The sequence below is a fragment of the Aotus nancymaae genome, unplaced genomic scaffold, assembly GCF_030222135.1.
Source record: "Aotus nancymaae isolate 86718 unplaced genomic scaffold, 86718_ANA_hifiasm-v0.15.2.pri h1tg000015l_0, whole genome shotgun sequence".
Lineage (NCBI taxonomy): Eukaryota > Metazoa > Chordata > Mammalia > Primates > Aotidae > Aotus > Aotus nancymaae.
In genome coordinates, this window is record NW_026988426.1 from 270,923 (window position 1) to 340,092 (window position 69,170).

General features: G+C 51.2%; 3 protein-coding genes across 7 annotated transcripts; 2 read left to right on the plus strand and 1 right to left on the minus strand.

The window, feature by feature from the left end:
• Positions 1–571: 571 nt before the first annotated feature.
• Positions 572–12,247, plus strand: LRCH4 (leucine rich repeats and calponin homology domain containing 4). 5 transcript variants are annotated; one of them, XM_064376380.1, is made up of 18 exons: positions 572–820; positions 4,268–4,412; positions 4,560–4,686; positions 4,844–4,949; positions 7,514–7,650; positions 7,772–7,884; positions 8,024–8,123; positions 8,374–8,464; positions 8,546–8,622; positions 8,728–8,789; positions 8,895–9,023; positions 9,142–9,210; positions 9,287–9,390; positions 9,516–9,599; positions 9,961–10,046; positions 10,273–10,410; positions 10,499–10,576; positions 11,927–12,247. In XM_064376380.1, the coding sequence occupies exons 1-18, from the start codon at positions 601–603 to the stop codon at positions 12,029–12,031; spliced, it is 1,971 nt and encodes a 656-aa protein (XP_064232450.1). In that variant the 5' UTR covers positions 572–600; the 3' UTR covers positions 12,032–12,247. The 5 variants fall into 5 exon arrangements, with proteins under 5 accessions (XP_064232450.1, XP_012330192.2, XP_012330189.2 ...); XM_012474769.2 differs by lacking the exon at positions 11,927–12,247 and adding an exon at positions 10,935–11,894 and having other exon boundaries at positions 601–820; XM_012474766.2 differs by lacking the exon at positions 11,927–12,247 and having other exon boundaries at positions 601–820; positions 10,499–11,015.
• Positions 12,248–12,484: 237 nt separating this feature from the next.
• Positions 12,485–13,999, plus strand: SAP25 (Sin3A associated protein 25). The gene is made up of 6 exons (XM_021671587.2): positions 12,485–12,630; positions 12,825–12,928; positions 13,013–13,119; positions 13,210–13,363; positions 13,472–13,569; positions 13,652–13,999. The coding sequence occupies exons 1-6, from the start codon at positions 12,485–12,487 to the stop codon at positions 13,949–13,951; spliced, it is 909 nt and encodes a 302-aa protein (XP_021527262.2). The 3' UTR covers positions 13,952–13,999.
• A 6,289-nt stretch (positions 14,000–20,288) lies between these two features.
• AGFG2 (ArfGAP with FG repeats 2) lies at positions 20,289–47,751 on the minus strand. The gene is made up of 12 exons (XM_064376381.1): positions 47,531–47,751; positions 37,539–37,632; positions 35,732–35,847; positions 33,129–33,282; positions 32,035–32,200; positions 30,578–30,703; positions 24,557–24,677; positions 24,258–24,340; positions 23,991–24,074; positions 22,970–23,098; positions 22,624–22,709; positions 20,289–21,679 (listed from the first exon to the last, which is right to left on the minus strand). The coding sequence occupies exons 1-12, from the start codon at positions 47,749–47,751 to the stop codon at positions 21,620–21,622; spliced, it is 1,440 nt and encodes a 479-aa protein (XP_064232451.1). The 3' UTR covers positions 20,289–21,619.
• Between the last annotated feature and the right edge of the window lie 21,419 nt (positions 47,752–69,170).

Here is a 69,170-nt window from a genome sequence, read left to right on the forward strand (position 1 = left end):
CGCATTCTTAACCACAGACAAAAGTTCTAGCTCACCCGCCTCCTCCTTAGCAAAGGGACCGCCTTCTCGCCCATGCTATTGGCAGGTAGAGCCGTCCCTCAGAGAAGAGGCAGGTCCAGATTCCCTAAGGAGGATCTAATTGGCCTTCTTGACAGTCACTCGCTTGTATCTGGCTTACGATTGGCCCTTGTGAGAAGAGGACTAGGCGCCCCCTGCTTGCGGTCTCTCGGCCCGTTTCACTACTAGTTGAGCGCCGGTGTCCCCTCCTCTTGGTTGAACCTGATTGGCCCCACCTCCAGATCTGAGCATTGTGATTGGGTGCGGCTGCGCTGGGCGGGACGGCTTGGAGCGTCGGCCGTCGGCGGGCGCTCTCCGCTCTTTCCCCTCCCTTCTCTCGTCAGACTCCAGCGCCGCAGGCTCCACCCCACTGACGGGCTCTGATTGGCCGCTCCTGACGTGTCTCGGGATCACGATTGGTCCGTCGGGTCCCGGACACCACTCCCTCCCGCTTGAGGTAACTACGGCGGCTCCAAGGAGCGGGGTGGGAGAAGGAGGGACGGACAGTCCCGTCAGTCAGGCAGCGGGAGCCGCCGGGAGCGGATGGCGGCGGCCGTAGTGGGTCCACTCGCCGCTGGGGGTGAGGAGGCGGCGGCCACGACCTCCGTACCCGGGTCTCCGGGTCTGCCCGGGAGCCGCACTGCAGAGCGGGCCCTAGAGGAGGCCGTGGCCACCGGGACCCTGAACCTATCTAACCGGCGCTTGAAGCACTTCCCCCGGGGTGCGGCCCGCAGCTACGACCTGTCAGACATCACCCAGGCTGGTGAGTGCAGCCGGGCCCCGGGCCCCAGGCCCGACCGGGGCCCTCATTTGCGTGGCCCCGCCCCGAACCCCGCCTAGCCTGGGAGTCGGGCCCGCCCCTTCACCTGGCGGCCAGAGTTGCTGCCCCTCCTGATTGCCGTAAACCTGCAGCCACCCCCTCCCATCTTTGAGAATTCCTAGACAATGCTTCTGGTTTGCACTGAACGCCCGGCGCCTCCGAGCGTTCGGAGTGATTCCTGCTTTCTCTTTATTTGCATAGCTGCGCACCTGTAGGATGGTGCCGTCCCTTACCTGGTTGGATCATTTACTTGACCTCTTAACCTCAGCTTCGATCAGTCCATGATGCAGTCCCCACGAGCTCCTCTAATCACTACTTTCTCTCTCTCCTCTTCATCTACACCTTTTAACCCCCGTCCCGCCAAGATCCGAGGAGTCCCAGGCACCCCCTTCCCAGGGACTGGCCCCTACTCCCAAGGTTTCTGCTTTCTGTGCTGCAACCCCGACCCCTAAGGTCCTGGCCCTCTCCACTGTCCACGCAGCCCTCCAGCCTATGGGAAAGAAGTAAATCTCTACCTCCCTCACTCTTTTCTCCCTGAGCGCTTCCGCCTATTATCCCCAACCTCCTTATCTGAGACTCCTCCTCCTTCTTAAGCCTGTGAGGTCACTGTGGAGCCTGTGACCTCATAGGGACCCTATAATTCCCATTTCAGTTTCTGCTTTCCCCCAGGGGAGGGACTTGAGGTCATTGCTGGAGGGAAGGAAATCTTATCTCTTAGCTGGGAGTGCTGGCCAGCTAGAGACTATCCTTCCACGCCTCCACCGGCAGGATCCGTCCAACCATGCACCCTCCACCCTGGTGTCTGTGGACGGTAGGGGGTGGGGACTTAGCTGTGACAGGTGAGTCAGGCCTCAGCTGCTCAGGAGTCAGCCTGTGACCTTGGGCCGGCAGTTGGGGGTGGAGATCAGGAGCCGGGAGGAGGAGGACTGCATTCCCAAAGCCTCACCCCAGCCCAGGCCTCCTCCTCCTCTCATCTGCAGGGTGGGGTACAGAGCTGGAGGAAAGTGCGTATTTCTCCCTAAGCAGGTGCCTGCTCGCCTTGGAACACTCAGGCTGGCACTGGTACTTGCTCTCTCTCCTCTCCTTGGGAGAACCAGTGGTTATCCACACTGATCTCGCCTGCTCTGCCATGGGTGAGATAGGGAATGAGTGAGCCCCAGGAGCCATTCCCGCCCCTTACAGCCCGATTCCCTCCCACCCCCACCTAACCCCACGCTCCAGATTGACCTCAGCAGCTGTGTGACACTCGCAGTCTGTTCCCTTCCCCTCCCCCTTGCTTGTTTTTTGACAAAGACCAAATGTTATTCTTTACTTCCTTAGGCTGTCTCTCCCTGCGTGGACTCTTGGGGAAAACTACCCAGAGCTCCCAGGCCCCTCCCAGCTCCCGCCCCCGTCCCCTCCTCCCCCAGCATTCCCACTCAGGGTGCAGCCAAGCTCCTGTGAGCTTTCGGGGAAAATCCAGCCTTCCGGAGAACCCCCCTCTGCCCCACTTTCCATGCAGGAATCCTCAGTCCTTCCAGGGTCCAGGTTCTAGGCCAAGTGGGGTCCCTCTTTTCCAGAACTCTGTCCTCTGTCCCCTCTCCCCAAGCAGGGTGCTAGGGAGGCTAGGGCAGAAAGAGGAAGTGACAAAAGCATAGAGTTGCCTGCACCCTGCCCTCCATCTCTCCTCACCCTCCAAGCAGACAAAAAGCATCAACGCTCTGCTGCCTGGACTAGCTTTAGCCTTCCCCTCCCGTTTCCCATCTCTTTTTGAGTGTCTTCCCTGCATCTTTCCTATGGCCTGGGACCTTGATCTCCCTTGGACTAGGCTCCCTGGGGTGATAGTAGGAAGAATCCTGAGGTGGCGGGAGGGGCCATCTTGCAAAGGAGAAGTGCAGCTCATTCTCTCCCAGACCACATCCTGTGCCCCCTGTGCCCTGCCTCCCGCCTGAGCTCCCTTCCGCTCCTAGCTCTTGTCCCCTCCACTGCTTACCCCATCAGATCTCTGAGAACTCGGTCTCTACCCGCTTCATCCACATACACACACACAAACACACTTGCAGATGCAGAGAAAGTGGGCAGGTGGAGGTGTGGCTGGAAGGGGCAGATGCCGTCCCACTCACCCTCTCCAGAACAGTTATCTCCCAGGCCAGGGCCTCTGTGCACCAGGGCTGGGCAAAGAGGAAGACAGAGGTGTCCCAAGGCATCAGGCTGTCATCCACCCTGGTAAACATGGGGCCTACCATAGACAGAACCTGACGGATTGTTTCTGCTTCATTTCCTGTCACAAGACTCATTTCCTTGGGGGATATACCCAGCTTCTCCTCCCCTAAGCTCGCTTTTGCTGGTCTGCCCCTGCCTGAAAAGGGCCCTTGAAGAAGCTCACCAGGTCTGTGGCCTGGGACTTCCCCTCACAGGCCCTGGGCCCCTCCCAGGACCGGCTGGCTGAGGAAACAGAAAGGCAGGCTTCTCCAGGTGTAAGTGGTTAGTGGCTCCGTGCTAAAGGAATCCGAGGCTGCCGGCCTCTGGATAGCAAGGTAGTGCTCCAGAGAAGATGGTGATAGTAGACCCCAGCCCTTCCCACACTCTCCACCCTTGCCATGCCCAAGATGCTCACACAGTTGCTGATCTCTTGAAGTCTGTGTCAGTAAGAGAGGAAGCAGAGCGGGGCTCCTGGGGCTGGCAGAGGGTGGGAAGGTGGCCTGCCCTGGGCCAGGAGAGCCCAGATGGGAGGGACCTGGGAACTCCAGCTCCTGTCTCCAACCAGGTCTTCTTGCCCTTCCCTCCTAACCCTTGGGAACTGGTAACTTTAGAGTCCTTTGGACCTGTCTTGCTGGTCGTTGGGGCTGGTGGAAAACTCGTCCAGTGTCAGGGACTTAATCTCTAGAGCTGAGAGAGTAGCCTGTGGTTTCTCCCCCGTTGAAAACACTGGAGTAGGGAGGAAGGGTCCCGAGGAGTTATGGGCTCTCTCTGCAGTTTTCCCCAGGGGCTTCCCATATTCCCTTTGGAGTCCCCCCAGCCCCTCGCCTCACTGTTTTCCCTTGAACACTGACCCCTCCTCTGCCCTTCTGTCCTCCACCTCACCTGACCACAGGAACCACAGGAGTTAGAGACTCCAGCTGCTCTCCAGGATAGCTTGCCATTGACATCGCAGCATTCCCCAACTCCCTCAGTCTGGGCTTCTCCAGCCCAGTGACACTAAGGCCTTTGCCTTCCCTATGCCACTCTGTTCACGCCTGGAATGTGCTCCCATTGGCAGAGGGCTTTGTTATCTCTCCTGCGAGGCCACATTTATGGCCTTGAATCTTTAGGTCTGGAGTTAGGGAGCGGGCAGTTGGCTCTGGGGAGACTCAAGGTCTTGTCCGGGGCTGGGCCTTTCTGAAACTCTCCCCTGACACCTGCTTTCCCTAGACCTGTCCCGGAACCGGTTTCCCGAGGTGCCCGAAGCGGCATGCCAGCTGGTGTCCCTGGAGGGCCTGAGCCTCTACCACAATTGCCTGAGATGCCTGAACCCAGCCTTGGGGAATCTCACAGCCCTCACCTACCTCAACCTCAGGTAGGGAGCCTGAGCCAGGAGCACATGGGAATGTGTCCTTCTCAGCCTCAAGTACTACTGAGTGACCCTCCCGGTGACCCTGAGAGGATGGCACTGCTGGGATGCCATGCCTGGGGAGCCAGCCTGCTGCCTTTCTCCCTTCTACAGCCGAAACCAGCTGTCAACGCTGCCACCCTACATCTGCCAGCTGCCCCTGAGGGTCCTCATTGTCAGCAACAACAAGCTGGGAGCCCTGCCCCCTGATATCGGTGCCCTGGGAAGCCTGCGACAGCTTGTGAGGATGGGGACAGAGCCAGAAGAGGGACCCCTGAGCCAGGCAACAGGGACCTTCTGCGGGGAGGTTGGGGAAGGCCTGGACCAAAAACAGTCAGGAGGGCGGGTTGTGCTCAGCCTGGCCTCATGGCCCCTTCCCACTGCCTTCCTAATACCAGGATGTGAGCAGCAATGAGCTACAGTCCCTGCCTGCAGAGCTGTGTGGCCTCTCTTCCCTGCGGGACCTCAATGTCCGGAGGAACCAGCTCAGTACGCTGCCCGAAGGTGAGAGGAATGAAGAACCAGGGAGGAGGTAATGGTGTGTGCGTCCCAGTCAGCTCAGGCTGCAGTAACGGAAACACTGAAGGCCGGGTAGCTTATACATGGCAGCCATTCATTTCTCACAGTTCTGGAAGCTGAAGTTCAAGATCTGGGTGCTTCCACAGTCAGCTTCTGGCGGGGCGCTCTTCCAGGTTACACACTGCTGGCTCCTCGTAGTACTCTCCGATGGTGGAGAGCAGAGACAGCCCTCTGGGGCCTCTTTGATAAAGGGGCACAAATTTCACGAGGGCTCCATCCTCATGACCTAAATTCCTTCCCTAAGGCTTTATCTCCTAATCCCATCACTTTTGGGGTTAGGATTTCAGCATAGTACTTTTGAGGGAGACACATTCAGTCTTGAGGAAGACACATACACAGAACAGTGTATGTGCTTTAGAGAAGTTACAGGCCAGGAAGCTTCAGAGGAGAATTACGCCTTCATTGCCCAGGCTTTTGCAGTATATAAAACAAACTGTAAATGATCTGATTTGATCTTAACCTAGCAACCCTCTGAGGCTGGCAGGGCGCGGATGAGCAGCTCTGTTAGAAATGTGGGCACAGGCACAGAATGGGAGCTGGTGAGTGCATCAGCTCCAGGTAGACTGGCAAGGTTGGAAGGGGCCTTCAAGGTCACCGAGCATCCCTGCTCACCCCAGCAGGGGCTTTCAAACACCTGAGTCGTGATGCTCTGCCACTCCTCCCAGAGATTCCCGGGCCAGTGCCGGGGCCCATGCGGCCCTTTACTGAGGTCATTGTGATGTACTCGTTGCCTCCGCTTCAAAGCAGGCGTGCCTTTGATTCAGCAGGCAGCAGCGTGTTTTCGTGTCTGTGTGTGTTGTGTGTGTTGTTTGTATGTGTGTGTGTTGTTTGCGTGTGGATTTGTGTCTGTGTGTATATGTCTGTGTTTTGTGTGTGTGGTGTGTTTGTGTTGTGTTTGTGTTTTGTGTGTGTGTTGTTTGTGTCTCTGTGTGTGTGTTGTTTGTGTCTGTGTGTGTGTGTTATGACTCTGTATGTGTGTGTGCTTCCTGTGTTTTAGGTTGGGACCAGGTAGATGGAGGTGATGTGTCTAAGATCTAGGGCCATCTTTTAGGGATTTAATGGCTTCGTGAGGAGAGACAGATAGTCATAGGGAAGTCCCCCAGGCAGGATGCCTGGACGGGGGCTGGAGGGGAGACGGCACTGGACTCTGCTTGTGGGGCCTGGGGAATACTTCAGTGGAGGGCAGGAGCAGCGGGAGCTGGCCATTGAAGGAGAATTCCCCAGCCTTCTGCATCCAGGCAGAGGACCCAGCATGTGCAAAGCATGGGGCTAGGAAGGCAAGCCTGGCTTGGCAGGAAGGGCCTGTGCTATGCTTGAGGGTGAACTTGGTTTTGAAGAACAAGAAGGGAGTGAGGTGGTCATCCATTTTCACCGTCTCCACTGCCTGATTCTTTCTGCACCTGCCCTCTTCCTTCCCAGTCAGAAGGAGTAGGAAGGGCTCTTTCTGGGCCATAAAAAGAAATCCAAGTAAGATACCCCGGGGACACAGAGGCAGAAGCAGTGAATTCCATGAATCTGGGATGTCTGGAAAGATACACTGAGGCGGTGACACTTGAACTGAACCTCAAAAGATGCGTGGACAGGAAATTGGACAGGTGCAGACAGCACCTGGGAAGGCTCAGAAGCTGAGGGCCTAGAGGGGTGGGCAGTGAGGTGGGAAATGTGTGTGGAGCCAGGTCATGGAAGCCTTGCTCATGCTGGGTTTAGGGAGTTGTGGTTTTTATTCTATGCCTAGGGCAACCATCAATCCAGAATGTGCCTTTTTAAGAATGAGCAAGGCCAGGCGCGGTAGCTCATGCCTGTAATCCCAGCACTTTGGGAGGCCGAGGTGGGTGGATCACCTGAGGTCAGGAGTTCGAAAGCAGCCTGGCCAACATGGCAAAACCCTGTCTCTACTAAAAATACAAAAATTAGTTGGGCATGGTGGCAGGCGCCTGTAATCTCAGCTATTTGGGAGGCTGTGGCAGAGAATTGCTTGAACCTGGGAGGCGGATGTTGCAGTGAGCCGAGATTGTAGCACTGCAGTCCAGCCTGGTGAAGGCTGGGCCCATGCTGGCGAGAGGGGACTCTCGGGTGGGTACAACCCACTCTACCCTGGCAGCCCTGGCTGCACGTCACAGGAGGTGTTTGAGCAGGGTTTGTGTCTTGTGCTGATCATTTGAGAATGAAAGGTGGGTTCAAGTGCGGGGTGGGCAGGCAAGGAGACGAGGAGGGACAGACAGGGCTGAGTGGGAGCCGACGTCTGGCTGGGCCTTCCTGGGGAGGCTGAGCTGACTGATGTCCGGATGGGCCCTCTCAGGGAGGCTTGCTTAGACCATGGACCAGACTCATGGGGAGAGGGGCAGGGAGGTTGTTTCTGGGGAATGACTTGAGCCACCCAGAGGAGAGGCTGTGCTGGGCCCAGGATGACTGGCCAGCCAGAGCCAGGGGCAAGGGAATGAGCGTGAGGCCCCAGCCCTAAGCACGCTCTTGACTTTTTCCTTGCCCAGAGCTGGGGGACCTCCCTCTGGTCCGCCTGGATTTCTCCTGTAACCGCATCTCCCGAATCCCGGTCTCCTTCTGCCGCCTCAGGCACCTGCAGGTCATTCTGCTGGACAGCAACCCCCTGCAGAGCCCACCTGCCCAGGTAACGCAGGGGCTATGGGGACAGGGGTACAGCTGGACAGGAGTGGTCCCCTTGGGTAGCTGAGCAGGATCCGAGAGCCACCCTCTCTCCCAACTCCCCAACATGTGCTGCCCACACACAGGTCTGCCTGAAGGGGAAACTTCACATCTTCAAGTACTTGTCCACAGAGGCCGGGCAACGCGGGTCGGCCCTGGGGGACCTGGCCCCTTCCCGGCCCCCAAGTTTCAGTCCCTGGTAAGTCCTAGGTAGGAAGGAAGGAAGCCCTGGGATACTTCATCCCCTTCCCAGCCCCAGGCATCACCTGCTTTCTGGTGGGAGGATGGGGGGCTGCTGTCCAGCATCAGACTGACCAGATCTCCCTGGCTGGCCCCAGCCCTGCAGAGGATCTATTTCCGGGACGTCGATATGATAGCGGGCTGGACTCAGGCTTCCACAGCGTTGATAGTGGCAGCAAGAGGTGGTCTGGAAATGAGGTAATGGCGTCTTCTCCATGGGAGATTTGGGGTGTCAGCCCTGGGAGAACTTACCTTTGAACTGGGGACCTCCAAATTGCAGGGTGCCAGACAGAGGCTGGAGCTGTCCTCTTCCTTCCCTCTCCCCAGCATCCCGGGGAAGGGCTGGCTTAGCAGAGACCCTGGGCTCAGTCCCACCCAGGCCCCCCCAGAGGCCCCAAGCCCCCATGTGTAGAGAGGCCGTCTCCCATCTCTGCCTCTGCCTTTACAGTCAACAGATGAATTTTCAGAGCTGTCATTCCGGATCTCAGAGCTGGCCCGGGAGCCCCGGGGGCCTAGAGAACGCAGGGAGGATGGCTCAGGTGAGTAGCAGGGCTGGCAGGGAGCTGGGCTGGACCAGGGCCTGGGTCCTCACCTGCTTGCTGACGTGCTGGCCTCCCCAGCGGACGGAGACCCTGAGCAGATTGACTTCATCGACAGCCATGTCCCTGGGGAGGATGAAGAGCAAGGCGCTGCAGAGGTGAGGGCCCAGCCGTGCCTCTCCCGAAGGAGGGGAGCTGGAGGAGGGGACAGGGCAGGCGTGGGCACAGGCCCACCCTCAGCCGCTCTGCTGTTCTCTCCTCAGGAGCAGCAACCACCTGAATTAAGCTCCGGGGCAGGGGACAGGGAGAGGGCACCAAGCAGCAGGTACCCTGAACCCCTAAGCTGACACCTCTGCCTGCTCCTCCCATCTCCCAGCCCCTCCTCCCCTTACCCTGGGTTGGCCCCTCTCACCCTGTCTTGGCCCCTCAGGCGGGAGGAGCCGGCAGGGGAGGAGCGGCGGCGTCCAGACACCTTGCAGCTGTGGCAGGAGCGGGAGCGGCGGCAGCAGCAGCAGCAGCAGCAGCAGAGCAGGGCATGGGGGGCCCCCAGGAAGGATAGGTGGGACCCAGGGCCACTCCGGGCTGTTGCTGGACACTGAACCCTAGAAATGGGGCCGCCAAGCTCCCCCGAGTGGTTCAGCCTTGGGGCTGGCTGACTCCACCTCTCCTTGTTCCAGCGTCTTGAAGCCGGGACTCAAGGCTGCTGCAGGAGGGGTCACCGCTGCATCCACTCAAGCCACGCACAAGTAGGTTTTCTGCCAGCGTCCCTCCCCACTCCTCTTCCCATGACCACCCCTCTAACTCCCTTCTGTCTCTTCTCAGCGGCCCGCCTAAGTCCAGTGCCTCCCAACCGGGGCCTGCAGCAGGGCAGGGAGCCCCCAGCCCTGTCCCTGCCTCCCAAGAGCCCCTTCCCATAGCTGGACCAGGTGGGACAGGGACTTTGGGGGGAGGATGGGGGCCTGTGTCGGTGAGGGCTGGTTGGGAGGGTGTGACACAGAGGGGATGGCTATCTCACCTGCTCCTGTCGCTGTGCCCCTGGTTCTGGCCCCAGTGACAGCACCTGTTCCTCGGCCGCTCGGCTCCATTCAGAGACCAAACAGCTTCCTCTTCCGTTCCTCCTCTCAGAGTGGCTCAGGTGCGTCTCCACCCTCCGCAGTGCTGACCCAGTGCTCACCAGCACCAGCCACTACCTCACCCTCTGCCCTGGGAGCCTCTGGGTCTGTTGTCCCTTTGTGTTGAAAATGCCAAAAGCAGGCCGGGCGCAGTGGCTCACAACTGTAATCGCAGCACTTTAGGAGGCCAAGATGGGAGGATTGCTTGAGCCCAGGAGTTCAAGACCAGCCTGGGCAACATAGTGAGACACCATCTCCATGAAAAAGAAAAAGAAAATCCCACAAGCAGAGAGGTGGGAGGTGTGGGTGCCAGGCCACCAGGACCCAGCTACAGAGTCAGTGGTGAGCAGTGGAGGCGGCCCCATGCCCCCCTTTTTCTCCTAGGCCCTTCCTCACCAGACTCTGTCCTGAGACCTCGGCGGACCCCCCAGGTTCCAGACGAGAAGGACTTCATGACTCAGCTGCGCCAGGTGAGCAGAGGCGGGAGCTGTGTGGGCAGGGGCCTAGGCCTGGCACCTCCTTGTGTTGCTGTCCTTGGGACCCAGCTTCCCTCCATACTCTCTGTACCCACTCTGGTACCTCCTCTGAGGACAGAAAGGGGCAGGCACAAGTTCCCTCCTGGCTCGGAGCTCCCTGCTCTGCCTGCCTCCCAGACACCTCCTTCCCTCACTCCTGCTCTGTCATCTACACTCCCAGGTCCTTGAGTCCCGGCTGCAGCGGCCCCTGCCCGAGGACCTGGCCGAAGCTCTGGCCAGCGGGGTCATCCTGTGCCAGCTGGCCAACCAGTTACGGCCTCGCTCCGTGCCCTTCATCCATGTGCCCTCCCCTGCTGTGGTCAGTTGGGGCTGGGGAGGGGGCAGGGGATGGGCCGGGGCACCTGTGGACTTTCCCTTACCACATTTTCTTCTTTTACCCACCCCAGCCAAAACTCAGTGCCCTCAAGGCTCGGAAGAACGTGGAGAGTTTCCTAGAAGCCTGTCGAAAAATGGGGGTGCCTGAGGTATGGGGGCTGCTTTCTAAAGAGTGGTGGCATCCCCAGCTCAGCCAAGCATGTGTCATGGATGGCGGGCATCCATTTGAAGCTGGTGTCTGCTCTCAGACGGAGGCCCCTGCCCTGCCCGGCATGCCCCCTGCCGTGCATGTCACCTGTCCTGTATGTCCCCTGCCCTGCATGCCCCATCTTGTCCTGCATGTCACCTGCCCAGCACGACCCCTGCCCTGTACTCCATGTCCTGCACGTCAGCATGTGGGCGTGGCTCTGGCCCCAGCACGTGAGGGCAGGGGTGGGAGGGACTATCCTGCTGCTGCTGCTGATGTCTGTCCCTTGTCCTTGTCCACTTGCTCTCCTCTTCCCCCAGGCTGACCTGTGCTCGCCCTCAGATCTCCTCCAGGGCACCACCCGGGGGCTGCGGACTGTGTTGGAGGCCGTGAAGCGGGTGGGGGGCAAGGCCCTGCCGCCCCTCTGGCCCCCCTCTGGTCTGGGCGGCTTCATAGTCTTCTACGTGGTCCTCATGCTGCTGCTCTATGTCGCCTACACTCGGCTCCTGGGTTCCTAGGACCCAAAATCAGCCCTCCTTCACCCCTTTCCCTCCCCCCTCTATTTATAAGGCCCCTGCTCCCCCTGACCCCACCTTCAGTGCCTTCAGCCCCAACCAAAGACACTAGTGCACCCTTTCATAGACACTGATCTCAGAGGCCCCACTCTGGTGCCCCCAGACCCTGGGCCCCCAGCCTCTGGCCTCCCTCCAGTAGCCCCATGAGTTCCCACCTCTCAGTGTTGATGGTGCCTTCATGCCCCCGATGGCCCTGCCCCTGCCCTCTGTGCCCCCTGAGGGGCGGCAGGAGCTGGAGTCCCCCCCTTCCTTTTATGCCCTTCCCCCCGCCAGCTGCTATGGGGGGCTAAATTATCTCTTATTTTGTAGAAAGGATCTATATTTGTAGGAGTGTGGGGCCCAGTCCAGGTTCCTATCTCTGTGTATAAACTGTACAGACCTTGGTCGCCTTGCCTGTGTATGTGTGTGTGTGTTCGTGAGCATGTCTGGTCTGCATGTGTGCGTGTGCGCGAACGCGTCTGCTCTCCGTGGTGGTGGCAGTGGCCATGGCCATGGCTCTGTGCCTCCTAGCATCTCCCTCTGGAGATGCCGGCCTCTCATGCTCCCGGAGCCTCAGCCCCTGTGTCGTTCTCCCTTCTGTTACCGCTGACAGCTTTCTTGGGTCTCATTTGTCATTTGTCACCGAGCCCCGAGTGCACAGTGTCTCCCAGAATGCCCGGGCCTGCCCCCGACCCCCTGCCATGGGTGGGAAGTCGTCGGGGGCACCGTGGGGAAGCTAACCCGGCCCCTTCCCCCAGGAGTCCCTGTGCCAGCCCCACCACATCCTGGAGGAGGAGGGGGCCTCGGGAAGGGGCCTCCCCTACATCGCTGCAGTCGTCCACGCCCTGCTGGACCGGCCTTAGGGGTGAAGGTGGGGGCACAGGGGCCACCCCGCCTAGGACCCGGGAAGTAGAAGACGCGCCTGGGCTCCATGCTCTGAGACAAGGACTCGTTGAGGGCGGCCTGGGGCCCCTCGGCCTTCAGACTTGGCCGTCTCCGGGGGTGGAAGGCCCACGGGTGTCGCAGGTGTCGTGTCAACTGCAATAAACAGAAGCCAGAAGTCCTCTGGGTGGCCCTCAGGTGTGACTGTGTCTGAGCACGCGCGTCTCGGGGGCGGGGTAGCTTCTGTGTCGGGGATTCTCCTCCCCGTCGCCAGGGGGCGCCTGCGGTAGCCCAACGGGGGCACGCGCCACGTGGTCGGGAGACGCATAGGGCGCCGGCGTCGCCACGAGGCCTCAGGCGTGAGCTCGCCACGCGGGCCAGTTCGCGCCACGCCGCGGAGGGAGGCTGAGCGGGCCGGGCGGCGGGGACACGGCATGTTGCCCTGGTCGCCACGGCGGTGGGGCACAGGCCCAGAAGAGACGCCCGAGGGACCAGGCCCCACCGCAGGCAGGGACCAGGGTGAGGCCTGGAGCTCAGGAGCGGACGCCCCCAGGGAGCTGGGGACACCCCCACGGGACAGGTGAGGGGCTTGGTCGGAGCCACGGGGGGACAGCGGCTGGGGCGTCCATGCCTTCGCCTGCGCTCTACGGAGGCGTCTCCATTGTTCCTGCGGGAGATTGGGTCTGTCGGCCTCCCTTGCACCAGGCACCCTTGGGCTACAGGGAAATGTGCGTGGGGGCAGGGGGGCTGCAGCTTCAGTCCCTGCCCCTCCAGCCCACAGCCCCCATCCCGCAGACATTCCTGGACCCAGAGAGAGCAGCTGCTGCTGCCCCGCCATCCGCCAGGTCCGGCCACTGAGCAGCCCCTCGGAACCCCAGGTAGGACTGGCCCTGCTGCCTCTACTTCTCCCAAGAGCCTCTCTCACTGACTCAGCCTGTTGTAATCCCCAAGTGTCCCCCCAGTTCCCCTCCCCCACCAGATGGCCTGGGAGGAGGCCCCCTTGAGGATGACCCCGCTAGCACCCTGGGACCCCAAGTATGAAGCCAAAGCAGGACCTCGGCTGGTGTGGGTGAGTTGGGGGAAAACCTGTGGGGCTGGCTGGGGCACACAGGGACACCTTGCGGTGGCCTGAGGCTCTAGTGTTCTGTTCTCCCACCAGGGGGCCAACTGTAGCTCAGGAGCCTCCTTCTCAGGCCGGACGCTATGTCACCCTTCGTTCTGGCCGCTGTATGAGGCAGCCTCGGGCAGGGGTACCCGGCCCGTGGCCCCTGCCACAGGGCATCAGAATGGACAGCAGGCACACCCAGATGCAGGTACCTCCCTCAGTCCGCCTGGGTGCAAGGCTGCCCCAACTCCTCCGGGAAGCAGTGTCCAGGGGTGGGAGCCCCCAGCCCACCACCCTAGTGGTGTCTCCTCCCCAGGGTTCCCAGTGATGTGCCATGAAGACATCTTCTTCTCAGACCCTCTGCTGCCCCAGGGACAGCGCATCCCCCTGTACCTTTCCGAGGCCCCCCAGCAGGTGAGAGCCCTTTCCCCTCCCTGGCCTCACCCCAGCCTCCAGGCGGGCCTGGCAAGAAACACATCCAATTCTCTCTCCTCAGGTGATGGGCTCCCTGAAGCTGCTGCCGCCACCCCCCATAATGTCCCCCTGGGTCTTCCCCAGCCTGTCACCCTCCCCAGGCCACTCCACCGCCAGGCTCAGTGGGCCAGAGCTGATAGCTCTCACTGGCCTGCTGCAGATGAGCCAGGGGGAGCCCAGGCCCAGCTCCTCCGAGGCTGCCACGCCCCCTGCTGGCCCCCCAGACCCTGCCTCTGACCCAGCCAGCCCCTGTGGTGGCCCCAGCAGTTCTCACGGTGCTGACCCCTCTCTCCCACAGACCCCAGACACCCATTGTTCATAGCCTTCTTGGAGCAGGGTGGGCTGGTTGTGCTGACAATAAAAATGTTGGTTTGCAAAACAGGCTCCGTGTGGCCAGGAGCAGAGGAGGGCATAGAAGTAGGAATGGGATCTCTTTGTGTCCCACTGCAGGCCACCCCCTGCTGTGTTAGGTGGAGGGCAGGGGTATCCATGACCTAAGTTGTTTCTGGGCTGACCAGGCAGAGCCCCTTTAATGAGTGGGTGGGTGGTCCGCATGGCAGTGCAGGGCTGATTGTATAGGAAGCAAGGAGTCATAAACTGCCAGGTGGGGAAGTAGGGGCAACTCACTTTTAGGGGGCACTAGCAGTAAGAGCTCTGGCACTCCCACACCTCTTGTGCTGGGGCCCTGGGAGTTCAGTTCTTGGCTGGGTGGGGTGGTAGTTTGGCTCAGAGGAGACCAAAGAACGCACTGCAGGTGTGTGGGGGAGGGTGATGGTACACGTGAATGTCATCATTGGTGGAAAGCAGCCCTGCCACAGCCGACCTGAGACTCGAGATTCTTGCACCAACTCTGCAGGGAAACAGAGAGGACCAGGGCTTCAGCTGAGAAAGCCCAGAAGTGTGTCGTTTCAGTGGTTTGGGCAGGGATGGGTTCTAGAATTTTCTCCCATAAAATAATCCAACTTCTTGGAGAACCTCCTACTCAAGACTTAGGAGCCACAGCCAGAGGGGGCAGAGGCCCCAGCTTGTTGCCCTGCCGGTCACATGTCCTAGGTGGCATCTGGGCCTTAGAGCCCCTCCCATGATGGGGGGTTGGGGGGTACATTACAATGCCCTTCCCTCCCGTCTTTCCATCAACCCTCGCCATCAGTCAGCGGGAGAGAGATACCCAGGTCTCAGGTCTCCTCACTGGTGCCTCCCGGGAGCTCTAGAATTCAATGTCTGTGTAGCTGTGCAGTCAGAGTGTTCGGGGCCCGGGGACTTCGCAGAGTGCCCCGAGAGAAGGGACCAGGTCCAGGTCCACGTAGCTGAGGCAGCTGTCAGGGGCTCCAGCCTGGTGGTGCATGTTCCCAGGCTCTCTGGGGCTGCGAACTTGATGCACACTTAACTCCCCAGCCAGCTCCAAGGGGGTCAGGAGCAGTGCTGAGCCCCCGCCCATCCCCAGCCACCCCCCACACCACAATGGGTGCCCCTGGGCCTGGGTCCAAACTCCTCCCCAACTCGGACTTGTAGGGATAGTTCCTATGGGCTTGTAGTCATTACCCACTCCCTTGGTTATGTAGCCCCCACCCCGCCCCTTGGGGTACAAGGTTGCCCCTCCCAGCTTTGCCAGGATTTTCAGGACTGCTTGCTTGGTTCCCTCTCCCAGATACCCCCAATGGCTCAGGCCACTTGACTAGGCCGCAAAAGCTGAGGTCCCAGGGATGGGGAACAGGGAGTCTGAAGGCGCTCATTGCATGGTCTCTGGGCAGTGACTCAGCTCTGCCAGCGACTCCACCGCCCCAGAGTCACTTCATAGCCACCAGGACGGTCTCGTGGATGCTTTGGGCCATCGCCGCGTCCTGCAGCCACAGCTCCCCGGGAGTGGCCAAGCAGCCGAGCTCCAGGAAGAAGACAGTCCCTGTGGCCGCAGCAGCACTCACTGAGCAGGGACAGGTGCGGGGCATCCAGGGAACCTCTGCCCCGGAGCCCAAGCACAGGCGGTAGCCGCTGCCCAGGCCCCGGGTTTCCCCCAGCAACTTGGGCCGCAGCGTCAGGAGCCAGACCACCTGGAACGGAGCGGGGATCCAGCTGTTAGCCAGAAGTCCAGTGGCGCGATCTTGGCTCACTGCAACCTCCGCTTGCCCTTTTCAAACGAATCTCCTGCCTCAGCCTCCCGAGTAGCTGGGATTACAGGCGCCCGCCACCACGCCCGGTTAATTTTTGTATTTTTAGTAGAGACTGGGTTTCGCCATGTTGGCCAGGCTGGTCTTCAACTCTTGAGCTCAGGCGATACGCCCGCCTCGGCCTCCCAAATTGCTGAGATTACAGACGTGAGCCGGCGCCTGGCCTATGCCGGGAGAACTCTAAACCTGCAAATCCTTTAATGTTCGAACTTTCGGTGACCTGGGGGAGGGGCTAGCCACGAAGAAACCACAGCCACAAGCCCCCGGGGGCCCCCGGCAGCCCGGGGCTCGGGTCTTACTGGCGGCGCCTAGTGCCTCGAACAGGGCGTTGTACCACGCCTACTCCTCCGCCTCGCTGGCTGCCGCTATGCACAGGCTGCTATTGCGGGTGTAGAGGATGATCAGGCGGCGCTGGCATGCATCTGCGCACTTGCTGGTAGTGCACGCGCCCGCCTGCCTCAGGCTGCGCTGAGGCCGCGCTCGGAACACGCTAAGCTTCTTCTGCTCGCTCTCGGAATACTCGGGACGCGTCCGGTATGTGCGCAAGTGGCCGTAGAACCGGACGTCGGCCAGGCAGGCCCAGGGCAGCAGCGGGCTGAGGGCCACGGCGGCCTATTGGGACTCCGGACTCGCCCCGGGGCCACCGCCTGCGGGCTTCATCCAGGCTCGAAGGCAATAAAGTAGCCACAGGAGGGGTAGAGATAGCTGGGTCTCCCGTCCTGAGCGCGGGTAGAGGCCAGTAGGAGTGGGGGTGAAGTGGCGAACCCGGTGGACTGGGAGCAGCGGCTAGGCAGGCTGCCACCCGTCTTGATGCCCAGGGTCTCTCCCGAGCTCCCAACTGGAAGTTTGGGGCAAGGGCTCTGCACACAGCTGGTGTCCCGGTAGTTGCTGCCCGTGGCCTGGGCCCACAACTCCGGAACCCCCACCCCACGAGGCTAACCCTCAGGTGCCCTGGCGCTGGAATTTGAGTAGGGAAGTCCAGGAGAGGCGGCTTCAACCCCGAGACTGAGCCTTTATAGGGGTAGGGAGCGTGGGGGCATCTCTACCAATTAGCCGACTGCAGCGAGGACGTCAGGGCAACCGAGAAAGTCTCGCTGTGAGGCCAGTGTGATTGGATTTGTGGCAGCAGTGGTGGCGTGGGCAATTAGAGGGCGGCGTAGCAGGGCCTCCATGCAGCAGGGGCCTCCGTGCACCCTGCTGGCTCTTGCTGCACCCTCCTTGGTCTATAGGTGTCCTTCCCTCATATACCTCCTTCCCATCCAGGAGTGGTCTTGTGCCCTTCCAAGTAAGGAGCCGCGGTGGCTGAGCACTGCATGGGATTATCTCTGAGCTGGAGATTCCGTTTCTTGATGGTTTGGGGTGATAGGTGTCTTGGAATAAGTAAGCTTAAGGGGTAAGCCCTGTGCTTACCCTGTGCTTAAGCCCTTAAGGGGTAAGCCCTGTGCTTAAGGGTTAAGCCGCTGGAACCCAGTCAAATGGCCACTGAAGGAGACCTCAGAGGAAGAGGCCATCTCTCAGACCCCCTCAGACTACCCCATTTCTCTGGGCCCCTCCTCACCACCAAATGCTCTGCCCAAAAATGCCACCCTGGGACCACCTGAAGGCTCTGACCGTGGACTTCCTGGTGGAGGTACCCTTTCCTTCTTGGAAAAATTGCGATCGGGCTGGGGATTGGACATTGTTGCACTCAGTTCTGATCCAAAGACCACTGACCCCCAGTGGGATGGGGGTGAAGGTGCACAAGACAAACCAGCAGGTGACCTGGTAGGATCTTAGAGGACCCTGGGATATCACCCAAGGTGAGTAAGGTGCCTAAAGGAGGAAGCTGAGAGTCAGGGAGCAAAGACCGACGTGCAGCCCCAGTAAAGATGGCATTCAGGGAGGAGCTCCCCCAGGGAAGGGGCAAGATATGACAAAGACATAACAAGAGAACAAAAGCAAGGAGCCACACCTAGTCCAAGGCCAGGGCAGCCTGAGCAGGGTGGGCAGGGCTTCCCACCACACTTCTTGCCTCCTGGGGAAGGGACCCTGTGTGAGTGGGAATACAGGAGCCAAGTGCCTTGTGCATGGAGCTGGGATCCTGGCACACCTTTTCCAAGGTCACATTGAGAGGGAGATGCAGGGAACCAATCAGCACCCAGTCAGCAGGTAGGTGGGACCCAGGGCCTGCTCCAGGTGGACCCTGGTCAGCCAAAGCCCCACCGGTGTGCATAAGAGGCTCGAAGTTCAGGTGGTGCGGGGTGGTGGGGGGCATGGGATGGGGCTTGGCTACTGCCCAGTGGTGGGTGTTGGCCACAGAGAGGCAATGGCTCTGTAAGTGGCCACCAAAACCGGGCTGTGTTCAAGGCCATAGCCCCACGTGGCCAAGGGCCTTGATACAGGCACCATGTATGTACAAAGGGGCAGGGACACAAATGACATCATGTCACACCCCTCCCCCTCCCAGTTTTGCTGCTGCCTCAAGGAGCAGGCCACCAAAGGGCCCCTGTCCCTGCTGCACTCCCAGCCCAGGAGCCTTTTTTACTCCCCAAGGCTTGAAGATACCCGAGGAAGATCTCTTTAGAGCTTCCCCTTCCCAGTCCCCATCAACCAAGTCCACCTGCAGTACCCTTCCTTGTAAAATCACAGCTGCTCTGACAGCAACCAGCTCCAAACCACTGTCACTGAACCTTGGGTGCTGGGTGTGCACAGGCAGGAAAGGCAGGGATCTGAGGGCCTGGGTAAGCCTCAGGGATGGCTGCTGATCAATGCCAGGTGACTGGGCCCTCTGAGTACCAGGACAAGCCTGGACTCACACAACTGGCCTACATCAGTTGCCCCGGCAACATGCTGCCCTCTGCAGCCCTACCCTGACAAGATTTATTTCAGCCGGTAGCCCTGGTAACTTGAGTGACTCCCCAGGGACAGGAAGTGGCAGAACCTCAGCTCTGCCTCTCCCAACCTGAGGGGTCCACCTTTCATCCGTTAGGGGCAGGTCACTGTGTTCTCTGCCTCTATGGAGGAATGTCATGGGGTTGTGGGGATTCACAGGGGAAACTAGACTGTTCCAGCATGCCCCTCCCTCCCCAGTCGGAGCCCTTGCCCTTCTGTGGAAGGTGATGCAGGGACAGAGTCACATATTCAGCCCCTACCCTCAGCCCTGCTCCCATCCCCTGGCCTGCAGGTCTGACCTGCAAGCTCCAACATGGAGACCACTGGGGGCTGGCTCCTGCTTCCTCACCCACAGGGATGGCCCACAGGTGACCGGCTGAATGCTGGGGTCATACTAGAGGACTGCCATCTGCAGAGCACGGTCCCCAACTAGGACTTTGGCCTCCTAGTTCCCATCAGGAGTCCAGTGTGAGCCAAGGTGAGTCACTTCAGCCCTGTGGTGTGTACAGTCGGCTTGAACTTGCAGCTACCAGGCAATGATTTCTACCTTTCCTATCAGGCCAGGGCTTCTCCATTCTTTGCTACTCTCCAGGAGAGGCAGCTCATTGGAGGGCTGGAGCCTGAGGTGCTGGGCTGTCCCTGACCAAGGAGGGCAGCTCCTAGTGTCAGCCTGTGCCCAGGGAACCCTGGGCCTCAGGCTGACCTGGCGTAGCTTCTGACTGGTCATCTAGCTCTGGCCAGTGAGCAGGCTGGAATCTGTGGGACAGAGGGGAGGGAGTCTACAGGGAGGACCCGGGACTGGACCCAGACAGCGAGGAGATGCCGGGACACAGCATGGGTGATGGAAACAGGGGAAGGCCCTTCGGGTCGGCCTTAGTTCCAAACCTCGGTGTTCCTGGCGTAAGGGTAGACTGACGGAAGCTGGGGGGAAAGAACAGAAAGTCTCCTCCTAACACACCACAACAGATTCCAGCTTCCCTCCCTCTTGCTCTAAGCAGAAAGAACTGGTAAGAGAATGAGGTAGAGGTACACAGAGTTAATAATCTAGGGTGGCAGAGAAGGAGAAGAGCTGGAACACACAAAGGCCAGAGAGTGAAGTATGGTGGGAGACCCAGGGGACCACCCAGGAGACCAAAGGAGGGCAGAGGCTAGAAGAATAGGAACAGACAGGCCGGGTGCCGATTCTCAAAAAAGACAGGGAGGCCAAGGCTGGCCCTGCAAATAGCAGCAGCTAGAGGTATTTCCGGAAAAATCTGCAAAGTAAATACCCTGATCACCCAATTCCCACATCTCCTTGCTGCTCTCTCTCTGTAGAAGACCCGAACCCCAAGAATGAACAGCCACGAGGCCAGGGCAATGGTGGAAAGGGAGGGGCCTCTCCTGGCCTTGGGCCAAACAGCAAGGCGGCCTCTGCCCAGCCAGGTGAGGTATTTGCCACCCACCCCTGACCAGATCTGTCTTGTCACCACACAAATAGCCCAGGCACCATGGCTGTTGCCACAACATCCTCAGGTGGAAAGAGCCCGGGGAAGAGAATGTCCCAGGCCCAGGAGGAGTCTACTGCCACCTCCACGCTGGCACCAACCTCCTTCGCCCACCCTGGCCCCAGTGGGCACTCCCGCTCACATTAAACTCCAGTCCCTGGCAGTGGCGGCCCATCTCCTGCCACGCTTCTTCCCATTGCTAATGCAGGACTCTGGTCCAGACAGAGACTGGCTCTGCCCTGTCTCTGGTCAATGGCAGTGAAATCACTGGCCCAGGCAGTCCAGCCCAGCAGAGCCAGGTCAAGAATCGGTCATGTTGACTGACCTGCAGCCCCTCAAACTGGCCAGAAGCAAAACCATGAGAGCCATTTTCTCTTTCGTTCAAATGCAGTTCTTTTCCAACATCACCTGCAATGAGCTTTGGTGCAGAGATTTGGGGACAGGGGAGGCACGTGGAGAAAAACAAAAAAGACCAGGCAATTGCACAAAGCCTTTCCCTGGAAAACCCAGGCTCTGGGGCCGGTGGGGGTCAGGACACGTGGCTGCCCCCCTCCAGCCATGGAGCTCTGGCTTTGATGGTCGAGGCACAGATGGGGATTCATCCCATTCCCCACATACAAGAGCTGTCTGGGAGCGGGAGATCAGCTAGGTGTGTATATATATGTATGTATGTGCATATAGATAGATCTATTTATATATAATAGGCTATATTAGAAAATCTTCTCTATATATAAATATAAAATACTGGTATCCAAACATGACACCAACGGCTAACTAAAGTGCTTGACAGGACTGCTGGGCCTGGGTGAGTTCGAAGGTAAACTGCTCATCCCGGGCGCCCAGGATGAGGGAGGGGCGCTGGGGAAGCAAAACAATGGGGGACCCCTTCAGTAGGGGGTGGGGGCAGGAGGTAAGGGTGTGCTGGCCAAGCTGGGCCACCAAGAGCACTTGGGCCACCCAGGCCTTCTGGGTCTCAGGACTGTCTGGTCACCACACCATCAATACTGTGCCTCGTCTTTCCCCCACCCTCCCCACAGCACTCCCATCCACGAGGAGCACAGCTGGGCCCAGGGAAGAGCTGTTCCCACAGGGGAAGGCTGGCCAGTCTGTGTCCACGACGTCTTCTGCCCATGGGGCTGGGAGCAGGGGAGCACAGTGCTGCGAGGGCAGGGGAGGAGGAGGGCTACTCTAACTGATCTTTTGAAAAAAATCCCCCCATCACTCCTCCAGGCCAGACCCTGTCCCCACTCCTCCTGGGCTTCCTGCTTAGGTGGGGGTGGGAGAAAGGAGGGGCAGAGGCCTTGTGGAATCTGAGGACAGCTACCTTTCACCTGCAGGCCCCAAGCAAAGCATTAGCACCTCCATTATCCCCAAGGCCCACAGAAACACCCACAGGCAAATGGTCATGATAGCTCTAGGGAGCAGAGGGACCCCAGAAGGCAGGGAAGAGGCCCCCTAAAAAACACAGTGCTACAAGAAGGGGTTGGTGGTTGGAGGCTTGGAGGCGAATGGGCTTGATGAGGGTCCAGTCTGGAAAGAAAGAACAACACATTTTCCAGTTAGGGGAGAAGAGCTGGAAGCCAAGAAGAAAGGCAGCCAGGAGTCTTTTCTCTTAAAAAATCGCTGTGCTTGGGGCGGTGGGAAAGTGTGAGAGAAGAGGCCAGGGGTGGTGGCTCACACCTGTAATCCCAGCACTTTGGGAGACTGAGGCAGGCTGATCACCTGAGGTCAGGACTTCAAGACCAGCCTGGCCAACATGGGAAAATCCCATCTCTACTAAAAATGTAAAAATTAGCTGGGTGTGGTGGTGCACACCTGTAGTCCCTGCTACTCAGGAGGCTGAGGCAGAACTGCCTGAACCCAGGAGGGGGAGGTTGCAATAAGCCAAAATCAGGCCACTGAACTGTAGCCTGGGAGACAGACCAAGACTGTCTCAAAAAAAAGAAAAAAAAAAAAGTGAGGGAGAAGGGAGCCAAAGGCAGGGCTGGAATGGCGTGGGAGATGCCACTACCCAAAAGAGCTAAGGACCGGCTGGGTGCAGTGGCTCACGCCTGTAATCCCAGCACTTTGGGAGGCCGAGGTGGGTGGATCATGAGGTCAGGTGTTCAAGACCAGCCTGACCAACATGGTGAAACCCTGTCTCTACTAAAAATACAAAAATTAGCTGGGCGTGGTGGTGCACGCATGTAATCCCAGCTACTCAGGAGGCTGAGGCAGGAGAATCACTTGAACCTAGGTGGCGGAGGTTGCAGTGAGCCAAGATTGTGTCACTTTACTCCAGCCTGGCAACAGAGTGAGACTCTGTCTCAAAAAAAAAAAAAAAATGCTGAGGCCTAAGCTCAGCCCTGGCTTGGACAACACAGACTTACAGAGGAAGGGGCACGGAGGCCACCTCACATCAGCCTCTTTTGGAAGGATTGTCCCAGAAGGAAAGCCCACACCCCACACCACAGAACCCCTGCTGAGGCACTCACCATGAAGGGGTTGGTGGAGATCCCAGCTGGCTGGCTCAGTGGCCTCTGCCCCAACTTGGCCGATCCTAAGTCCCCGAAGGAAGAGCCTGGGGGGCAAAAAGCAGTAACACAGCTGACACCAGTCCGCTTTCATGCAGGCGGACAGCAAGGGGGCCTTGCTAATAAATTGCAGGAGTAAGGGAATGGAGCAGTGGTAGTTCCCCGGTTGGGTCTGGTGCTTCCCTGGTCCCCACCCCCTGCTGGTCAGAAAGAGCACTGCAAGGGATCTGATAAGGTCGAAGTGACCACTGATCTCTATGCAGAGAGGGGATGGGGTGAAAGGGGCCTGTACCTCTGCAACTCTTACCATTCTGCTGCTGAGCCAGCGGGGTCTGCGGGGGGAACAGTGGTGCTGGGAAGGAGCTGGCAAAGGCCCCAGAGGGTGGCATCGCCTGGGGGAAGCCAGGTCCAGCACTGCTCATCCCAAAGCTAGGCCCTATGGAATGAGACACAGGCGGCTCAGGCGAACTTCTAGAAGGTGGGCTGGAGAACTGTTTTTCCTAAGTCCCTCCAAGATGGGAAAATGGGATATAGTTTTCCCCTGACAGGAGGTACCCAGTGGAAATACCCTTAACCAGCCATGGAACTCTTCTGCTTCTCACACCACCAAACAACCCTGCCCTCTCCCTGCTCCGTGGGCACGTGGGGCACAGTGGTTCCAGGCACGAGCGTGGTACAGGACTGGGCCAGCCTCCCACTACCTGCTAAACTGCAAAAATGGCACAAACTTCTAATGCTGTGCATGCCTCAGTTTTCTCATCTCTAAAATGGGGACAGTCCATCTCCTAGGGCTGCTGTGAAGATTAAATCAGGGCCATGAAGCCCTCAGCAGTGGGCCCATCACACAGCTCTGCTGTGCTCACTCTTATTCCTCTCTCTCTGGCCGTGAAGTTTCAGCCAGCATGAGGCTTAGGGGAGAGCAGCAGAGGCTGGGGAGGGCTAGGGTGAGAGAGCCTGGAGCTGATGGAACCAGGAACAGCGTGAACGTTTCGGGTGGCTTAAGCTTCAGGGCACAGAAGGGACTGGGGCTGGGTGCCTGAAGGAACAGTGCTGAGGGCTGGAGAGAGGAGATTCATTGCCACTGTCGGTCAACTTTAAAACAGTCTTCAATGCCATCTCCAGTAAGTAGCTGCCTGTGTGCTTCTAATTCTAAAATCTGGCTCTGTGACCTGGGTGCTCGGGGGCCTGGCACCATATGGGCAGGGGAAGGACCAGGCTGTCTGCATCTCCCGACAGCCTGAGACGAGGGGTTAAGGGAGAGGCTGCAGGGTAGTGTGCACCCTGGGAATCTCAGATGGTCAGGGCAAGGGACCGTGCTGGAGGCTTACCTGGCGCCAAGCCGTTGGGCTGGAACGGGTTGGTGGAAGGCAGCGGGGGCTGCGTGGCGGGGGCTGCGAAAGGGTTGGTGAAGGCTACCCAGGTGGAATGGGGAGTGGCAGGAGAGAGAGATGGTTATTTATTTTTTTTTCTCATGTGCTTCATCCTATGATACCTGAGCATTCCTCTTAATCTCTCCCTTTCCTGCCCAGTCCAGAGTCCCCAGGCTCCTCCTGGTCTCAGGTCCCCTCCCCTGGGACTCTACAGGCAGGACTCACCTCCAAAGGCCAGCCCTGTGCTGCCGCTGCCGCCCGTCGTGGCAGACTGGAGCGGGGTGACCTGGCCAGCCATCCCGAAGAGGCTGCAACACAGAGAGAGAAGTCATGCCCAGCTGCCAGGGTGGATCAAACCTGAGCGAGGAGCCAGGAGACCCCAACCCACCCTGCTCTCCAGGTTGACCAAGGAAGGGGAGGAGAGGGGAGAGTGGCCAGGAGATGCCAGTGGGGCTGGGAGGGGCAAGGCTAGGCTTCAGGCAGCTCTCCTGCCCTAGGGCAGACTGCCTGATGTCCGTACCTACCTGCTAGGAACACTTGCAGCTGGCATTCCGGGTCCCAGGAAGCTGCCCACATCTGCAAGGGTGTTTGGCTGACTGGCGGGTGCCAGGGGAGTGGCACCAAACGGAGTCCCCTGGTTGCTCCCTGGGTAGTTGTGGGAAATACAATAGGAAGGGCTGAGACAGGGTGGGAGGGGCAGGAGAGGAGATGCAGGTGGTGGTGGTGGAGAAGTGGAGTCGTGGCATGACAGGCACCCGCTGGGTTCCCTGAGCCAGCCCATTTTCCCAGGGACCACCCAGTTCAGGAGGTCTTGTCTCCTACCGAGAGTTCTGGGCAAGGTGACAGCCCAGCCCTTCTCCGTGTCCCCTGTGCTCAAAGCTGCGCTGCGGAGAGGAGAGCAGCTCGTCCTCAGGTCAGGCTGTTCTCCTCCTGCTCCAGTTTGCCTTTCATGTCCCACTTTTCCCTCAAGAGATGGATAAGCCTGTTCCTCTTCAACCCGCATTTCTATCTATCAGAACGTGGCAGGGAGGGGCAGGCAGAGGCGCCATGGAGGACAGCAAGTCCCATCACACTCAGGAGGCTCCTGACCTGTGCAGCCTCCAGCCTTCAGCACTGTCCCTTCCCCATTCAGCCACCTCCTCTCGGAAGGCCACCCTGATGCCCTGAGCCTGGACGCACTGCTCACAGGGCCAGCCCTGCTGCCGGGTTCTCCAGCCTTCCCTCCTCTTCACAGCCAAAAAGAAAAGGCACAGAGGGCAAGGCCCACATGGAAATCTTACAAAACAGCTGAGGGCCAAGAGTCCTGAAAATTCCAGGCAATCTTGTCTCAGGGGAAGACACCCAGACCCTGTCATTTTAAGAAAGCCTCCTCTCTGTGCATCAAAGTCTCCTCTCTATCTTGGGACCCTGTTGACCATTCTGGGCTGCTGTGAATGTAAAAGGAGAGCCCAGATGGAAAAAGGCTTTATTGGCCAGACACGGTGGCTCACACCTGGAATCCTAGCACTTTCAGAAGCTGAGGTGAGCAGACTGAGGTCAGGAGTTCAAGACCATCCTGGTCAACATGGTGAAACCTCATCTCTACTAAAAATACAAAAATTAGCTGGGCGTGGTGGTGGGCACCTGTAATCCTAGCTACTTGGGAGGCTAAGGCAGGAGAATTGCTTGAACCTGGGAGGCAGAGGTTGCAGTGAGCCAAGATCGTGCCATTGCACTCCACCGTGGGCAACAAGAGTGAAACTCCGTCTCAAAAAAAGCGGGGGAGGAGAGAGAATCTACCACGTGCCAGGCACTATGCATAAATAACAGTGACCCAGGCCCTAAGTTGGAGAAGCTGAGAATCTAGCAGGGGAGCTGAAGTGCCCAGTGCCTACCTGCTGTCAGGTCCCAAAGCCCCACTCTCTCTGAGGGTCAGCGCTTGTAAGACAGTGCTCCCCTTTCCACCTCTTTCCTAAATGCGTGGGCTTTCTAGATGAACAAGTGTGGCTGCCAGCTTCCACCTGGGCAAGGCTACAATGCCACTGTGTATACTTGGTCATCAATCCTTTCTAATCCACAGGATATAAGCCAGGCTAGAAAGCCAGATGGGTGGGGCTGGGGCCAGTGGCTCACGCCTGCAATCCCGGCACTTTGGGAGGCTGAGGCAAACAGATCGCTTAAGGTCAGGAGTTCAAGACCAGCCTGGCGAACATGGCAAAACCCTGTCTCTACTTAAAAGCACAAAAATCAGCACATGCCTGTAATCCCAGGTAATCGGGAGGCTGAGGCACCAGAATCACTTGAACCTAGAAGAGGGAGATTGCAGTGAGCCAAGATCGAGCCACTGCATTCCAGCCTGGGCAACGGAGCAAGACTGTCTGAAAAAAAGCCAGCAGTGTGGTATTGGATCTTCTACTGACTCTCCCTGCCAAGGCCTTTCCTTGCTTGCCTGCCTCTAAGTATGGTGTGTGGAATTTCCACGCGAGCATGGTGCCCTCTCCTCAGATGGCTGACTTTTCGTACTGTTGTGTTCCTTCAAGTTCCAGGAGTTTCCCCTAGTGAGAACCAGGCTGGGAAGAGAGGCTGCTCCTCCGAGGTTGCAAGCCATGCTGTTTCTCTCTATGGAAACTAGGGGGCAGAACCGTCCCTAGCTCAGGCGACATTGGCCCTTTGCACAGAGGTTGCATTCTCACAAAGGAGGCAGTGGACCAAGGAACACCTGCGCTCCTGTTTGTTTTTCATTTCATGCACTTCTCTTTTGTTGTTGTTGAGACAGGGTCTCATTCCGGTTGCTGAGGCTAGAGTGCAGTGGCGTGATCTCGGCTCACTGCAGCCTTGACCTTCAGGGCTCAGCTGATTCTCCCACCTCAGCCTCCTGAGTAGCTGGGACTACAGGCTCACACTACCATGCCTAGCTAATTATTTGTATTTTGGGTAGAGATGAGGTTTTGCTGTTGCCCAGGCTTGTCTCGAACTTGTGAGCTCAAGTGATCTGCCTGCCTCAGCCTCCCAAAGTAATGGGATTACAGGCATGAGCCACCACACCCGGCCCTCATGGACTTCTTATACCATGTAGCTAGATTTCTACCATGCCTTAATGCAGTTTGAGGGAAAGAAGCAGTTTTGAAAACCTCCCCTCTCTCTATACTCCCCCTCAGAAATATAAAAATAAAGCAGGCTTGTCAGAAGAGACACCCACCTCTCAAAATCTCCTCTCTCAGTTCACACCCAATAGCTAAGTCACACTCACGGGAACACCTGCATGATCATGGTGTGGTGGGAAGGGGTTCTGCCACTTATCAGCATTAGATCTGGGCCAAGTTGAGCTAGTTTCCTGCAAAAGGAGGCTCTTTCTTTCCTCATGGACATAATGCAGGAAAGCGCCCAGTAATGCCAGGATCCTCGTAAATGTTCGTTGGCTCTGGGTTTGGCTGTAGATTGTTTTTGTTGTTTTGTTTTGTTTTGTTTGAGACAGAGTCTTGCTCTGTAGCCCAGGTTAGGGTGCAGTGGCACAGTCTCTGCTCACTGCTACCTTAGCCTCCCAGTAGCTAGAATTACAGGTGTGCATCACCATGCCCTATTAATTTTTGTATTTTGGTAGAGAGGGAGTTTCACCATGTAGGCCAGGCTGGTTTCAAACTACTGACCTCAAGTGATACACCCGCCTCAGCCTCCCAAAGTGCTAGGATTACAGGCATGCGCCACCGCGCCCAGCAACTGCTTTTTGAGACAGCCAGATAGTGGACAAAAGGTTTAATGCTTGGGACATCTTTGGGGCTAAGGCTTTCCTTCTCTTGAGTCTGCCTAAAAAACTCTGTCTTTAGAGCCATCAATTGTGCTGGGAAGGCATTTCAGAAGGGACCCATCTATAACAACTTTGTACAGGCTGTTTCCTCAAGTGCTCCCATTCCTAGGAGCACAGCTTTCTTACTAAACTGGATATTCCTGCACCGATTTACACTTCTGCCAACAGCCCACAAGAAGGTCCTTTTCCCTACATAGTACTGGCCATTATCAATCTTTAAAACTTTTGCCAATATGATGTGCAAAACTATCTTATCCTAGTTTGCATTTCTCTGGTTAGGTTGAGAATTTTTTTTTTTTTTTTTGAGACAGAATTTCACTCTCATCACTCAGGCTCGAGTGCAATGGCGCAATCTAGGCTCACTGCAACCTCCGTGTCTCGGGTTCAAGCCATTCTCCTGCCTCAGCCTCACAAGTAGCGAGGATTACAGGTGCCTTCCACCATGCCTGGCTAATTTTTGTATTTTTAATAGAGACAGGGTTTCACCACATTGGTTGGCAAGGATAGTCTTGAACTCCTGACCTCAGGTGATCCACATGCCTCGGCCTCCCAAAGTGCTGAGATGACAAGTGTGAGCCACCATGCCCAGCCTATTTTCATATTTTTTTTCTGGCTGTTACCCTTGTCCATTATTCTGTTTCATATTCACAGAAGTTTCAAAAATACTTTATGAATACTAACTTCTGTCTGTTTTCCATGTTGTATCTTTTCCCCATCTGTTTCGTGCCTTTAAGCTCTGTTTAGGTAATCTTTTATCATACAGAATGTGACCTATGGCCAGGCACAGTGGCCCACACTTGTAATCCCAGCAATTTGGGAGGCCAAGGCAGGCGGATTACTTGAGGTCAGGAGTTCGAGACCAGCCTGGCCAACATGGTGAAACCCCATCTCTACTCAAAATACAAAAAATTAGTTGGGTGTGTGCCTGTAATCCCAGCTACCAGGAGGCTGAGGCAGAAGAATCACTTGAACCCGGAAGGTAAAGATTGCAGTGAGCTGAGACTGTTCGTGCCACTGCACTCCAGCCTGAGTAAAACTCTGTCTCAAAAAACACACAAACAAAAAAAAAACAAAAAACAGCAACAAAAACCGGAATGTGACCTATGTGATTTCTATTTGTTAGAATTTATGGAGATTTTGCTTCCTATAGTTTTTTTATCTGTCTGTTAATCATGTCGGAAAGCATATTACAGTCTCCTATTCCATTGGCTTATTAAATTCTGATTGTGTCTAACAGTTTTTGCTTCATGAATCTCACAGGTATACGGTTATTTTAAGTATATGATTAAAAAAAAATTTTTTTTTGAGATAGTCTCACTCTGTCTCTTAGGCTGGAGTGCAGTAGCATGATCTCAGCTCACTCCAGCCTCTGCCTCCCAGGTTCAAGAGATTCTCCTGCCTCAGCCTCCCGAGTAGCTGAGATTACACATGTGTGCCACCAAACCTGGCTAATTTTTGTATTTTTAGTAGGGATAGGGTTTCACCATATTGGCCAGGCTGGTCTTGAACTCCTGACCTCAGGTGATCCGCCTGCCTGGGCCTCCCAAAGTGCTGGGATCACAAGTGTGAGCCACCAAGCCCAGCCAACTTTTATCAACATAAAATGTTTCTTCTTGTCCCCCTCCAAAACAATAAAATAAGATAAAAACAAAAGCAGCTAATCAGCTCACGGTGGCACAGTGAGAAGGCTGTGGGCAGAGCATGAGTCAAAAGTCAGGGCTCTGGTCTCAGCTCAATCACTCTGTGGGCTGCATGACTAGGGAAACTGCTTAACAGCCTCATCTGTCATATGGCCAATTTAATTTGTAAGGGTTCCTTCCAGCCCTCAAAACTCTATGATCAGAGGCGCTTGGGTAGGCTCTGGAGTGGGGAGAATAACTTACCAAAGCTGTAACTTTCAGTTAGTATCCGACTGGCTGACAGTGAGGGTGGAGAAGAGAAGGATGGGTAGAGGAAAGGAGAAAGAAAATGTACATCACTGGCTTTTCCCAGACATCTGGGCCTGACAGGGAACACTGCAGCGCCCTCCCATGTGTCCAGGATATTGAAAGGCAGAAGGCAGCACAAATGCTAAGAAGACTCGACATCTAGAGCTTAGGAAGGAGCAGAATGCTTTCAGAAGGCCTGTACAGTCTCTTCAATAGCTAAATAACATAGTTCTTTTGGGTTTGTCTGTTCATCTGTTTTGAGACAGGGTCTCGCTCTGTCACCCAGGCTGGAGTGCAATGGCATCATAATCACTCACTGCAGCCTCGAACTCTCAAATAATCCTCCCACCACAGCCTCCCAAAGTGTTGGGATTACAGGCGTGAGCCATCGTGGCTGGCAGCAACATAGAGTTTACAGGCCTTTGGTCTTAAAGGGACGGATGAGGACTTCTGGAGTCTATCTTGACCCTTGACCCTTTGGGTCAGTGTACTATGCAGACAAGAGCATCTTAGAGAAAAAGTCACATCCATTTTCAGTTTTTCTAGGACTCAGGTCTTCCATACTTCCTAGTGAGAAGCTTCCTAGTGTATAACCCACACAACTCCTGCTGCAATCTTAGTTATTTTCCTTGCATGAAAAAGCAGAACAATAGACCCCCTCTCCCTGACAATCATGTGTTGGACACTCTCATCCTCTCCTGAAGCTGCTTCTTTGTGCTTTGCTGCTTTACACAGTTCTTTAGGATAGTGAGGATGTGAATGAAGGGTGATTTATGGATGTGAACAACTAGACATGGTTGGAAGAGAAAGGAAGCCAGTGGAGCAGAGTTTACCTGCAGGAGTTGGCTGGGCCTGGAACGGAGCTTGACCAGCTGGAGGGAGGCTTCCAAACACAGAAGAGCTGGGGCCACTGCTGAAGGCATCAAAGTTGGCAAAGCCCCCATGGGAAGGTGTCTGGCCTGTAGGTGGAAGACACATAAAGATTATATAGAAAATTGTCAGGTGTGGTGGCTCACGCCTGTAATCCCAGCACTTTGGGAGGCCGAGGCGGGCAGATCACTTGAGGTCAGGAGTTCAAGACTAGCCTGGCCAACATGGTGAAACCCCATCTCTACTAAAAATACAAAAATTAGCTGGGTGTGGTGGTACACGTCTGTAATCCCAGCTACCTGTAAGGCTGAGGCACAAGAATTGGTGAAACCTGGGAGGTAGAAGTTGCAGTGAGCCAAGATTGCGCCACTCTACTCCAGCCTGGGTGACAAAACAAGACTCTTGTCTCAAAAAAAAAAAAAAGAAAAGGAAAAAAGAAAATGTATATAAAAAAGAAAATGTATATGAATATCTATGTAATATATCTACTAATTCTAAAGGCCAAAGGCCACTCTTATGAGACATCTGCCTTTCCACAGGGTCCTCTTCATAGGGAAATGGGAGGGGCCTGGGGCCCAGAGCCACACCCACACAGGCGGACAGGGGCACTCAGGGCCTCCAGGTTCACTCCCTGCCCTCTTCTGTCCTTACTCCATGAGGCATTAAAATTTTTGTCAGGGCCTAGTTTGGGGCATGAAATTTTTTTTTTATGGAGGAAAGAGCTTGAAAAATTTTTTTTTTTTTTTTTAAGACGGAGTTTCACTCTTGTTACCCAGGCTGGAGTGCAATGGCGTGATCTCGGCTCACCGCAACCTCCACCTCCTGGGTTCAGGCAATTCTCCTACCTCAACCTCCTGAGTAGCTGGGATTACAGGCACGCGCCACCATGCCCAGCTAATTTTTTTTGTATTTTTAGTAGAGATGGGGTTTCACCATGTTGACCACATGGTCTCGATCTCTTGGCCTCGTGATTCACCCACCTCGGCCTCCCAAAGTGCTGGGATTACAGGCGTGAGCCACCGCGCCCGGCCCTGAGCTTGAAAATTTTTAAAAAAGGAAAACAGATTCTACGCTGCTTAGCCCTCTACTGGCTATTGCTGATTTTGGGGAAGAATAATCTTTGGGGAAATGGAACATGATAATCCCCTTCCTCCCATTTTAATAGAGAAAATAAAAAAGCCTATTTCCAGTGTTCTAAAAGGAAGTGCTAGGAGCCCTCACTATGTTTTAGGATCAAACTCCCAAACATAATCCCGGCTGTACTCACTTGACCCCAATCCTCCCAGCCTCACTGCTTCAGAGTGACCTTCACATTTGTTTGCATGAGGAGATCTAGAGCCATGGTCTCCTCCAGGGCCTGGATTTCTTGTATTGTAAGTATAGATGCTATAGGGAGGGTCCCATCCCAAGTCCCACTTACCCCCAAAGGCAGGGAATGCAGCAAAAGCTGGTGCTGTGTGGGGAGCAGCAAAGGGGTCTCCACCGATGTCAGTCAGCAGGTCAGTACTGGCTTTCTTGACAGAGGAGTGGGGAGGTGGCTGAGTGCTCCGTGCCTGGGATATCCGAGCCTGAGACTGAGTGACAGACTTGGAGGAGAAGGAATTTGCATATACCCCTTAGAATCGTAGACATGCCCCAGGCCCTCCCCTGGCTCCCCTCAGATAGGCAGGTACAGAGGGAAGACAGTAAGCAACTGCCCTCAACTTAGAAGTTTCCTGGGCAGGAGCTGCCTTAGCCCCTCTCACAGCTCATATCATCCTCATCTTCTCAGTATACCTGCTCCAAGAACCACACTTTTTTTTTCAGATGGAGTTTCATTTTTATTTTTTCTCTTTCACCACCTAACCAATGTGCTAGGAGTTTCACTTCTGTTACCCAGGCTGGAGTGCAATGGTGCGTTCTTGGCTCACCACAACCTCTGCCTCCCGGGTTCAAGTGATTCTCCTGCCCCAGCCTCCTGAGTAGCTGGGATTACAGGCATGCACCACCACGCCTGGCTAATTTTGTATTTTTAATAGAGATGAGGTTTCTCCATGTTGGTCAGGCTGGTCTCGAACTCCTGACCTCAGGTGATCCACCCACCTCGGGCTCCCAAAGTGCTGGGATTACAGGTGTGAGCCACCATGCCTGGCCCAAGAACCACGCATTTTATAGCACATAAGCCAAGGTAACCCTGAGATACACAGGAATGTTGCCCAGCAGTGCCCCTGGGGCTGATACTCCTCAACTTTTCCAGGTATTGGACACCGTGTCCTGGCCCCTTCTGTGTTTCTTTGATGGAATGGGAACTGATACTCTGACTTCCCTAAATACCACTTCCTGTTGGGTTCTGACTTCCAAAAGATATGAGGTCCAGAAGGTGATAAATACAAGATACAGGTTAATAGCAGGGCCAAGAACCAACTCATCACTCCTGCACTGTTGTGTGCTAAGTCTGGAGAATCTGATTCAGGAAACGGATGCTCTTGTCTCTCAAATCTCAACAGAAACATGAAGAGTAGATCTGAGAGTTACCTGGCCCGAGGTGGAGACAGCAGCTGAGAGAGATGGTGCAGGATCACCCAGAAGTGTCCGAAGAGGCTTCCCTTCTGGGATGGAGCCCTGCACAGGGGTGGAAGCACTGCCTTTGGTATAAGCGGGCCCCTTGACTTGGTCTGGGGGGACATACCTTTGAGAAAGAATAGTTAGGCTGTAAAGAGAGGGATAAAACTTTGGACCATGCTCAGCTTAGGTGTTTGGGAAGACACAGGTAACAGGAGTCAAAGTCTATTTTCACTTTTCTCTACTAATTCCCTTTTTTGAAGGGAAGTGAACAGCTCAGCAAAGTTCTGCCTATCTTGAGCATCCCCTTAAACATCTTCTTGTTTTTTTGAGACAGAGTCTCGCTCTCGTTGCCCAGACTGGAGTGCAGTGGCACAATCTCGGCTCACTGCAACCTCTGCCTCCCAGGTTCAAGCAATTCTCCTGCCTCAGCCTCCCGAGTAGCTGGAATTACAGCCGCTCACCACTATGCCCAGCTAACGTTTTGTATTTTTAGTAGAGATGAGGTTTTACCATTTTGGCCAGGCTGGTCTCGAACTCCCTGGTGATTCGCCCACCTCAGCCTCCCAAAGTGCTGGGAAAACAGACGTGAGCCACCGCGCCCGGCCCATCTTTTTTTTTGAGACAGGGTCTCACTGTCACCCGGGCTGGAGTGCAATGGGGCCACCCTGGCTCACTGCAGCCTCAACCGCCCAGGCTCAAGTGAACCTCCTGCCTCAGCCTCCCAAGTAGCTGGGACCACAATTACACGCTACTATGCCTGGCTAATGTTTTAATTATTTGTAGAGACAAGGTCTTGCTATGTTGTCCAGGCTGGTCTCAACCTCTTGGCCTCAAGTGATCCTCCTGCCTCAGCCTCCAAAGTTCTGGGATCATAGGCGTGAGCCACCGCCCCTGGCAAAGGTCCCCCTCTTTTATTTCCTGGGTGTTTCTTCAGAGTCCTTCTCAGTTCCACAGAAAAGCTGCCTGCTGTCTCATCCTCTAGGTGCTCACAATCCATACTTCTATTCTGCCAGCTCCTGCTACTGCTGAGACAATTCCCATCCACTGCAGTGTATGTGGCCTCTATTCTGTAAGTGTCATCTTAATCCTGAGGACATCCCTAGGAGGGACTCCACAGTGTAGTCTCATCCACATCAATCTCTGTTCTCTGCATTCTCTTCTCTACCTACAGTTACCTCCCAACATGCACACACCCCAGAGATCCCACAAGAGGAAGTGATACCAGGGGAGAGGAAAGGTAAGGGAGAATAGAGATGCTGTTTTCTTCATCAGGAGGACAAACTACAGTTGTCCCATGGTATCCTCAGGGAACTGGTTCCAGGATGCCCTGACACCATAATCAGAGGACGGGATGCTCAAGTCTCTTAAGTAAAATGGTGAAATATTTGCATGTCAAATATGTACATCCTTTAATATAGTTTAAATCATCTCTAGATTACTTATAATACCTAATACAATGTAAATGCCATGCAAATCGTTGCTATACTGTATTGCTTTTTATTTGTATTATTTTTATATTGTTATTTTTTGTTTTCCCAATTTTTTTTTTTTTTTTTTTTGAGATGGCGTCTCTCTCTGTGCCCAGGCTGGAGTGCAGTGGTACAATCTCAGCTCACTGCAACTTCCACCTCCTGGGTTCAAGCGATTCTCCTGCCTTAGCCTCCTGAGTAGCTGCAATTACAGGTGCCCACCACCATGCCCAGCTAATGTTTTTGTATTTTTAGTAGAGATGGGGTTTCACCATGTTGGCCAGGCTGGTCTCAAACTCCTGACCTCAAGTCATCTCCCCACCTCAGCCTCCCAAAGTACTGGAATTATACACGTGAGCCACCATGCCTGGCCTGTTTTCCCAAATATTTTGATGTAAGGTTGATTGGATCCATAGATACAGAATCTACAGAGGGCTGGCTGTACGTATAAATCATGAAATGGGCTCCGTGGCTTACACCTATAATCCCAGCACTTTGGGAGACCAAGGCAGGCAGATCACTTGAGCCTAGGAGTTTGAGACCAGCCTGGGTCACATGGTGAAACCCCATTTCTACAAAAAATACAAAAATTAGCCAGGCATGGTGGCACACACCTGTAGTCCCGGACACTGGGGAGGATGAGGTAGGAGGATCACCTGGGCCCTGAGAAGCTGAGGCTACAGTAAGCTGTGATTATGCCACTGCACTCTAACCTGAGCAACAGAAACCCTGTCTCAAAAAAAAAAAAAAAAAAAAGAAACGATGGGTTAAAGCAATAAAACTATAAGGTGTGTGCTTCCAGCCATCTCTCCCCATATATGAGATCAGCTGAGCTATAAAAATGAACTCTCACAGGCCTACCTCCTGACTCCAATCAGTCTACTATCTCTCCAAAAGAGAGGACACAAAATCTGCAGGGTTAGTGACTGAGAACAAGTTGTCCTTTCATGTAGATTTATTTTAGCCTTAACTATGAATGTGAGCGGAACAGATCAACCCAAGTCTATCCTTTGTGAGAAGGCCAAATTCAACTCTAGAAACTGGACTGTCAGATGAAGAATGTCTTGCACACGTTTCCATAGCAACCTCTTTCCTACTCCTTACCATCTCTTCTTCTCATATTTTTCCTGGAGAAACTCCTTCACTTTCTGAGGATCCCTGGAATCTGGTACTAAAGATGTCCGAGCATCAAACAGACCTAGCCAAATCTTCCGGCAAACCTAAAAGAATGAAGGTGTCAGAGGAGTTGGAGCAGAAAGCATGAAATACAAAAGATACCACTTCCCTTTTTTTTTCAGACAGAGTCATGCTCTGTTGCCAGGCTGGAGTGCAGTGGTGGGATACCGGCTCCCTGCAACCTCTGCCTCCCAGGTTCAAGTGATTCTCTTGCCTCAGCCTCCTGAGTAGCTGGGACTACAGGCATGCGCCACCACACAGGTTTCATCATGTTGGCCAGGATGGTCTTGATCTCTTTTTTTTTTTTTTTGAGATTGAGTCTCGCACTGTCCCCCAGGCTGGAGTGCCATGATTTGATCTCTGCTCACTGAAGCCTCTGCCTCCCAGGTTTAAGTGATTCTCCTGCCTTAGCCTCTCCTGTAGCTGGGACTATAGGCACCTACCACCACGCCCGGCTAATTTTTTGTATTGTTAGTAGAGACAAGGTTTCATTATATCGACCAGGCTGGTCTTGATCTCTTGACCTCATGATCCGCCCACCACCGCCTCCCAAAATGCTGGGATTACAGGCAGGCTGGTCTTGATCTCTTGACCTCATGATCCGCCCACCACCGCCTCCCAAAATGTTGGGATTACAGGCGTGAGCCGCCGCACCTGGCCACCACTTCCTATTTATTCATCAGTAAGTATTCATTGGCTAGGTGTGGTAGCTGACACCTGTAATCTCAGTACTTTGGGAGGCCGAGGTGGATGGATCACTTGAGTATGGGAGTTCAAGAGCAGCCTGGGAAACATAGTGAAACCCCCCCTCTACAAAAAAATACAAAACTTAGTGGGAGCGTGGTGGCACATGCCTGTAGTTCCAGCTACTCAGGAGGCAGAGGTGGGAGGATCATTTGAGCCCAGGAGGTTCAGGTTGCAGTGAGCCAAGATTGCGACACTATACTCCAGCCTGGGTGACAGAGCGAGACCTTGTCTCAGATAGATAGATAGATAGATAGATATAGCATGGACACAGTGCTAGCATCTGGGTTTATCTACAAACCAGACATGATTTCTATCCTTGCAGCGTTTATCTAATGGGGTGGTCATGTCTTAAGATACATAAAACTAAAGTTATAGTCATATTTTGTGACATGTATTGAAAAAGGGAAAACAGAAGGCCATGAGAATTATGGAGAACTGAATTTCGACAAGGGTAGGATCAGGGACAATTTTCAGAGCTCTGGCTTCCAGGACACCTCCAGAAGCCCTTGATGACACCCTATAAGTAAACCCATAATCTGAGGATACTGCTAATGCCAAGAACGGCAACTTCTGATCAGCAAATTTAGCTGGGGAAGAGGTTTAAGTCACTTTCAAGTAAAAGACATGCATTTAAATACAGGTTGTCAAGGCTTAAGGCAGCAGAGCTGGCTCTAGGAGAGCTTCCTCAGAGGGCTAGCCTAGTCAACGCTGAGTGCTCAAGCCCCAGAGCTCTGATCATTCTACCCCTCCATTGCCCAGGTACCACATTCTACAAAGAAATTGCTACTTCCCCTGACTACAGAAAAAGGGGCCTATACAAACCACAATTTGTATAACTAAGGTTCTGTAAATATACAAATGCACCTAAGGAAAGAAATCATACATATGAAAAAATTAAGAGAAACTGTAAGGTTTCCCTACAATCTTGAGGCAAAGCCCCACCTGCAGATAGGGTGACCTTCTCACCACTCCATTGGTGGCGGCTCACCTCATTTCCACGGGATTGCAGGAAAACTACTTCAGGCTCAGTGAAAGTTGTCATGGAAATTGACTTGACACGATGAGGGGGGTTCAGCCCTCTCCTTCGGGAGAGAAACACGAAGAGAGAGAATAATAATGAAGTTAGCATGGCAGGCTGCTCATGGGAGGAGGAGGGAGAAAGGGTGAAACAATAGCACATAAACTAAGCTCAGATAGAACACCTTCCCACACCTGAAGCTACTGTCTAATTCCAGGAGACAAAGGAAATATTTGGAATATTTGGAGACAAGTCTCCAAAGAGAGGCCAGGCCTGGTGACTCACACCTGTAATCCCAGCACTTTAGAAGGTGGAGGCGGGTGGATCACGTGAGGCCAGGAGTTCAAGACCAGCCTGGCCAACATGATGAAACCCCATCTCTACTAAAAATACAAAAATTACCCAGGGGCAGTGGTGCACGCCTGTAATCCCAGCTACTCAGGAGGCTGAGGCATGAGAATCGCTTGAACCCAGGAGGCAGAGGTTACAGTGAGCCAAAATCATGCCACTGCACTCCAGCCTGGGCGACAGAGCAAGACTCTGTCCCTGCCAACCCCCCACCCCCCGCCCCACAAAAAAAGAAGTCTCCAAAGAGACAGGGAAGAGAAAGTCAGGAACATCCTGTGAGCCTAGTCGCTCTGGAGAGGAAAGGCAGAGCCTGCCCATCCAGAAGGCTCCTCTAGCCTGACTAGATCCCAACAGTTTCAGTGTTCAACCTGTAGGCCAAGGGGGGTACTTCTGTGAACTCAGATGCGTGACCACTTCCCATTTCCTGTGTTATCATTGTTTTAGACCTGCAGCCCACCCCCAACGTCCCAGAGCCCACAAAAACACAAATCCCTCAAGCATGAGGGAAGGCAAAAATGAAGGCCCAGGACTATTCTTGATAACGCTAACAAAAACAGGATTTGGTGACAAAAAACAGTCTATAGCCCTGGCTGGCCCTCCTTGTATCTACACAGAAGGGTGGAGTGGTAATGGGATGGATAGGGTCCCTCTCTTTCAGGAAGTATCTCTGGGAAAATAAATATTTGACTTTCTTATTTCTAGATCTTTTAATAAAGCAGGAAGAAGTCAAGTTCAACCATGAGCTATGAGGCTGGCACGGGTGAGGAATATGTATCCTGTGGCAATGCTTTTGTGCCTCCTCTGTATGTTCTGTTAACTCCCTGGGAATCCAGTTCTGCCTCCAGAAACCCTGTGGAGATTACAAGAGAAGAGAAGCCTTCCTTGTCCCCACAGTGTGCTAACACAGGAAACCTGAGGCTAAGCCAGGCCGGGCTTCATAGGTTCCCCTGTCCTTGCACCTTAAATTTTATTCTGGTCTAGGCCTACTACTCATTGGATTAAAACAAAACTGCCCAAACCAAAACAAACTAGACTCTGGGACCAGGAAGGAAGCAGTCTCAGCAGATAAGGCCTCTTTAGACTTTTACTGTCATGAACAATAAATGGGCAAAAATCATGGCCAGGCGCACACTTTGGGAGGCCAAAACTGGCAGACTGCCTGAGCTCAGGAGTTCAAGACCAGCCTGGGCAACATGGTGAAACCCCATATCTACTAAAAAAAAAAAAAAATACAAAAAATTAGCTGGGCATGGCAGCGTGCGCCTTGCCTCAGGAGGCTGAGGTTAAACCCAGGAGGCGGAGGTTGCAGTGAGCCGAGATCGTGCCACTGCACTCCAGCCTGGGAGACAGAACAAGACTCCGTCTCAAGAAAAAAAAATGGGCAAATCAAGTTGTTCAAATAAAAATCTAGAATAGGGTCCTAGCTGACGTCTTCAGGAAGGCAAAGGGAGAAAAAGAGACAAAAATATTTAACAGCTGAAAATCCTGAAAATTCATAAAGAAGGTGGGGAAAACATACATTCACACTAACAGGTGCACATACAGAATCTAAGCGCTCCTGCCAAGTATGAGAGAATGGCAGCAAACATGTAAGCAAAAGCGGGGGCAGGGAGTGGGCGGACTCAGTACAGAGTGAACAGTGAAGGGCGGCCACCCTGCAGATGATAAATTACTCATTATGAGATTCTAACAAAGGACAGGACACTGGAAGCTCCAGTTGAGGCTGTTTGCAGCAATTCTGCTGCTAGACCTTTAGGTGTAAAAGGGTCTCGAAAATACTCTCATAAAACACAAGCAATATCAAAGAGGACTGATGCCCCCAAGGAAAGCTAAACTCAGGGAAAAACAAAAGCAAGGCTTTGTTACTACATATCAAACAATAGCTCTTCAACTTGATCTGCCCTGAAGACTGTCTTTGGATCACATTTCAGATATAGTCCCGTTTTCTCTCCTAAGGCCTCTCTTCCTAATGGTTTGGTTTGGTTTTGCTTTTAATTCTAGCCAGCCTGCTTTTATACTCTTTCTCACCTTAACCACTAGGCCCTTCCCCTTCAGAATGTCAGGACTTTCTGAAGTCTAGCCAGACCTCACTGTCCCTGTGATCTCAGAGGTCTTCTCCTTCACCTCCTACGAACAAAATTTACTTTGCCAAAACACAAGGCATTATAGGAGGCACTGTGGGGAATACAAAAATTATAGAACGGCGCTCTCATCACCAGGAGCTCACAAGAAGAATCCAGGAAGCCTGGACAAACATACTTCTCACTGCAGTAGGATACTATTCAGTTAGGCACTGATGGATCAGGGAGAATGTGACTCCAGGATGCGGAAGGAAGAGAAATGGTCATGGGGAAGGTAAAACCTATTATGTTTACACTAGAAAAACAGATTCTAAGCCTATCACAAAAAGGTCATTGACATTTCCTGAATGGATAACCAGGAACTGTTAGCTAACTGTAAACAGGGAGGTGCACTTCCTTGTTAGGGGGAGGAGGCAGGACTCAACCCAGGCATCAATCAAGATGGGATGCTTGGAACAACAGAACTTCTTATGGCAGAGCCTAGACTGGAAGAGTTTTGTTTTGTTTTGGTTTTGAGTGGGAGCAGGCAGCAGAGGTGATAGGATGATGGGAAGGCAGAGAAAATAAGAAATGATTTAGGTGCTTTGGGCCAAATGAATCTGATAGAACAGGATGTTTCCATAGCATAGTACAAAAAGCATTGCTCTGACCTTGATGTCTGTAAACTGGATTTTGTACAACCAGAGCCACAGTCTGGGGGCAGGGAGAATTCTCTACAAGGCAACGCTGCAGCCTAGGAAGGGGGCCTAGTTACATGGCCTATGAGTCAGAGTTTTTCTTTCTGAATCACAGAGAGGCCACTGCTGGCCGAGAGAAGCAATTTAGAAATGAGAGCCCCCTCCTCCTGGTAGCTAAAATCACGTGGTCTAGGTGTGCTATATTGCACTGGGTACAACCAGGGTCATGCAGCGGACCAGATGTGAGTCACTGGCCTGGAATTAAACAGGCCCAACTCTCCTACTTGCACCCAGCTCCCCAACATAACTCTCAGGTTTCTCCCAAAAGAAGTAATCACAGCAAATTCATTCTATTTCTAACCAGGAAGTGCTAGGGAGGAACAGAGATCAATTTGTTTTCTGAGAATAGAGTAAGTTTTTCCAATTGAAAGTACATTATTACTAGGACTCAAGCCTCCAGCCAGTCAGGTTGTCTTTATCCACTTTAGTTTCTTTTTCACAGGGCACCTAAAGGGCATTTGAAGTATTCCGAATTATTTGGCAGCTGAAGCCACTTGTATGTGCAGATGCTAACGTCCGCCCAGTCCTCTCTTCCCCCTTGCCCCGCCGATTCCATTAAGTATAGTACTACTTCCACAAGTACCACGCCTTTTGTTTTTCTATGATCATCACCCTCATGCTGGCCTATATTTTTGCTTCTATCTTGCTTCATAAAAGCATCAAACCTGCTCAGCTGTTCAGATAAGAAGGTTCTGCCAGGTCAACAATGGAAAAAAACAGTTCCACACAGCACCCAAGTTCTTTTTTATTTGTGCCAAATTTGGACTTGGGGAAATCCTTGCCTTTGAACATTTGTGTTCAGATTCATACACCCCAGATCGTGTTTCTTTGCTCTGGGATTTTACTCCTCTGCTTCTGAGCAGGGTACAACTAAACTCGTTTAGCTCTTATCGTGGATGCAAACATCACCATAAAGAGTCCCTGTTAGGAATATTCAATAGTCCCTAAGAGGAAGGCTCTCCCATTACCCTCTCCAGGGTCAGCTTCACTAATTTTAGGAAACCTCTTCCTGACTAAATTCCGCTTCAACCCATTTCCTTTGTTCCTCCTCAGCAGCAACGATAAACAGCTATCCTGTTGATTAGAGCCAGGTAGACTCCAAATAGCATCCAGCCGCCCTTCCCTTTAGGCTCCATTTCAATTTCTCCCTTCAGTCCTTACCTCTCTCACCACCCGCCCTCAAGCTTCTTCTCATCCCTTTAGTAATTTATTACTTCCTTAGGGGATTTTCTTTTTCTTTTCTTTTCTTTTTTCTTTTTTTTTTTTTGAGACAGAGTTTCACTCTTGTTGCCCAGGCTGGAGTGCAAAGGCATGATCTCGGCTCACCACAACCTCCGCCTTCCGGGTTCAAGTGATTCTCCTGCCTCAGCCTCCCGAGTAGCTGGGTTTACAGGCATGTGCCACCACGCCTGGCTAATTTTGTATTTTTAGTAGAGACAGGATTTCTCCATGTTGGTCAGGCTGGTCTCGAACTCCTGACCTCAAGTGATCCACCCACCTCTGCCCAGCAGAGGTGAACATGAAAGGTGACAGAAGAAGGGATAAAGGAATGGGACTAAAACAGGGGCAAGGTACATATGTACCTCTCCAACCCAGACAGATGGAAAACTACTGAATTATTGAACAACATACTATACCTTTCCTCAAATGGAGATTAAAATGCTCCAAGAACCACTAGCAAGCCAGACAAGGAAAGTAAGGCACAAGGAGGGTAGGAACTTGTCACAAATAAAGAGCTCTCAAGTACATTCTTGACACCCAGCCCAGAGCTCTGCCCACATTAATTCTGACTCCTGTTATCATGGTAAAGTTGGGCAGAAGTAGAAGAGGCAAGTATCTATTATCAAGGCCTGAAGAACGATGGATTGAAGATGGATCCAAACAGTCACATCAAGGAAACATGTCATACTTTACTGAAAAAATTGGGTGTCAAAGTTAGTGTCCATTCTTTGTCAATGCGATCTAAGGCCTCAACATCCTTTTCTTTCTGAGCAACAGTGGTTTATCCACAGAAGCATTCAGGCAAACCAGAACAAGAAAGAACATTTAAAGCATTGCTTTGCAAATAGATGCTTTTTAGCAGCAATTTTTACCCCGTCTTAAGCTTCAAATGACAGATTCATCCTCCAAGAGTTAGAAATGTAACTAAACAAACAAGCATATGTGTATGTCAGGGAAATTAAACAGATCCACATCTAGGTTAAGGAAATTAGGTACTGGAAGAAAACCAAATGAATAAAACTAGGTCAGGTGTGGGACCTATAATTGTGGCAGTATGTATGTAAATTTAGGAACAGCAGAAACTAGCAGCCTCTCTCTCAAGCCCTCACACCAACGCTGTAGGTTTTTGCTACAGCTGAGAAAATATCTCTCATTAACAAAGACAGAACAAGAATGAGCTCATAAATACAGGGATGCAGGCAGAGTCATACCCACCCACCAATATTAAAATGTGTATTTTTCTTCAGATCTTAGGAAATTCAATTTTGGCTGGAACAGTCAACTTTGATACATGGGCCAATCCAGCCAGCTGGGAATTCTAGTAATTTTGCTCACTGTCCCCAGACGACTCTATCCCCTTAAGAAGAAGACATATTTGTAATACACTGAACAGAAAACTGGCCTTTAAAATAATGTCATCCTGCTGTCTCCTTTCTCTGGCTATGGTGCTAAGTGTGGTACTTCTGTTTCTTCCCTTAATATCCTCTTCATTTTAACAAAGAATATTTCTCCTTGAGGCCAAGCATGGTGGCTCACACCTGTAATCCCAGCACTTTGGCAGGTAGATCACCTGAGGTCATTAGTTTGAGAGCCAGCCTGGCCAACATGATGAAACCCTGTCTCTACTAAAAATACAAAAATTAGTTGGGCATGGTGGTATGTGCCTGTAATCCCAGCTACTTAAGGAGGCTGAGGCATGAGAATCACTTGAACTCAGGAGATGGAGGTTGCAGTGAGCCAAGATCATACCACTGCACTCCAGCCTGGGCGACAGAGTGAGACTCAATCTGAAAAATACTAATAGGTGGGTGCAGTGGCTCACACCTGCAATACCAGCACTTTGGGAGGCCAAGGCAGGCGGATCACAAGGCCAAAAGATCGAGACCATCATGGCCTCGATAAACATGATAACATGATAAAACCCCATCTCAACTAAAAATACACAAAAATTAGATGGGCATGGTGGCACACACCTGTAGTCCCAGCTACTCGGGAGGCTGAGACAGAAGAATCCATTGAACCCGGGAGGTAGAGGTTGCAGTGAGCCGAGATCTCGCCAGCCTGGTGACAGAGCGAGACTCCGTCTCAAAATAATAATTCTCTCCGCATCATATCTCAGTTTGGTATCATCTCTAACCCACAGAACTTTATTTTACTTCATAGCTCTTAGCAATACAGAATGATTTCTTTATAGTCCATGGCTTCCACTAGGATGTCAGCTCCGTGAAGATGGGAACCTTATCACTACTCTATCTCCAATGCCTAAAACAGTGTCTGGGGCTTGATAGGCACTGAATAAGTATGTGTTGACTGATCGAATGAATGAACATACAGGCTGTCAGCCTACCACAATGTTCACTTTCCACCACCACAAAACCCTAATTTAAGATGCTAATTGGTTTCTGTGCCACCATGGAGCCATGCCTCCAGAAATAAGCATCCCCTGCCTCACATTCTGCCTTATGCCCACCTGCCAGCTCCCGCTCCTTCCTACAGCACATCAAAGGGACACAGGTAATATACTGTGTTAAGACTAGTAGCCTTTACAAGGATTATATGCCTTGTCCTTGTCATGCTAATTACAGGGAACTCCAGCTTTCTTGCAGTTTCTCCTGATATTTCTCTCCTTAGAATCTCAACATGCTTTCAATTCAGCTTCATTTACTGGCCCAGCCTCTTGATCTTTCACTCCACTCTCATTTCCTCCTAACAAAGGGCTGGTCTAGCGTCTCATTTCCCGAACACCAAAATATGCTCTCTAAATCCACCACCTTGAGAATCATAATGCTTTATCAAAAACCTAAGCATGGCTCACACCTGTAATCCCAATACTTTGGGAGGCTGAGGAAGGTGGATCACCTGAGGTCAGGAGTTCAAGACCAGCCTGGCCAACATGGTGAAATCCTGTCTCTACTAAAAATACAAAAATTAGCCAGATGTCGTGGCAGGTGCCTATAGTCCCAGCTACTCAGGAGGCTGAGGCAGAATTGCTTAAACCCAGGAGGCAGAAGTTGCAGTGAGCCAAGGTCGCGCCATTGCACTTCAGCCTAAGCAACAGAGTGACACTCCATCTCAAAAAAAAAAAAATAAAGAAGAAACCAGGTTTTTAATGTGTCCCAGATACGTTAGCTTTCTTTGTGTCCTGATTGAGGAGTATTATAAAAGGGACATGTTATCTGTGGTATACTTTAAGAAATATCTACAAAATAATGATAACAACATCAGCACTTCCCAGTTATTCAGTTTTATACATCAGTTTCATCCTGCTTCTCTTTAGTTCTCTTCAGACTCTAATGAGATTTCCCTTTTCATAGCAGGATCTTCAGGATCAGCTCTTTCTCTTTCGACTTTACCTGATACGTATTCTTTTTTTTTTTTTTTAAGACAGTCTTGCTCTGTCACTCAGGCTGGAGAGTGCAGTGGCACAATCTTGGCTCACTGCAACGTCTGCCTCTCAGGTTCAAGTGATTCTCCTGCCTCACCCTCCCAAGTAGCTGGGATTACAGGTGCCTTCCACCACGCCAGGCTAATTTTTGTATTTTTAGTAGAGATGAGGTTTCACCCCATGTTGGCCAGCCTGGTCTCAAACTCCTGACCTCAAGCAATCTACCCGCTTCTGCCTCCCAAAGTGCTGGGATAACAGGCATGAGCCACTGAGCCTGTCCCTTATACATACTCCTGAAGGTTGCCCCATCTCTCCCCAGGGTACTTTACCCACTCTCAAGTCTCTGTCCTCTTGCTACATTTGAGTCTATCTCAGTTTATGACATATTACTGTTTGGGTTCTCAATCATTATCTCAAGAGCCACGATGGCTTTTACTTAGGCCAAAGTTGAGTTCATCCTTACAACCCACAAATGCGGTTGATCAGAACCCAGAGAGAAGTTTAGCAAAGGAAGTTAAAACGAAGTAAGTAATTCCAGACTGTAATCTTGGGAGAACTAAACTCTCACTTCTGGTCTGCCATGATCATCACTAATATCAAACAACAAATGTTGGAAACAGCAACCCCCATATGGCATTGGATTAAGTTACAAAACCTCTCTTTGCTTCTGTTCTCCCATCTGTCTTGCAAGAACAATACTGCTCACTCCCTGGCTCCTAAAGGTATCAAGCCAGGAAAAGCGTTTTTTTTTGTTTTTGTTTTTGTTTTTTTTTGAGATGAAGTCTCGCTCTGTTGCCAGGCTGGAGTGCAGTAACACAATCTTGGCTCACTGCAACCTCTGCCTCCAGGGTTCAAGTGATGCCTCAGCCTCCCAAGTAGCTGGGACTACAGGCATGCACCACCACACCCAGCTACTTTTTGTATTTTTAGTAAAGATGGGGTTTCACCATGTTGGCCAGGATGGTCTCGATCTCTTGACCTTGTGATCCACCATCTCAGCCTCCCAAAGTGCTGGGATTATAAGCGTGAGCCACGGCGCCCCCACCGGAAAGCATATCTTTTTAAAAAATAAAATAAAAACAAATGTCTTAAAATAAAACTAAAAAATAGTCAAAATAAATCCCTTAACAAACCTATAAAAAACAGAGATCCAGGCCTAATATCAGATGTTAATCATGCATCTAATCAAATATTATCTTAATTCGGGGGTAGGGGGAGTGGAGAAGGGTGTGGAGGGATGGTTACTATATAACCAGAAGTCTAGGCTGGAATTCTGGCTGTAAATTCACTGGCATTACCGAACAGCACCAATACCAAGAGTAGCATTTAGATGATGCAATAAAGCCCCCCAAAATCTAGGAAGAGTTTCTTGGATCCAGCCGTGGCAACAGGGAGCTTAAAGGTGTAAATGATTACCCTTCAGGATGGCTCACCTAGATGCGTTTGAAAAAGCTAAGCTCTCTACCAAGGTAACCCATTGGCTCTCATCTCTTAGATTTCACAAGAGTTTTACCCTCTGGGTAGCATTCCAAAGCCCTGCTAAGATTAGTATCTACACCTGAACTCTGGACCATGGCTCTCTTCCAGCCACTATCTCTAGGCTGTCAATCTGGGTTAATTCACTTATTAAAAAAAAATTTTTTTTTTAATTCTGTACTCAAGTCATAGGAATTTCAACCGTTTCAACTGGCTTCTGCATCTCACACTCCAGCAGGGACACAAGCCCGAAGGAAGAAAGGTGCTTTTCCATTTCCAGGCCGGCTTTCCCCACCTTTTTCCTTTTTGTTTTCCACCTGCATGAAGTCTCCTCTCAGGGTGCATGTCATTTTCTGGTTCTTTAAGTCCTGACACCCCATCCCACCCTGAGTTCCCTTCCATCCTCCGCACTTTCTCCCTCTCCACTTGCAGCTCGCCTCGCCAGCTCAGGGAGTTTCTTGGTCCCTTTTCGGGCGTCCCTCCGCAGCACGACTCCGGCCTCGCTTCCTCTCCTCTGCTCTTTCCCCTCCCCATGACATCGCTGCAGCAGACGACCCAATCCCTGTAGCCGGCTCGTCTCCTGGCCTCCCCGCCGCCCCTTACCCCGGCGCCCTTCCCTCGCGCTCCGGAGCCCCGGCCTCCCCACCCCGCTCCCAGGTTCTCGGGGTCCCCCCCCGCCACGCCAACCTCCGCCACTCCCTCCCGGTCACTCACAGGAGGCCGGAGCAGGTGGTGCACACGAAGCTGCCCACAGTGATATCCACATAGGTGACCCCGCGCTGGGCGCACTCAAAGCAGTGGCGGTTCCCGGCCTGACTGCAGCCGCCTAGCTCCCGCACACGACGGCACCACACCTCCGAGGCCGCCTCCGCCTCCGCCTTGCCCCCGCTGACCCCGCCACCCGGGCCCGGGCCCTTCTTCGCCGCCATCACCATCCCTGCCCACTCGCTCCCCGCTAGTCAGCAATCGCCCCTTCAACCACTGCCACCTCCCCGCCTCCTCAGCCGCCTCCGCACTGCCGGCTCCCTAGACTGAAGCTCGGGAGCGGGCGGCGTCTGCGGGAGACTACACCGCCCCCGACCCTCCTTGCCCGTCCTGTGCGCTAATTGGCTAGTCTTCTCCCACCTCCTCAATCCGATTGGTCCGCCCTGGGACGGCCTCCGGTTGTTGGAGCCGCCAATGCCACGCCCCACCGCCGTCAGGCCTCGGGCCTCTCCCATTGGCCGGCGGAGACCCGGGCCGCGAGAACTGTGCGTGCCCTCTCCTTGTCCCCGCCTACTCTCGCCACTGCTTCCACCGCGGCCCGCCTCCTAGTTCCAATTGGTGAGTCCTCGGCCCTCGAGCTGCGACGCTAACTCTGATTGGCTGGCGGAGCTGCAAAGTTAGCGCGCGAGACAGAGGTGCCCCGCGCGTGCGCAGCTGTCGTTCTCCCAATCGATGACGTTAATTCCCGGCAAATTTCAAAGGCTTATTCTAGAGTCTGTAGAGTGTTAACGCAAAGCCGAAGAGAAGTGGCCATACGAGGGGCTGAGGAGGAGAGGGAAGAAGAGGGAGCAAGAGCGCTTTACAAGACCAGTGCTCTAATTCCTGAGCTACGGAGCCAAGGGAGTGCTTTATAAACGTCATTTCATTCACTCCGCCTATCCCATAGGTGGAATCCCCATTTTTCAGCCTTAGGTTCAACAACTTGCGGCAGACCACGCGAGTACGTGGCCCAGGATTCCAATCTGGGTCTTCCAACTTTAGAAACCCTATCTTTAACCCTCCTATTAGGTGAACTGTATTCGATTGTTCATTTAACAAACACTGAGTGTGTTAGGTTTGGGGCACGTTCTAAACACTGAGAATAGAATACAGCAGCGAAGCAATCAAACACAATATCTTTGTAGAGCTTACATTCTAGTAGGGGGTAGCAGAAGCAGACAACACACAAATTAAAGAATCACTGGTTAGTGATAAAGCCTATGCAGAGAATTAAAATCAGGTCTTGGAAAAGAGAATGACTTTTTTGGGTGCTTTTTTATTTTTCGTTTTATTTTTTTGAGATGAAGTCTCAGTCTGTTGCCCAGGCTGGAGTGCAGTGGAACGATCTCGGCTCACTGCAACATCTGCCTCCCAGGTTGAAGCAATTTTCATGCCTCAGTCTCCTGAGTAGCTGGGATTACAGGCCCGCACCACCCCGCCCCCCTCCCCCCGGCTAATTTTTTTTTTTTTTTTTGAGACGGAGTCTTGCTTTGAGGCCCAGGCTGGAGTGCAATAGTAAGATAGCTTACTGCAACCTCTGCCTCCCAGGTTCAAGAGATTCTCCCACCTCAGCCTCCCAAGTAGCTGGGATTACAGGCGCATGCCACCACGCCCAGCTCAGTCACTGTGGGAAGTCTCAACACAAGATGAAGGGTAGACTCCTCCTTTTGAATGTTGTAGTCAGACAAAGTGCGTCCATCTTCCAGTTGCTTGCCAGCAAAGATCAGTCTTTGCTGATCAGGAGGGATTCCTTCCTTATCCTGGATCTTGGCCTTTACGTTTTCTATCGTATCTGAGGGTTCAACCTCAAGGGTGATGGTCTTCCCCATAAGGGAAGCTTCCTGAGTAGCTGGGATTACAGGAACATGCCACCACGCCCAGCTAATTATTGTATTTTTAGTAGAGACGGGGTTTCACCATGTTGGCCAGGCTGATCTCAAACTCCTGACCTCGTGATCCACCCGTCTCAGCCTCCCAAAGTGCTGGGATTACAGGCATGAGCCACTGCGCCCAGCCGAAACTGGGTAATTTATAAAGGAAAGAGATTTAATTGACTCACAGTTCTGCATGGCTGGGGAGGCCTCAAGAAACTCACAATCATGGTGGAAGGTGAAGGGGAAGCAAGGCACCTTCTTTACAAGCCAGCAGGAGGAAGTGCTGAGCGAAGGGGAAGGGTGCCTTATAAAACCAACCGATCTCAAAAGAACTCACTCACTATCTTGAGAACAGCATGGGGGAAACTGCCTCCATAATTCAGTTACCTTCACCTAGTTTCTCCCTTGACACACGGGGATTATGGGAATTATGGAGATTACAATTTAAGATGAGATTTGGGTGGGGACACAAGCCTAACCACGTCACCACTGTAGTAGCAGAATTTTGTACTAAGTGTCCCTGGCCACAGCTGATTGAACACTGGGAAGACACATGATCGTAAGAAAGGTAAATCATAGGATGGCTCATGGCCTTTAAAGTTGTCTGATGTGGCCAGATGTGGTGGCTCACCCCTGCAATCCCAGCACTTTGGGAGGTCAAGGTAGGAGGATCTCTTGAGCCCTCAAACAGGAATTTGAGACAAGCCTGAGCAACATAGGGAGACCTCATCTCTGCCAAAAAATAAAAAGAAAAGAAAAGAAAAACTAGCCAGGCCTAGTGGTCCATGTCTTAAGTTCCAGACTTGGGAGACTGAGTGGGGAGGATCGCTTGAGCCTGGGAGATCAAGGCTGCAGTGAGCTATGATGGCGCCACTACACTCCAGCCTGGGCAATAGAGCGAGTCCCTGTCTTGAAAAGAAAAAAAGAAGTTGTCTGATGTGAAGAGACAAGCAAGGAGACATCAGTGTCTGCCCATGACGGAATAACAGGGACTACATTCACCCTCCCATGTTAAACAACTGAAACATGAACAAAGTATATAAAACAATTGTTCTTAGACATTGGACAATGGGTAGCACAGGACAGTGAGCCCTGAGAAAAGGAAAATAGTGAAGTCAGCCCTACTATTGGCCGAGCTTACTGCCTGGGGGAGTGCAGTGCAAGGAAGGGAAACCCACACAGGGCCCACTGGGTCCCCTGAGTTGAGGAGATAGAGCTGGAAATTCAACGAGGCTAAGACAGCTCTAGTTTACAGGGCAAGGTATTGGAGAGAGAGAGAGAAGTCCTGAGATCTTCAGAGGGTTCTTTTTGTTTTCATTTGTTTTGTTTTGCTTTTGTTTTTGCTTTTGTTGAGACAAGGTTTTGCTTTGTCACCTGGGCTGGAGTGTAGAGGTGTGATCACAGCTCACTGCAGCCTCAAATTCCTGGGCTCAGTGATCCTTGAGTGGCTGTCATCGCAGGCATGCACCACCATGCTCAGCTAATTTTTGTATTTTTTGTAGAAATGGGGTCTTGCTATGTTGTCTAGGCTGGTTGTCTTGAACTGGGCTCAAGCAATCCGCCTGCCTCAGCATCCAGAGTTGCTAGGACTACAGGCATGAGCTGCCATGCCTGGCTAATTTTTGTATTTTTTGTAGAGATAGGGTTTTGCCATGTTGCTGAAACGGGAAAGGTCCCCTTTTCCCCCTCGAAGGGAGTGCAATGGAGGTGTGGCTCACTTCTTCAGTGCCGCACTGTCCAGACCTCTAGGGGAGCATTCAGATGGGTAAGCTCTGGGGCTCCAAGCCAAAGACAGTGTCTGGGGTGAATGTTTACAGCTCCTGAAGCCCCAGTGGGTGTTTGTTACAGGGTGCTCTTAGTTTGCCATCTGTAGGCGGCTTGTGTTAACCAGCTCAATTAGATCCTCTATTTTGTCGCAAGGGCAGAGGGCTTTCTGCATCCAAGGGTTTCTTGCCTTGGTATACCGGAAGAATCAGATCACACATGGGCATGAGGAATGAGTGCAAAGTTTTATTGAGTGGAAGTAGCTCTCTGCCTATGGGGGAGCCAGAAGGGAGATGGTTTTCCCCTGGAGTCAGGCCAATGGGCGGCCCCTGCTCTCCTCCAACTGCCCCAGCCAAACTTCGCCATGTCCCACCAGTTGTCGGCCTGCTGCCCTGCTGGTACCTTTTGGCCGTGCTCTTTCCATTGGTGGCCTCCTGATGACCAGCCACTTGTGTCTTTTTCCACCCACATGTTTCTCAAATTCCAGCAGCTTCTATGTGTCTGCCTGCTAGGGACTTGGGTTTTTATAAGCCTGGAACGGGGGCATGGCAGGCCAAGGTGGTCTTGAGAAATGCAATATTTGGGCAGGAAATGCCTGTTCTCACCTAGGTCCATGGGGGTGGAACCCTAGCCAAGGAACACGCTCTCCTCTACTCAGCACTTCCCTTCCCCACTTCTGCATTATTTATTTAAAGGAACCATACTCTTCCCTTTCCAGCACTCCCGTATCATTGCCTAAGCTGGTCTCGAACTCCTGGGCTCAGGGAATCTGCCTGCCTTGCCCTCCCAAAGTCCTGGGGTTACAGGTGTGAGCCACTGCGCCTGGCCTCAGAGTGCTCTTGAGTTTATCTGCAGATAAGTACTACTGAGGTCCAGATAAGAAACTAGGGAGGTCCAGATAAGGAACCATCAGAAATGAACAGGTAAAACAATTTCTGGAGATCTCACATGGCTGGAAATAGTTCACATTCCTAAGCGTCAGAAGGGTGAAACCTCATAATACACAAGGCGTTGAAAGTATGCTGAATGGTACTGCCTCAGTAGTACGGACAGATGTAGCCCTAGACTAAAGGCTGCCTTGGCCCCTCCTGGCAAGGCTTAAAAGCAAGCCTTGAGAAAGAAAAGACAAACTTTCCAAATAGCTAATTTCATTCCAAAATAGAGGTCAAGAATACTCAAAGTGAAACAGACCCAATAGTCCCATAGACAGTACTTTTTTGAATAAAAATAGAAATTGACACTTCTGGTCTTAAGGCTTGAACCTTACATTTGTTTTATTTGAGTTTCTTCCTCAGGAAAGGAACTTCAGACCTCTTTTTTTTAAAAAAAAAAAAAGTATCAAAAAACTGAAACTCACCAGATCACTGTATCCAGACAATGAGATGCTGGGTCCCTCATTCATCATGATTGCTTCCTTGCCCCTCCCTAGTTCCTGTTTCCTTACACATTGTTACATTTCTTCCCTGCTAAATAAACCTCTAGTTTTGGTCCATCAGGGACAAGGATTTGACACTGAGCTCCCATCTCCTTGGCTGCAGCAGCCAATTAAAGCCTTCTTCCTTGGCAATACTTGTGGTCTCAGTCATTGCCTTTCTTTCTTTCTTTATTTTTCAGATGGAGTCTGACTCGTTTCCCAGGCTGGAGTGCAATGGTGTGATCTCGGCTCACCGCAACTTCCAAGATCAGGAGTTCAAGACCAACCAGGCCAACATGGTGACACCCCATCTCTACTAAAAATAAAAAATTAGCCGAGTGTGGTGGCACACACCTGTAGTCCCAGCTACTTGGGAGCCTGAAGCAGGAGAATCTCTTGAACTCGGGAGGCGGAGGTTGCAGTAAGCTGAGATCACACCACTACACTGCAGCCTGGGTGACAGAGTGAGACTCTGTCTCAAGAAAAAAAAAAAAATAGACTTCAAGGCTGGGTGCGACGGCTCACACCTGTAATCCTAGCTCTTTGGGAGGCCGAGGCAACAGATCATTGTAAGGCTCGCAGGGAGCTTGGGACGCACCCCCTGCCGCACACCCCCCCCCGACCGCCAGGAGCTCGGACACACCCCCTTCCCTTGCCAGGAGCTCGGACACACCCCCCTCCCACACTTGGGGGCCCGGAAAAAAGCCCTGCCAGGACCTACCTGATACCATTTTGTCCCATCCGGGCCCTACTCCCTGCCTACTATTTTGTCCCATCCGGGCCCCACTCCCCACCTACCATTTTGTCCCATCGGGCCCCACTCACCTTGGGCACAACCAATCGAACGCCTCCACTCCCTACAAAATCCCTTGTCTGAGAGGCATTCGCACGACTTCTCCAGCCCCTCCACCACAGAACCTCACTCGGGAGCCTAAATAAACCCTTCACATTGGCTCTTCTTGTGCTGGCCTCAGTTTCTTCCATTTTAAACTCAGCGAGAACAAACCTTACAATCATGAGGTCAGGAGTTCCAGACCAGCCTGACCAACATGGTGAAATCTTGTCTCTTTTTCCTTTCTCTTTTTTTTTTTTTTTTTGAGACAGAGTCTCACTTTGTCACCAGGCACCAGGCTGGAGTGCAGTGGTGCAATATCGGCTAACTGCAACCTCTGCCTCCCGGGTTCAAGCAATTCTCCTGCCTCAGCCTCCCGAGTAGCTGGGACTACAGGCACGCACCAACACGCCCAGCTAATTTTTGTATTTTAGTGGAGATGTAGTTTCACTATGTTGGCCAGGTTGGTCTCGATCTCTTGACCTCATGACCCTCCTGCATCAGCCTCCCAAAGCACTGGGATTACAGGCATGAGCCACCGTGCCCAGTGAAATCCTGTCTCTACTAAAAAAATACAAAAATTAGCCTGGTGTGGTGGTGTGCACCTGCAATTCCAGCTACTCAGAAGGCTGAGGTGGAGAACCACTTGAACTCGGGAAGCAGAGGTTGCAGTGAGCCTAGATCGTGCCACTGCACTCCAACCTGGGTGACAGAATGAGACTCCATATCTCAAAAATAATAATAATAATAATAATAATAAAAAACTTCATATGTTGAAGATGGTAGAGGAAAGTAGGAGCATGATGAGGGGAGATAAAAAGGATATTAAAAATGCTCAGCCAGCCCTGGTGTCTCATGCCATAATCCCAACACTTTGGGAAGCCAAGAATGAAGAATCACTTGAGGCCAGTAGTTTAAGCCAGCCTGGTCAACATGGAAAAACCCCTTCTCTACTGAAAATACAAAAATTATCCGAGCATGGTGGCACACGCCTGTAATCTTAGCTACTCGGGAGGCTGAGACACGAGAATCACTTGAATCAGTGAGGTGGAGGTTGCAGTGAGCCAAGATCACCCCACTACCTCCAGCCTGGGTGACAGAGAGAGACTCTGTCTCAAAAAAAAGAAAAAGATTAAATTAAATTTTAAAATAAAAATAAAAATACCCAAGTCTAACTTCCAGAAATGAAATTTAGAATATCTGAGATGAAAAGGACAGTGGATGGGACTAACAGCAGATTAGATACTACAGAAGACAATATGCTGAACTTGAAGACCTAACAATGGAAAGTATAAAAATGATTTATAGAGCTGGGCACAGTGGTGTGCACCTATAATCCCAGCTACTTGGGAGGCTGAGGCTGGAGGATCAATTGAGCTCAGGAGCATGAGACCAGCCTAGGCAACATAGCGAGAACTTGTCTCTATTTTTTTTTTTTTTTTTTTTTTGAGACGGAGTCTTGCTTTGGCACCAGGCGCCAGGCTGGAGTGCAGTGGTGCAATCTCGGCTCACTGCAATCTCCACCTCCTGGGTTCAAGCAATTTTCCTGCCTCAGCCTCCCGAGTAGCTGGGACTACAGGTGCACGCCACCACACCCAGCTAATTTTTTTGTATTTTTTAGTAGAAACGGAGTTTCACCATGTTGGCCAGGATGATCTCGATATCGTGACCTCGTGATCAGCCTGCCTTGGCCTCCCAAAGTGTGGGGATTACAGGCGTGAGCCACTGCGCCCAGCCCCTGTCTGTATATTTTAAAATAATGAATACCTGAACTAAACCTTACAAAGAATAAAAAAGAAAAAATAATAAAATAATGAAAAAAGACTAATAAAAAACCAAAACCCACAGAAGAACAGAACATCAGTGAGCTGTGAGAAAATTTCAAGTGGCCCCCTCAGAATTGGTGGCAACAGGTATAATTATTTTATTTCATTTATTTATTTATTTATTTTGGAAACAGGTTCTCACTCTGTTGCCCAGGCTGGAGTGAACTGGCATGATCATAGCTCACTGCAGCCTTGAACTCCTGGGCTCAAGAGATCCACCTACGTCAGCCTCCCTAGTAGATGGGATTATGGGCATACCCACCATGCCCAGCTAATTTTTTAATTATTTGTAGAGACAGGGTCTCACTATGTTGCCCAGTCTGGTCTCAAACTCCTGGGTTTGAGTGATCCTCCTGCCTGGGCCTCCCAAAGTGCTGGGATTACAGGTCTGAGTCACTATGTCCAGCTTGATCAAATTATTTTCACAAGGATGCCAAGACCATTCAATGATGGAAAGAACAATCTTTTTGGAAAGGTGCGGTGGCTCATGCCTATAATCCCAGCACTTTGGGAGCCCGAGGTGGGTGGATCATTTGAGGTCAGGATGCTCTTTTATTATTTTTTTTGAGACAAGTTTTGCTCTCGTTGCCCAGGCTGGAGTGCAATGGCGCGATCTCGGCTTACCGCAACCTCCGCCTCCCAGATTCAAGCAATTCCACAGGACACTCTTTTAAAATAAATATTCAAGCCGGGTGTGATGGCTCACGCCTGTAATTCCAGCACTTTGGGAGGCCAAGGTGGGTGGATCACAAGGTCAGGAGATCAAGACCATCCTGGCCAACATGGTGAAACTCCGTCTCTACTAAAAATACAAAAATTAGCTGGGCGTGGTGGCGCGTGCCTGTAATCCCAGCTACTCAGGAGGCTGAGGCAGAAAAATGGCTTGTACGCAGGAGATGGAGGGTGCAGTGAGCCAAGATCACACCAATGCACTCCAGCCTGGCAACAGAGCAAGACTCCATCTCAAAAACAACAACAACAACAACAAAATTTAGAATGGTGGAAATAAAAAAAATCTTACAAGTTCCTAAGGGTACAAACCAATGCTCTATATTAGGATTTAGAATAGCAACCCTGGAAGGTAGATGGACAAGGTGCATTGCACTCAAAATCTTACAGGAAAGGCCAGGCATGGTGGCCCATGCCTGTAATCCTGGAACTTTGGAGATTGAGGTAGGAGGATCACTTAAGGCCAGGAGTTCGAGACCAGCCTTGGCAACATTTTGAGATTTTGTCTCTAAAAAACAAAAAATAATAATAATTAGAGAGAGAGATCCAAGATGGCTGATCACTAGCAGCTCGGGATTGTAGCTCCCAGAGAAAGCACACAGAACGAGAGGATGCCACACTTTCAGACGAATTTTTGTTACCCACGGACTGGAAGATTCCCAGCGGAGGAGCCCCACGGGTCGCCAGGGCGACTCTTGTGGCCAATGTGGCAGTTTTGCCGGCGCCCCGGTGCAGCGGTTCTTGGTGCAGAGTAAACGGGACTGGGTCCCCTTTTGGTCGACGTTTGGAGCTCCGGGAAGGCAGAGTTGCCCATTTACCTGATTGAAGAAGGGACTCAAGAGGGAAGCCAGACCAGAGATTCCAGGGCAGAAAAGCACCACGAATCTTAATGCCGCTGTTTTGGCCGGCGCAGTGGGTTGCTCAGATTTCGGCGCTGGGAATCAACAAGTTGGACGTCCACTCAGAGACCTAATTTGAAAGTAGGCAATTACAAAGACGACAGGTTGATGAACTCACAATGATGGGAAGAAACCAGCGTAAAAAGGCTGAGAATACCCAAGATCAGAATGCCTCTCCTTCTACAGGGGATCAGAGTTCCTCATTAACAAGAGAACAAGGCCTGATGGAGAACGAGTACGTTCCATTAACAGATTTAGGCTTCAGAAAGTGGATAATAAGGAACTTTAGTGAGCTAAAAGAACATGTTCTAGCCCAATGTAAAGAAACTAAGAACTTTGAAAAAAGGTTTGATGAAATGCTAACGAGAATAGACAACTTAGAGAGGAATATAAGTGAATTAATGGAACTGAAGAACACAATACGAGAACTTTGCGAAGTATGCACAGGTTTTAACAGTCGAATTGATCAAGCAGAAGAAAGGATATCAGAGGTTGAAGACCAACTTAATGAAATGAAACGAGAAGACAAGATTAGAGAAGAAAGAGTAAAAAGAAATGAGCAAAGTCTCCAAGAAATATGGGACTATGCAAAAAGACCTAATTTACTATTGATAGGTATACCTGAATGTCATGAAGAGAATGAATCCAAGTTGGAAAATATTCTTCAGGATATTATTCAGGAAAACTTTCCTAATCTAGTAAGGCAGGACAATACTCAACTCCAGCTAATCCAGAGAACACCACAAAGATATTCCTCAAGTAGAGCAACTCCAAGACACATAATCGCTAGATTCACTAGGGTTGAAATAAAGGAGAAAATTCTAAGGGCAGCTAGAGAGAAAGGTCACGTTACCCATAAAGAGAAGCCTATCAGACTCACAGCAGACCTCTCACCAGAAACCCTACAAACTAGAAGAGAGTGGGGGTCAATATTCAATATACTCAAAGAAAAGAATTTTCAACCCAGAATCTCATATCCCACCAAACTAAGCTTCATAAGTGAAGAAAAAATAAAATTTTTCACGAACAAGCAAGCACTCAGAGATTTCATCACCACCAGGCCTGCTTTACAAGAGCTTCTGAAAGAAGCACTACAAACAGAAAGGAACAACCAGTATCAGTCATCCCAAAAACTTACCAAAACGTAAAGAGTATCTCTATAATGAAGAATCTACATCAACTAATGGGCAAAATAGCCAGCTAGCATTAAATGACAATATTGAACTCACAAATATTAATATTAATTCTAAATGTAAATGGATTAAATGCCCCAATCAAAGACACAGACAGGTAAATTGAATAAAAAGTCAAAACCCATCGGTATGCTGTATCCAGATCTATTTCACAAGCAACGACATACAAAGACTCAAAACAAAGGGATGGAGGAAGATTCACCAATTAAATGGAGAGCAAAAAACAAACAAACAAAAAAAACAGGAGTTGTAACTTTCGTCTCTCACAAAATAGACTTTAATAGTAACAAAGACTAAAAGAAACAAAGAAGGACATTACATAATGGTAAAAGGATCAATGCAACAACAGGAGTTAATGATTATAAATATATATGCACCCAATACAGGAGCACCCAGATACATAAGACAAGTTCTTAATGACTTATAAAGAGACCTGGACTCCCGCACAATAATAGCGGGAGATTTTGACACCACATTGTTAATAGTCGACGGATCAACGACATAGAAAATTAATAGGGACATCTATGATTTGAACTTAGACCTGGAATAAGTAAACTTAGTGAATATTTATAGAATTCTCCACCCCAGGTCCATAGAACATACATTTTTCTCAGTATCATATTACACCTATTTTGAAAGTGACTACATAATTGGAAGTAAATCACTCTTCAGCATTTGCATAGCATTTCACAGACTTAAATGAAATATTGGTTGGCTGTTTGTTTGTCATTTTCTTCCCTTATTCCTTCCCGTCTCTGTTGTTAAGCACAATTATCGGCATAAAAGAAGTTTTTAATACCTATTTTTAGATTGCATTCCAGCCCGGGCAATAGAGCAAGAATCCTGTTCTCTCGCCCCCTTTTTTTTTCTCTTTCTTTCTTTCTCTCATTAAAAAGAAAAGAAAAGAAAATTAGCCAGATGTGGTGGCACACACCTGTAGTCCCAGCTACTCAGGAGGCTGAGACAGGAGAATCGCTTGAACTAGGGAGGAGGAGGCTGCAGTGAGCTGAGATCATGCTATTGCACGTCAGCCTAGGTAAGACAAAGTGAGACTCCATCTCAAAAAAAAAAAAAATCCTAAATCCTAAATCTGAGCACTGTCTCCATCAATTAGTCATGTGTACCCATGGCCAAGTCACTTAGTTTCTCTCTGAGCTCCATTTACTTTGCCACTTAGCAAATTTTTATTCCACATCTACTATGTACCCATCTTTGTGCCAAATCCTGGGGACACACATTGAGCAAGGAGTATTGCAAAACTTCATGTAAAGCTTTTCATTTCTAAATTGGGAGTCCATATAATCACTTGGGTTCCTCTCTGCTCATAGGACTAAGGGTCAGTAGAATGCTGGGGATCAATAGAATGACGTACATAAAATCTCAAAAAAAAATTGAAAGAAATAATTTTTGACCAGTAATTCCATATATAGTCAATCTACAATTGTGAATTATTCTAGAATAAAGACATTTTCAGTAATTCAAGGTTCAGATGCAAGTACAGAAAACCTAAAACAATAGTTACAATTTTCTTTCTCTCTCGCATAAAAATCTAGGTCAGTGGCCAGGCGTGGTTGCTCATACCTGTAATCCCAGCACTTTGGGAGGCTGAGGCAGGTGAATCATGAGGTCAGGAGATTGAGACCATCCTAAGCCAGTAAAACGCCATCTCTAATAAAAATACAAAAAATTAGCCAGGCGTGGTGGCGTGCACCTGTAGTCCCAGCTACTAGGGAGGCTGAGGCAGAAGAATTGCTTGAACCCGGGAGGCAGAGGTTGCAGTGAGACAAGATCGTGCCACTGCACTGCAGCCTGGGTGACAGAGCAAGACTCCATCTCGGAAAAAAAAATCTAGGTCAGTTTAGTGGCTCTGTTCCATGAAACTCTCAGCAATCCAAGTTCATTCCAGTTCCAGCTCAGCAACGCCCAGGGTGTGGCCCTCAGCTTCACAGCCTAGGATGGCAGCATGTGAGTACCAGACACCAGATGGTAGAAGAGATGATGAAGAAGGCACCAGGGGCATGTGCCAGCTATTTCTTCAGAAAGTTCTTCCAAAGAATTTTTACATCTCCTTGCATCTCATTGGTCAGAATTTGGTCACATGGCAACACTAAACTACAAAGTAGGCTGGAAAATGCAGAAATATAGACTTTATTTTGAATGATTTTATTTTTTGAGACACGGTCTTGCTGTGTTCCTCAGGCTGGAGTGCAGTGGCTTGATCATAATTCACTGCAGCTTCGTCCTCCCAGGTTCAAGTGATCCTTTCACATCAGCTTCTCAAGTAGCTGAGACTACAGGCACATGCCACCATGCCCAGCTAACCTTTTTTTTTTTGTAGAGATGGGGTCTCCCTATGTTGTCCAGGCTGGTCTTGAACTCCTGGGGGTCAAGTGATCCTACCGCCTTGGCTTCCCAAAGTGCTGGGATTACAGGTGTGACCCATAGTGCCTGGCCTTTCGATGGTTTTGTGCCTATATACAAACTCTGTTACTATGGAAGAATGGAAATATATTGATGGAATTAGTAGCATTCTCTGCTACACAGTCTTGAACATTTTCCTGAACATTCTCAGGAAGCTATTGGTAGAGTACACCACCTACATAAAGGAATAAAGCAAGAAAGAAGACGACTTGGGATCTATGAGTAAGGATATCCAATTCAAGAAAGAAGGCTGGGCGTGGTGGCTCTCACGCCTGTAATCCTGGCACTTTGGGAGGCTGATGCGGGCAGATCATGAGGTCAAGAGATCGAGACCATCCTGGTAAACACAGTGAAACCCTGTCTGTACTAAAAAAAAAAAAAAAATACACATACAAAAAAATTTGGGCATGGTGGCACACACTAGTGCCAGCTACTCGGGAGGCTGAGGCAGGAGGATCGCTTGAACCCAGGGGGGGAGGGGCGGAGGTTGCAGTGAGCCGAGATCACGCCACTGCACTCCAGCCTAGTGACAGAGCGAGACTCCCTCTCAAAAAATAAAAACAAAATAAAACAAATGAAAGATGGGGCCAGGCACAGTGGCTCATGCCTGTAATCCCAGCACTTTGGGAGGCTAAGGTGGGCAAATCATGAAGTCAGGAGTTTGAGACCAACCTGGCCAACATGATGAAACCCCATCTCTACTAAAAATACAAAAAATTAGCTGGGTGTGGTGGCACACGCCTGTATTCCCAGCTACTCGGGAGGCTAAGGCAGGAGAATTGCTTAAACCCGGGAGACGGAGGTTGTAGTGAACTATGATGATTGCACCACTGCACTCCAAGCTGGGTGACAGAGCGAGACTCCATCTCCAGAAAAAAAGGATGAAGGGAATCCCCAGGGTGATAGTGAGAGGAGACCCCAAAATGACAGCTGAGTTGCTGGCCTAGAAAGCAGCTAGTCCAAAGTAGAGAAGATAAGAAGGTAGGTTCACAGAGACCAGGCAATAAGATTTTTAAAAAGGAAAATAAAAGATCATAAGGTTCTTTGAGGGATTCCTTCAAGAAGATGAAATTGACTGAAGACCTAATAAATTAGCCAGGTGTGGTGGCAGGTGCCTGTAATCCCAGCTACCCAGGAGGCTGAAACGGGAATTGCTTGAACTCTGGAGGCAGAGGTTGCAGTAAGCTGAGATGGCACCATTGCACTCCAGCCTGGGTGACAAGAGCGAAACTCCTTCTCAAAAAAAAAACTAATAATTTACCTTTACCTGGCTGGTGCAGCAATATGCCTTCACTGCCCTGCATCAATCTACTCTGTACATTTGAACAGAATGAGAAGACTTTTATTTTACAGCAGGGATTGAATTAGGATTAATACCTACAAAAGTAGGCAAACCAAAAGATAAGGCAATTATTAACTCCAAGAGAAACAAATGGCTCAATTACGAATTGAGCATGTATATACTTACAAAAATATAACCCTAAATGTCTATCTAACTAAAATGACAAACAAATGCAGATGTTCCCTGACTTATGATGGGACTGTGTCCTGATTAACTCATTGTAAAGTCAAGAAAATTAAGTCAAACCATCCTAGCTCTCTGGCTTATGATGGAACTGTGTCCTGATTAATTCACTGTAAAATCAAGAAAATTCTTTTTTTTTCTTTTTGAGACAGAGTCTTGCTCTGTCACCCAGGCTGGAGTGCAGTGGTGCAATCTCAGCTCACTGTAACCTTCGCCTCCCAGGTTCAAGCAATTCTCTGCCTAAGCCTCCCAAGTAGCTGGGATCACAGATGACCACTACCACACCTCTCTAATTTTTGTATTTTTAGTAGAGACGGGTTTTCACCATCTTGGCCAGGCTGGTCTTGAACTCCTGACCTGGTGATCCACCTGCCACAGGCCTCTCAAATTGCTGGGATTAAGGGCGTGAGCCACTGACCCCAGCCAAGAAAATTCTTAAGTCAAACCATCCTAACTCCCTGACTTATATTGGGACTGTGTCCTGATTAACATTGTAAAGTCAAGAAAATCATTAAGTCGGCCCAGAGCTCGGCAGCTCACGCCTGTAATCCCAGCACTTTGGGAGACTGAGGCGGGTGGACCACAAGGTCAAGAGATCGAGACCAGCCTAACCAACATGGTGAAACCCCATCTCTATTAAAAATACAAAAGTTAGCTGGGCTTGGTGGTGCGCGCATGTAATCCCAGCTACTCGGAGGCTGAGACAGAAGAATCGCTTGAACCCGGGAGGCGGAGGTTGCAGTGAGCCGAGATCACGCCACTGCACTCCAGCCTGTTGACAGAGTGAGAGTCCATCTCAAAAAAAAAAAAAAAAAAAGAAACCCCGTCTCAACTGAAAACACAAAATTAGCCAGGCGTGGTGGTGCACGCGTGTAATCTCAGCTACTCGGGAGATGGAGGCAGGAAAATCACTTGAACCCGGAGGCAGAGGTTGCAGTGAGCCGCGATCGTGCCATTGCACTGCAGCCTGGGTAACAAGAGCAAAACTCCGTCTCAAAAAAAAAATGACTAGGTATATTAATCAGATTTTCTTTCTTGGGCCTTTTAGGCGAGAAATGTGGAATCAGGTAGGAGACAAACGCTAACATGTGGTAGGTAGTGGCTAAATCACATTGACACTTGGAGGGAGAACACTCACCAATTCCTATTGTGAAGCACCTAGAGTTTTCATGGACTCAGAACTTCCTTGGGTTTCAACCTACATGAATTCTGATCCCACTATGGCTTAGTTCTAAGAGAGTTGGTCTCTCTTATCTATCTCTTTTTCTTACTTGAGCTTTATTGAGTGAACTTTGTTCCTTGCAGGGAAAAAAACCCTGCTAAAATTGAGGTAGATGCTGCTTCCAGAATTCCTTATTAGTCAAAAGGGTATATAAAATGTAGCAAGTTGGCCGGGTACAGTGGCTCATTCCTGTAGTTCCAGCCCCTTGGGAGACTGAGGCAGGATCACTTGAGCTCAGGAGTTCGAGACTAGTGTGGGCAACATAGGGACACCCACATCTCTACAAATAATTAAAAAATAATGTGACTGTGACAGGCCAAGTGCAGTGGCTCATGCCTGTAATCCCAGCACTTTGGGAGGCCGAGGTGGGTGGATCACCTGAGGTTGGGAGTTTGATACCAGCCTGACCAACATGGGGAAACCTCGTTTCTACCTAAAATACGAAATTAGCCAGGCATGGTGGTGCATGCCTGTAGTCCCAGCTACTCGGGAGGCTGAGGCAGGAGAATTGCTTGAACTCCGGAGGTGGAGGTTGCGGTGAGCCGAGATTGCGCCATTGCACTCCAGCCTGGGCAACAAGAGCGAAACTCCATCTCAAAAAAAAAAATTAGCTGGGTGTGGGGGTGTGTACCTGTGGTCCCAGCTACTCCGGAGGCTGAGGTGGGAGGATTACTTGAGCCCTGGAGATCAAGGCAGCAGTAAGCCATGATCGTGCCACTGCACTCCAGCTTGGGTGACAGAGCAAGACCCTATCTCAAAAAATAAAATAAATAAAATGTAACAATTTTCCTCATTCTCTGTCCCTCTACCCCCCAACATTTTGAAGGAGATCTTCTAGTACTAAGAAATATTCATTGCTAATTATTATTCATTACTAATGAATATTCATTACAAGTTATTATTCATTACTAGTGATTTTCTAAGAACTCTACTGATGTGGCAGGTCTTTGCATTTCTGCCAGTTTTCTCTCACAACCCCATTACATTTATGTCTAAGAAGACCTGGAGGATCTTTGATACTTCCTCAAGTTCAAGGCAAATCAGCATATCGTCAATGAAGATCAGGGTGACATCCTACGGAGGAGTCAGTTAGTGTGATCAACCATCCCAGTTTGCCAGGGATGTTGGGGTTTCCTAGGATGTGGAACTTTCAGTGCCTGAATAACAGTTCCAGGCAAACCCAGATGGCTGTTAAAGTGAACTAGGTCCCTGTGAAGGTACACTGCTACCCCTTCCAGGTGAGGACAATGTCTGGGATGGGTAAAGAGAAACAGAGGCCAGGTGCAATGGTTGATGCCTATAATCCCAGCGCTTTCGGAAGCTAAGGAGGGAGAATTGCTTGAGGCCAGGAGTTGAAGACTAGTCTGGGCCACATAGTGAGACCCCATCTCTTAAAAAAAAAAAAATTAGCCAGGTGCAGTGGCATGTGCCTGTAGTTTTTTGTTTGTTTTGTTGTTTTTTGGTTTTGTTTTGAGACGGGGTCTCTCTCTGTTGCCCAGGCTGGAGTGCAGTGTCGCAATCTTGGTTCACTGTAACCTCTGCCTCCTGCATTCAAGTGATTCTCCTGCCTGAGCCTTCTGAGTAGCTAGGATTACAGGTGCCCACCACCACACCCTAATTTTTCTATGTTTCTAGTAGAGACGGGTTTCACCATGTTGTTCAGGCAGGTCTTGAACTCTTGACCTCAGGTGATCCACCCACCTTGGCCTCCCAAAGTCCTAGGATTACAGGTGTGAGCCACTGTGCCCATTGTGCCTGTAGGTTTGAGGCTGTGGTGAGCTTTGGTTGTGCCACTGCACTCCACTGTGGTCAACAGGATGAGATCCTTTCTCTAAATTGAAGACAGTATATCAAGTACTCACATAATTAAGCTCAAGGTAATCCTCCATTATTTTTCAAGTCCTGTCAATTTTTGGTACTAACCAGTCTGGAGAAACAGTGTCCAAGGTTCCCATCCTCCTCTTCAGGAACTCTGGGTCAAGAAACTTTTTTTTTTTTTTTGAGACAGAGTCTCATTCTGTCGCCCAGGCTGGAGTACAGTGACGCAATCTCAGCTCACTGCAACCTCTGCCTCCCGGGTTCAAGCGATTCTCTGCCTCAGCCTCCCAAGTAGCTGTAATTACAGGCGTTCACCACCACATCCAGCTAATTTTTGTATTTTTAGTGGAAACGGGGTTTCACCATGTTGGTCAGGCTGGTCTTGAACTCCTGACCTCACAATCCTCCCGGCTCAGCCTCCCAAAGTGCTAGGATTACAGGTGTGAGCCACCGCCCCCGGCCTTGGTCAAGAAACGTATTCAGGGCCAGGCACAGCAGCTCACACTCGTAATCCCAACACTTTGGGAGGCCAAGGCAGGAGGAGACCAGCCTGGGCAACATAGTGAGATCCCATCCATACAAAAAAAAAGAAGAAGAAAGAAAGAAAGAAACTTACTCAGGGATGGTGAAGGCTAGAGGGACTGTGACTATGAAGTGTGCTGGCCTGACTTAGATCTTTGTTCATTAAGCTAAGGAATTATCATGCTTTACAAACCAAGCTGAACCCAGGCCCGCCCATCTGCTCTGTTCCTGCCACTACTTCAAACAGAAGCCAAAACCTCAACTCTGTGTTAGGCCATTTCTTGCAGCAAATTTACCACACCTACTCGACTTTTGCCTTTTTGTGGCCACAGCCAGGGGTGATATTCAAAATATTTCACAGCTGGTTACCACATGGCCGGCAGCCACTTAGAACAGACACTGACTTTAGCACTGAGTCCAATTCCTGGAGATCAACAGCTATGCTGGGGGTTAACTCTTTAGTTGCTGAAAGAGAGGGAGATCTGGCCGGGCACAGTGGCTCCTGCCTGTAATCCCAGCACTTTGAGAGGCGGAGAGGGGCTGATTACTTGCGGTAAGGAGTTCAAGACTAGCCTGGCCAACATGGTGAAACCCCATCTCTACTAAAAATACAAAAATTATCCAGGCACAGTGGTGTGTGCCTGTAATCACAGCTACTTGGAAGGCTGAGGCAGGAGAATCACTTGAACTCAGGAAGCAGAGATTGCAGTGAGCCTTGCCACTACACTCCAGCCTAGATGACAAAGTGGGACTCCATCTCAAAAAATAAAAATAAAGAGAGAGAAGTCTGGGGGCCTAAAGGCAAGTGGATGGGGGTGGGGAACTCAGGAGTGTCTTAGCAGCAATTTACCAACTGCTAGGAAAGCTTTTGAGTATTTCAACAACCAGTATCAGCAGGGCATGGTGGCTCATGTAATCGCAGCACTTTGGGAGGCCCAGGCGGGCAGATCACTTGAGGTCAGTCAGGAGTTCGAGACCAGCCTGGCCAACGTGGTGAAACCCCATCTCTACTAAAAATACAAAAATTAGCCAGGCGTGGTGGCGAGTGCCTGTAATCCTAGCTATTCAGGAAGCTGAGGCAGGAGAATTGCTTGACCCCGGGAGGTAGAGGTTGCAGTGAGCTGAGATCGGGCCACCGCACTCCAACCTGGGTGACAGAGTGAGTGAGATTCCACTCCAAAAAAAAAAAAAGTATGATCAACCAGGCCATGTACAGGAGGATAAGGGAACTGAGGGGATGGGGGTGGAAAGAGGGAGAGAGACAGAGAGAGAAATGAAGGGAAGGAAGAGGGAGGAAGGAAATGAACATTCTACCCTTGATTTGGGCTGTTCTCCTTGATTACAACCCCACAGGACTCGAGTCCACATAGTTGCTCCTGCAACAGCTCCCTAGAAAATTAGCCTCTAATTCCTATTTTCCCTGCTTGGATTTTGCACACCATCCATGGTTTCATGATATTTCCAAACTCCTGTGACCAGATGTTCCTCGTTAGGAAGTGACTCATCACATTCGCTTGGCAATCGTGAATACCGGAGAAATTACTTAGAGGGGCCCAGGGGACTGGGAAGCCCCATCCCCTCAAGATATTGCTCTTCCAACTTCCAGGATTTCAGTCTTTGATCATCAGGATCTTAATGTTGACTACAGAGAGCCAACACAGTTCTGAACTTAGCAAACACTGTGATTTGGCAATTTACCGTGTCACTTTTTTATTATCGAATATTCGGCAGGTAAATTTTATAATATATTTTAAAATATACAAATACTCTATATTATGCCTGCTGATTATGATGCATAAAAATAAATGAACACAGGCCGGGCGCAGTGGCTCATGCCTATAATCCCAGTACTTTGGGAAACCGAGGTGGGCAGATCATTTGAAGTCAGGAGGTCAAGACCAGCCTGGCCAGCATGGTGAAATCCTATCTCTACTGAAAATACAAAAATTAGCCGGGCTTGGTGGCAGAAGTCTGTAATCCCAGCTACTCAGGAGGCTGAGGCAGGAGAATCGCTTGAACGTGGGAGGCGGAGGTTGCAGTGAGCTGAGATTGAAACACTACACTCCAGTACGGGTGACAGAGGAAGACTCTGTCTCTAAATAAATAAAATATAAACACTGGTAAACCCACCACTCAACTTAAGAAGTAGAAAGGAGGCCGGGCACAGTGGCTCATGCCTGTAATCCCAGCACTTTGAGAGGCCAAGGTGGGCGGATCACAAGGTCAGGAGATCAAGACCATCCTGGTCAACATGGTGAAACTCCATCTTTACTAAAAATACAAAAAAGTTAGCTGGGTGTGGTGGTGCACGCCTGTAGTCCCAGCTACTCGGGAGGCTGAGGCAGGAGAATTGCTTGAACTTGGGAGGTGGAGATTGCAGTGAGCTGAGATCTCGCCACTGCACTACAGCCTGGGTGACAGTGCGAGACTCCATCTCAAAAAAAAAAAAAAAAAAGAAGTAGAATGTAATCAATATTCACTATGGAGATCTAATTTTTAGTAGTTTCCAATCACTAACTGATAGTAGTAAAATGTGTTTTTGGTCAGGTACAGTGGCTCATGTCTGTAAGCCCAGGACTTTGGAATGCCAAGGTGGGAGGATCACCAGAGGCCAGGAGTTCAAGACCAGCCTGGGCAACATAACAAGATCTTGACTCTACAAAGAAATAAAAAATTAGCCAGGCATGGCGACACGTGCCTGTAGTCCCTAGTACTTTGGAGGCTGAGGTGGGAGGATCCCTTGAGCCGAGGAGGAAGAGGCTGCAGTGAGCTGTGGTCAAGTCACTGCTCCCCAGCCTGGGTGACAAGTTAGACTCTATCTTGAAAAAAAAAAAAAAAGGGCAAAACAACAACAAAAATGTATTTCCTGTTGCTGGTACACAGAGTGGCCTTGAATGTTGTTCAGTCATCTTAGCTCCTTTTTGTATTCTTTCCTTCTTTTTTTCTCTCTCTCCTCTTTCTTTTTTTAACACTGGGTCTCCTGGATGAATGTTGTTTTCTGATTCTACCCAGTCATCCTGGTTCCTCTTTCTTTTTCATTCCTTTCCCTCCCTCCCTCCCTCACTTCCTTCCTTCCTTCCCTCCTTCCTTCTTTCCTTCGTTTTTTTTTTTCTTTCAAGGTCTCACTCTGTCATCCAGGCTGAAGTACAGTGGCAAGATCATGGCTTACTGCAGCCTCGACCTCCCAAGCTCCTGTGATGCTCCCACCTTAGCCTCTTGAGTGGCTGGGACCACAGGTGTGTGCCACCACGCCCACCTAATTAAAAAAAAATTGTAGTCATAGGGTCTCACTACGTTGCCCAGCCTGAGCTCAAGCTCCTGGCCTCAAGCAATGCTCCCCTCTCAGCCTTCCAAAGTGCTGGGATTACAGGCCTGAGGCATCACACCTGTCCTTTTTTCCTTATTTTTGAACTCTTTAGCTCACTGTCATAAAAAAAAATGTGTCCCTTCTTGAGGCAAATCACATAATGTTTTGAAAAATGCCCATGTAACTCCATCTTTATCCTTATTTCTTTAGAATGTCTCTTCAGTAGTGGTTCTCAACTTTGATGTAGTTTAGAGTCAACCAGGA

Coding starts and splice junctions, on each gene's coding strand:
- SAP25 (XM_021671587.2), top strand. CDS start 12,485: ATGTTGCCCTGGTCGCCACGGCGGTGGGGCACAGGCCCAGAAGAGACG. Junction 12,631..12,824: donor GGGACACCCCCACGGGACAG/GTGAGGGGCTTG, acceptor CTGCCCCTCCAG/CCCACAGCCCCCATCCCGCA. Junction 12,929..13,012: donor GCAGCCCCTCGGAACCCCAG/GTAGGACTGGCC, acceptor GTGTCCCCCCAG/TTCCCCTCCCCCACCAGATG.
- LRCH4 (XM_012474766.2), top strand. CDS start 601: ATGGCGGCGGCCGTAGTGGGTCCACTCGCCGCTGGGGGTGAGGAGGCG. Junction 8,790..8,894: donor GAGAGGGCACCAAGCAGCAG/GTACCCTGAACC, acceptor TTGGCCCCTCAG/GCGGGAGGAGCCGGCAGGGG. Junction 9,024..9,141: donor GGGGCCCCCAGGAAGGATAG/GTGGGACCCAGG, acceptor TCCTTGTTCCAG/CGTCTTGAAGCCGGGACTCA.
- AGFG2 (XM_064376381.1), bottom strand. CDS start 47,751: ATGGTGATGGCGGCGAAGAAGGGCCCGGGCCCGGGTGGCGGGGTCAGC. Junction 24,075..24,257: donor CACAGGGCTGGCCTTTGGAG/GTGAGTCCTGCC, acceptor CCACCTGGGTAG/CCTTCACCAACCCTTTCGCA. Junction 21,680..22,623: donor TCTCCACCAACCCCTTCATG/GTGAGTGCCTCA, acceptor CTTTCTTTCCAG/ACTGGACCCTCATCAAGCCC.